The following is a 72,089-nucleotide window of genomic DNA, read 5'->3' on the forward strand; positions in this document are numbered from 1 at the left end:
AGAGAGGTGCACTTCCTCCACACTACCCCCTCTTTCCAGTGGCTGAAATCTGAATGCAATCCTGACCTTGCACCAGATGACAAGGTCCCAGGGGACAGAAGAGTCACGAAATGCAAGAAACCTGGGTCCTTAAATAACCATGTGAAGGAGAGCTACTACCAACCTGGGGTACCTACCTTCAGTTATTACATGAGGGAAAAATCATTTTCTTGTTGATTAAGTCACTGAATTTCTAAGTCAGGGTTTATAACAATTTATCCTCCTCTAACACAAACATTTTGCTAATGCATAAATGATCTCCTATATATTTTAAGATGACAAAAAAGAATATAATACACTTTGGAAGCCTTTCAAAATAGCTAAAATGTTTTCAGTTTTGAAACCTACATTTTCCAGTTATTTTGAAAACAAATACTATGGTGGGATCCCTTATTACAGACTATAGATAATGAATTATTGATATGCTTCACATGTAAGATTTAGCAAAATAATGAAAAAAGCAAGAAATAAAAATGTTATTTGCCAATGTGGTACTTAGACATCTTCATGGTGCTGCAGCAATTGAAATGCAAATGTATTCCGTTGCCATTAAAAACTCCTTTCCAAATGCAATTACTTAATGCCTTTCGCTTACATTAAGTAGTAAACTTCTCAAGAGGAAGGACTTTGTTTTGCTGTCTACTGTGTAACTAATACCTGGCACAGTATCTCACATATAATGTGCATTTAATAAATACTTCCTGAATGAATACATCAATGATTGATTGAATGAAGGAATTTCATTTTTCATTGGTTTTAACTTTTGTGAAAAAAAATAATGTTTAGTAGAAATTCAAAAAGCAGAAAAGCACAAAAGGTGTACTTTCTTTTTACTACCCTCGATGCTGTTAAATGGAAGTAAATATGGCCTGAGAAAGCCTCTGTATTTCCATACTTGAGCCCTATTGGACAAATCATAACCTAACATAGTAGGTAGACAAGACTGAAAACCTAACAGGGGAATGCTTCTGCGGCAATAGATGAATCTCAGCCAATCCCAGGAGCCATACTTTGGCCACTCACACACTGCTCAACGTTCCAGCTGTGTTCACATAAGGCAAATGCCAAACTGTAACCAATCCAGCTGTTTCTGTACCTCACTTCCATTTTCTGTATGTCACTTTTTTTTTTTTTTTTTTGTCTATAAATTGCTCTGACTACGAGGCATCCCTGGAATCTCTATGAACCTGCTGTGATTCTGGAGGCTGCCTGATTTGCGAATTCTTTTTTTCTTGCTCAATTAAACTGTTCAATTTAATTGGTCTAAAGTTTTTCTTTTAACAATGCTATAATTCTCTCATCATCAAACTTTAAAATTGTATGTCATTCAATGGGTATACCAATAGTAAACTCAGAAACATGTCTGGATTTTAATTTCTAGCTTGAGTATTCTATACCCAAAGCCTGATACTTATACAAGGGAATATAAAAATAAACCTCTGGTAAATTATGAAACAGACTTTTCTAACTTCAGACATCAATACTAAACTTTCCTTTTATCACCTTGAATTTCACAGGGGGGACTGTGCACATCACTGAAGACTGGATTTGGCTCACAGCAGAAAAAAAAAATCAATAGCTTGGTAGTTAACTCCCAATCTTCTCCCAGAAATGCCAACACAGAATTTATCCACAGACTAGAAATAGGTTTGCTTTGTTCTGCTTGCAAAACAAGACAATGGATCAGCAGACAGCTTACCCATAATGTCCGCAATACTAAAACTATAGGTAATAAATCCCTTTAATGCAAATATCTGTATCTCAAACTTTCAGAGGGATGCTTGTCTAAGCTTAAGAGGAGCCATAATTTTAAGAGTGATATTTTCTTCAGGGTTAAAGATTCCAAAAGAGCAGCGCTAGACTCCCTGTGTAGAATCTTACGAGGATCACAGTTTTAGAAAATGGATGAATAAAACTGAAATAAGCCTGACAAACTGTTCAATTTCAGTGGAAATCAAAAATAATTTTTAAACAAATTATTATTATTATTATTATTGAGACAGAGTCTTGCTCTGTCACCAGGCTGGAGTACAGTGGCATGATCTCAGCTTACTGTAGCCTCCGCCTCCCAGGTTCAAGAGATTCCTCTGCTTCAGCCTCCCAAGTACCTAGGACTACAGGTGCATGCCACCACACCCAGCTAATTTTTTGTATTTTAATAGAGACGGGGTTTCACCATGTTGGCCAGGATGGTCTCCATCTCCTGACCTAGTGATCCACCTGACTTGGCCTCCCAAAGTGCTGGGATTACAGGTGTGAGCCAACGCGCCCAGCATCAAATATATTCTTTAATCCAGCATTTCATCTAAGATTAAAAATTTAATTGTCAGTGTTTATTAATCGATTTTAATTTTTAATGTGATTCATTCATTTAAGAAATATTGAGCACTACAGTAGAGACTGCCTGCTGTAAATTGCAGTATCTATGCTCCCTCTTTTAGAAACCCTGACTTTTAGCTGGCCATATGGTCATCTGGAAGAAAGATGTGGTCCCCAAGTCCCCACCTCAGCTTGAGTCCAGGAGATAGAGATTGCAGTGAATCAAGATTGCACTACTGAACCCAAGCCTGGATGACAGAGCAACCCTGTCTCATGGTAAAAAAAAAAAAAAAAAAAGAAAGAAAGAAAGAAAGCAAAATGCATGCCTAAGAACTTTGAAGATCAGAGCCACCACACTCACCCTAGCTGCTCAATTCTAGACTTCAACATAAGAGAAAAAAATAAAGTCCAACCTTTTTTCTTTTATCTTTTTTCTTTTTTCTTTTTTTGAGACAAAGTCTCACTCTGTTGCCCAGGCTGGAGTTCAGTGGCACGATTCCAGCCAACTGCAGCCTTGACCTCCCGTACTCAAGCAATCCTCCCACCTCAGCCTCCTGAGTAGCTGGTACTACAGGCCTGCACCACCACACCAGCTAATTTTTTTGGTATTTTTTTGTAGAGATGGGGTTTCACCAACCTGGGGGTTGCCCAGGCTGGTCATGAATTCTTGGGCTCAAGTGACCCTCCTGCCTCAGTCTTCCAAAGTGCTGGGATTACAGGCATGAGCCAGCATGTCTGTCCATGTCCAACTTTTTATGTCACTGTTACTTGGGGATTTTTATATTACTTGCAGTGAAACTTAATCCTGGATTCAAACACAAATAATATTATAATTTGTAAGTGTTAAATACAAGATGAGTAAGGCAGTTTCTCCATACAATTCAGCTTAAAATTTAGCAATAAATAATGATGTAGAAAGAGTACCAGACTAGATTAAGACAGATAGATTATTCCTGTTTAATAGGTTTCAAACCAATTCCCTTCCTCTGGTAAGAGCAACCACTTTCCTTTTGGGCAACTTGTCTTTCATATCTTGAGATCAAATTTTAATTCCTATATCCCCACCCCTGAGCCAACTTCAATTACTTGGGAATGGAGGAAGAGCTGGAAATGTAATACAGCCTGGCCAATTAAAGTACTAGCAATTGTGATTGATTCAGAGACAAGCATATGAATCACATTTGGCCATTCAGAATCCCGCTGTATTAATCAGCTATCACTGCAAAATGTTGCATAACTGAACAACCCACAACTGAGTACTTGTATTAATCTGTTCTCACATTGCTATTAAAAACTACCTGAGACTGTGTAGTTTACAAAGAAAAGATGTTTAATTGACTCACAGAACCACAGGCTGTGTAGGAAGCATGGCTGGAGAGGCCACAAGAAACTTACAATCATGGTGGAAGGTGTAGGGGAAGCAAGTACATCTTCACATAGTGACAGGAGAGAGAGAGTGCAAAGGTGAAAATGCTACAAACTTTCAACCAACCATATATCATGAGAACTCACTGTCATGAGAACAGCAAGGGGAAAATCCACCCCTATGATCTAATCACCTCCCCAACATTGGGGATTAGAATTCAACATGAGATTTGGGTGGGGACATAGTGCCAAACCATATCAGTACTTTAATACCAAACGTCATGGATCTATAGGTCAGCTGGGGCAACCCAGCATTAGGCTGCAAGTTGGACCCTTCAATCTGTTTGATCTCTACATCTCTCATCTTTCTTGGACCAGCAAATACCTGGATGAAGGTCTTCTTGTGACATATGATAGAGATAAAGAAGCCAAGCTAAGGCACGCAGGCACATTTAAGGTCTCTGCTCGTTGTCATGTTCATTAATATCTCATTGGGATGGGGAAATATATTCTGCTCACTACAGTGAACTATAAAGTCACATGTGAGAGTAAGGGGAGTGAAGAAGTGGAAATAATAATTCAATCAATCAGTCACACCATCTTGAATTTCCAGTACCTTCAGGATCATGGTACCAGAAGGCTTTGAGCCTGGGGCTACATATGCCAATCTTCCTGGCTAAATGGAAAAAGCACCTCTCTAATTGAAGAGAATTAGGTAACATAGGAGGAGAAACAAATAGGTGAGAGATGGGTGGATGGATATATCGAATATACTAAATGCTTTCTTTTAAAAATGGGACCATGTCAGAAAAACATACTAAAAATAGTAGTGGTATGAGCAAGCATTGTGGGAATTCAGGAAAGTAAAAGGATTAGAGATATTTTTGTAGCAGACATTCATTTGAATTGGACTTTAAATGATAAGTGAGAAAAATTTTCACAATTGCAGAGGTAATGCAATGATTTTCAGAAAAAAACATTATGTGATCTCTCTAACAGACATTGTTGGTTTCCCTCATGGAGAATCCCTACTAGGGCAGTGTAGATGGGAAATGTGGGGTTGGAGCCCCCACACAGCGTTCCCTCTGTGATACTGCCTAGTGGAGTTGTGAGAGGAGGGCCACTGTTCTCCAGACCCCAGAATGGTAGATCCACTGACAGCTTTCACCTCGCACCTGGAAAAGCCATAGGCACTCAAAGTCAGCTCATGAAATCAGCCTCAGGGGCTGCACCTCACAGAGCCACATAGGCAGAGCTGCCCAAGACCTCGGGAGCCAACCCCTCACATCAGCGTGCCCTGGATGTGAGGGATGGAGTCAAAGGAGATTATTTTGGAACTTTAAGATGTAATGACTGCACTGCTGGATTTCAGACTTCCATGGGGCCTGTAACCCCTTTATTTTGGCCAATTTCTCCCTTTTGGAATGGGAATATTTACCCGAAGTCTGTATATGCATTGTATGTTGGAAGAAACTAACTTGCTTTTGATTTTACAGGCTCAAAGGCAGAAGGGACTTGTCTCAGATGAAACTTTGGACTTGGGCTTTTGAATTAATGCTGGAATGAGTTAAGACTTTAGGGGACTGTTGGGAAGGCATGGTTGTGATTTTAGATGTGAAAAGGAGATGAGATTTGGGAGGGGCCAGGGTAGAATGATATGGTTTGGCTCTGCGTCCCCACACAAATTTCATCTTGAATTGTCATCTTCACATGTCGGGGAGGGGTCTGGTGGGAAGTGATTGAATCATGAGGGTAGACTTTTGCCTTGCTGTTCTCATTACAGTGAGTGAGTTCTCACAAGATCTGGTTGTTTGAAAGTGTGTGGCACTTCCTCCTTTGCTCTGTCTCTCTCCCCTTCTCCATCATGGTAAGACGCACTTTCTTCCCCTTTGCTTTTCACCATGGTTGTAAGTTTCCTAAGACCTCCTATCCTATCCATGCTTCCTGTGCAGCCTGTGGAACTGTGAGTCAATTAAACCTCTTTTCTTCATTAATTATCCAGTTGCAGGTAGTTCTTTAGAGCAGTGTGAAAACGGACTAATATAGCTGTTATTATAAAATAGTCAAAATATTTTAAAAAGTAAAGTTTATTCAGTAAAAAATGTATAGTAAGTTAAGGTTAAGTATTGATGAAAGAAAAATTTATAAAATAAACAGTGTAATACACATGTACAGTATTTATAAAGTCTACAGTGATTTTTAGTAATGTCCTAGGCCTTCAAATTCAGTCACACTTACTCACTGACCCACTAAGAACAACTTTTACTCCTGCAGGGTCCATTCATAATAAGTGCCTGATGTACCATATTTTTCTTTTATACAGTATTTTTACTGTATCTTTAGTATGTCTACATACACAAATACCATTGCCTTATCATTGCCTACAGTATTCAGTACAGTCACATGCTGTACAAGTTCAAAGCCTAGGTCTTCAAATAGTCAAGGATTTTACCTTTAACTACAATTCTTTCTAATTTAGTAACTCAGTGAAGTGTACAAAAATGTGTTCTAAACTATAAAGTGATATACAATGGACTAGTTTTGTAATTAGTTCTTGGCCTAAAACAGACATTACTTTGACTTTAGGCTTAGTTAGGAATATGTATTAATCTGTTCTCACACTACTGATAAAGACACACCCGAGACTGGGCAATTTACAAAAGAAAGAGGTCTAATGGACTTACAGTTCCACGTGGCTAGGGAGGCCTCATAATCGTGGTGGAAGGTGAAAGGCACATCTCACTTGGCGGCAGACAACCAACATCCAGAAAATATGAATTCTAGGACACTGAAACACAGACAGTACAAACATGTGATCCATAATAGAAAAGAAACAAATGAGAGGAGACCTATGATTACCCTGATTTTACGCCTGGAAATACTTTCAGACTATGGTCCACATAAGGAAATTCAAGGAAAGTTGCGCTGGGGAGAAAAAGATTTGAGTTTGGGAAGTCTAAGACGGCTGGAATTTGCAATAAAAAGTGACAGGAAAAATTATACATAGAGTTTCAGAATACTCTTCAAGTCTTGGGCTGAATACAAAGCTGTGCATGTATAGCGCGAGACTTTACAAAAAAATTAAATACCAGGGCAAAAAATAACTATCACCAAAAGAACAATTACTGGGGAACTACAAACTGAACACCTGCTGGAACTCAAAGGGACAGGAGTCATTTGAGTTTTAATCAACTAGAGTGCAGAATCTTTATTAAATACTCATGACATACAAAAGGGGGTCCAACAAGCCACTCTTCCAGGACTGGACTAAGATATCCATATTACAAAATGATAGTGTAGACACTCACAAGGTTTAAAAACAAGTCTCAAAAGAAGCAAGCTGATCAGCCACTACAGGAACAGCTTCCCAAAATGAATCTCAACCTTCTTTAAAAATTTAGACATTCAATCTATTGGTTTTTTAATGCTGGCATAACTAACACACGTTTAATGGCTTGAAATGACACCCATTTATTATCTCACAGTTCGGTAGGTAAAAATTCCAGTACAGCATGATCCAGTACAGCATGATTGGGAGATTGTTCAAATGAGCTTCCCAATCCATGCAGGCAGTTGGCTGAATTCTGTTCCTTGCAGTTTTAGGACTGTGGCTCCCATTTCCTTGCCGGCTACCAGCTGGAGACCAGTGTGTACCCCTAGAGCAATGGTGTGTCAAGTCCCTCTCATGCTTCCAATCACTTCGACTTTCTCTTTGCTACATTTCTCTGAGTTTACTTGGAGAAAGATCTCTGGTTATAAGGGTTCATGTAATTAGATTGGGCTCACCCCAATAATCCAGGATAACCTATTTTAAAGTCTATAATCTTCATTATATCTACAAAGTCTCTTTTGCTATGTTACATATACATATTGAAAAGATCCAAGAATTAGGGCATGGACATCTTTTTTTTTCTTTTTCTTCTTTTTCTTTTTTTTTTTTTTGAGACAGTCTTACTCTGTCACCCAAGCTGGAGTGAAGTGGCACGATCTCAGCTCACACAACATCCGCCTCTAGGACTCAAGCCAGTCTCCCACCTCAGCCTCCTCAGTAGATGGGACTACAGGCATGCACCACCATGTCTGGCTAATTTTTGTGGGGTTTTTTGGTAGAGATGGGGATTCACAATGTTGCCCAGGCTGGTCTTGAACACTTAGACACAAACGATCAGCCCACCTCAGTCTCCCAAAGTGCTAAGATTACAGGTGTGAGCCCCCATGCCCCACTGATCCCCAGTGTTGGAGGTAAAGCCTGGTTGGGGAGCGGGGAGCAGGGAGTTGGAGCTTAGTTACGGATCCCTGATGAATGGCTTGGTGCCATTCTCTAGGGTGTGAATCAATTCCTACTCTTAATTCCCAATGAAACTAATTTTTTTTTTCAACAACAACAAAGGAATAAAATAAAAAATAAAAAAAAAATAAAGAGAGTGAGCTTGAAATCTCCTCCCCTCTCTCTCTTGCTTGCTCTCTGGCCACATGATCTCTGCACACACTGGCTCTCCTTTGCCTCCTATCATGAATAGAACCAGCCTGAGGCCATCACCAGAAGCAGATGCTGGCACCATGCTTCTTGTACAGCCTCCAGAACCATGAGCCAAATAAACCTCTTTTCTATATAAATTATCCAGCCTTGGGTATTCCTTTATAGGAACACATACTGACTGAGACAAGCAGTAAAAAGAAACCGCTGTTACAAAACATCATTGTAAATCTCAAAAGCATACTGAATGACAATAGCCAATCACAAATGAACACACACTGCTTAATTCCATGTATGTGAATTCTTATAATAGACAAAACTAAAGCAGTCATATAAATTAGATCCCATGTTGGAGGAGCTTGACCAGGAAGGAACAGAAAGAAATGTTGGGGCTGTGGAAATGTTCTGTATCCTCACTGGGGTAGTGGTTACTCAAGTTTATATATTTGTCAAAACTCATCAAATAGTGCTTTTAAAATCGGAGAATTTTATTTCTGTAAATTATTCCTTAATTTTTTTTAAAAAGCCAACAGGAGAGAAGAGTTTTAAGAATAGCAAGTAAACAATGTGAAATGTCATAGAAAGGAAGACGATCATGAGAATTGAAAAGAATTTGTTTCAATTTTTTAAATTTAGTGATTTTAGAACAATTTTATTTAATCACTTTAAAAGAGTCCTTTTTTAAAGAATCCCTTTTATTTAAAAGATGGGTAGAATCCAAGATGCAAGATATTTTAGTCGTAGTTACCTAGAATGAGAAATTCGAAGAGAAAAAGCTCAGGCTTTTCTATTTCAATTAGTGCATCTCAAACTTCGATGAACATAGGAATCTCCGGGGGGTCTTGTTAAAGTGCAGGTATTGATTAGGAAATCTCGAGTGGGGCCTGAGATTATTCATTTCTAACAGAAACCAGGTAATGTCAATGTTGCTGGTTCATCTACTAAAATGGGTGGCAAGGACACAGATCACTCCTGCGAGGCACAGATGCCATAATTAGAGTGCTAATTTGGTCCAGAAGTTTCCAAGATCTATGGAGTCTATTCCTACCATCAGTTCAAGAATGCCTACATGTAGACTGACAGGCCAGCCCTCTTTCTATTTGAGTGCGACCAGAACACGTGCATATGATGCTGTAAAAAATAACACTGATCTTCGCTCAGTAGCCTTGGGTTCAATCCCCAGCCTGCTTCTAACCAACTGCGATAACCTGGGTTAATTACTCCTAGGCTGCAAAATGAGAGAACAGTTCCTGTTTCTCCTCTGTAGGTGCCCGTAAAGACTACAATAGAAAACGTAAGGGAAAGTATTGCATGAACCATACCCCCAAAAAACCAGAATAGCTAAAATAAAAGTCAAGCAAAGAGTTTGAGAACCAAGCAGGACCTAAAAATAAGAGGTGGGGCTCGGGGTTTTCCCCGTGGGCGTTCAGGGATGTACCATATGGGGGGGACGCCCCACAACAAATAACCTATTTTAAAAGCTTCTGTATTTGAAATCATGCCTCTATCATGACACCTGAATATGAACTTTTCCTTAGTTAGTTACTTCAACTGGCACTTAACTATAAGTTCAGAGACAGTATTATGCTTCTTTCTCCTGAAGTCAAAGTGCCACCCACGCACCTCGCCCTTTCTCCCATCCACCCGCGGTTTTCCTACCCCCGCCGACTGCGGCCCCCGCCCCGGGGCAGTAGTTTGCACTATGCTGAAGGGAGAGGTGGAATGGATTCGTCTATCTACGCACCTCGACGAGGGGGGTGTGAGGAGCTACGTTCCAGAGAACGGTAAGAAACTCCGGCCAGGACACACGGAATCACCGGAGAACTCGAGGCGAAGGTGCGGCGTCGGTGCAGGAGCGGAGAGGCGGGCCCGTAGCAGCCCTGCGAGCGCGCAGGTGTGCCCGCGGCCGCACTACCCTCCCCGCAGCCTTCACGGGATGGCGCCGGCGGGAGAGGGCGGGGCCAGGCGCGCGGCGGCCGCCTCTGTTGCGGCCGGAAACAATAGTGGAGGAACCCGAGCCGCGCGGAAAGGCGGTGGTGACCCGCGGAGCCGGACGGTAAAGACCCCGCACCCCTGCTCCCGTCCCACCCGAGCCCAGATCCCCCGTCCCATCGTCCCGCCTCCTTCGAGTTCCGAGGCCCGTGGCCCCTCGCGCTGCTGCGCGCCAGGCGCCCCGACGGACGGACAGACGGAGAGACTGACGTGGGTCCGCGATTCCCTGGGGGTGGCCGCGCGCCCCCAACGCTGAAGAACGGGCCAGGACCCGGCTCCCCGAGACCCTGAGGCTGGGCGGGCCGGCCGCCGTGGCTCTCGGACGCTTTCTTCCCTCTGGGAGGAATCCCGGAGCGATGGGACCAGGCTCTCCCGCCCGCTGGGCTCCAGGGTGCCGCGGCTCTCCCGGCTCCGGCTTGGGCGCCTCCGGCGGTGCCTGGCCGGTACCGTGAATCCGCCGCTCGGCCTTCGATGTGGTTGCCCCGGACACGGCGGGACGCCCTCCCCAGGTGTTCGGTACCCACGTGCATTTTGCTGCCGCCGACCTCCGTTCGATGCGAAGCTTCGCAACTCCGAGTTCGCGAGGCGCATCTGAGGTTCCCCCAATGGAAGTTAGCAAAGCAGTGTCCCGTGCAGGTCGTTTTTCCTGTTTCTCACAGCGTTAACTAGGTTGACAGAACCTGGTAGCTGAAGAGGCCTCGCTGCTAAGCCCTGTGTCTGATTATTCGAGGTTGGGGGTCGAAGGAGGAGGACTAGAATGCCCGCAAACCTCTCTCCTTCAGGTCCCCTTAACCCAATCAACTATAGGACAAAAAAGACACTGACATAGTATCTCCTATGGCCTAGTTTTAAGTTTTACTAGCTTTGTGTCTTTCCACAGGAAAAGTGCAATGTTGAAGTGCAAGTATGGCGATGCTTGTTTGATGGAGCTTTTGCTTGAGATGAGCTGAACAGCATCCTTGTTTCCTAGAAGTTCCCAGAAAAGGAAACTACCCCAAAGGCAGGTTCTTGAATTGCGTAACTTTCCTTTTCTGTTTCTTAATAGGGGCACTATGAACGAAGAGGAGCAGTTTGTAAACATTGATTTGAATGATGACAACATTTGCAGTGTTTGTAAACTGGGAACAGACAAAGAAACACTCTCCTTCTGCCACATTTGCTTTGAGCTAAATATTGAGGGTAAGCACACGGTATAGTTTTGATTTTATGGCATGAATTTAACGCAGCTGCTTTATACTGGTTGTAAGGTAAAACTAAAATATTCTCAACGATTGGAAATTGTGCTAAGTATGAATAGTGTAGAGATTTGTTAAACATAAGGTTTCTGGAAATGAAGGTGCAGTTAACAGAGTTACGAATTTAAGAGAAATCTTTGTTTCTTAAAGACCCCTGGAACAACCTCATTTTTCCTAATACAGAAATAAGTATGAGTGTTGATTGGGAAACGTGTTCTCTGGTTTGAGAGCTTATTGAATTGTCAGATTTTAACAGACGTGTGTGTTTTTCGTATTAAGAAGTAACATAACAATTTTTTTATTCTTTCAAGCCTATTATGCAAGTATTTGAGTGAGATAAGCCCGAACCCTTTTCTCACCAGTATGATCTTATTATCTGGAAAAATATTTTAAAATTTTTAGATTAACCTCTTTTCAGTGATCACACACACTGTTAGTAATTTTTGAAAACTGGAAAGGTTTTTAAAATTTTTTAATAGTGTCCCTAAGATATATGAAGAAAAATTCTCCAAATCCAAAAAAAAAAAAAAAAACCGGCCCTCTTAGAAGGATGTATTTGGGTTGGTGCAGTTAGTGTCGTCATATTAAAATTGATTTTTGGTTTAGATATTTATGAGTCATACTAAAAAAAAAAAACTTAATATTCTGGCCTGTAATTTGAGTTTTGAGTTGTTACATATCAGTAGAGAGACTTTATTAAACCTCCAGATTATGGACAGTTTCAAAATAGTTATTTCCTTTTTTCTGAATTATATATTTGAAATTTTTCATGATCTTTATTTTCTGTTCTGTAAGTATGGGGTATGAAATGTTCTTATAGTTTAAAAAAAATATAGTGGGGGATTATATATCTTGAAATTCCTGTTAGGACTTGTTATTCAGAAATTATTATAGTCACCAAACAGTATGTGATGGAAGATTATGGATTTCTTGTGTATTACATAGAATATCTATAACTTTGGCTTTAATAAATGTAGTGGTTATAGCTAATTTCAAAAGATGATATAACAGGAACAGTGGTGTAGTCCTACAATTTCAGCTACTCCAGAGGTTGAGGTGACAGGATTGCTTGAGCCTAGGAGTTCAAGTCCAGTTTGGGCAGCGTAGCAAGACCCCATCTCTAAAAGAATAAATAAAAATAAAAGGATAACTTAAAAATAAGTTTATTTTACAGTACTTAAATCATGCTAGGGTGAAAATCTGAATTTATGTTCTTTGAAAATAGAAGTGGCTTTTATATTGTTGATACATTGTAGAATTTTAATTTTAGATGGGTAAAGACATTAGAAATTATCTAGTCCAACCCTGTATTTTACCTTTAAGGAAACAGCCAAAAAGTTGGACTGCCCAGGGTTGCTGTAGTGGTGATGGCAAGCTCTTGTTATGTGCCAGGCACTGTGCTAAACCCCTTCTGTGGATTATCTTATTTAACTCAAGATAGCTTTGGAATGACTACTGTCATTTTCTATTTTCAATGTGATAGAGCTGAAGCTTGGAGACCTAAGAAATACAGTTTGAAGTCACACAGCTCATAACTGACGATCCTGGACTAAAGCTTGACAGTCTGGTTCTAGTATATGTAATCTTAATACCATTGATCTACTGTCAATAGTTATTTTATATCAATAGGGCTAATGTTCTAATCCTAATTGGTTATCCTTGCTATTCTCCCAGCCACCTTTTTCTAACCAGTGTTTCCTGGCAACTCATCATTAACGGAGTTCGTACCATGATCGAATTTTTCCACAGAACCCTAAATTTTTGTAATTGCTTTTCTAGCTTTTTAAAATAAGCCTTTTATCTGGTATTCAGTCATTGTATAGAGATTATACAGATATTTCCTCAGGTACCATCTCTTAACATTTCAGCTCTGATAATATCTCAGCATGTAAGCATGGAATAAGTCCTTTGTTTTTGAAATCATAGTTACCTTCAGTGTAAAAGACAATTCTCAATTTGAATTAGAACTGTTTCATTAATACTCTATGTATAGTCAAGGTTTTATATATTAAAATCCCAGTTTAATCTTTGTAAGTAAAATTAGAATCAAATAATTTCTTCTCTATCTGGTGTCAGTTCTCAGCTCTCACAAATACACATTTTCATTTTCACTACAGTTATCAGCTAGTGTATTACAACTGTTTTGTTTAATATGAGATTATTGTAAGCCGGCGTGGTGGCTGACGCCTATAATTCCAACACTTTGGGAGGCCAAGGCAGGTGGATCACTTGAGGTTAGGAGTTCGGGACCAGCCTGACCAACATGGAGAAACCCCATCTCTACTAAAAATACAAAATTAACCGGGCATGGTGGCACATGCCTGTAATCTCAGCTACTCGGGAGGCTGAGGCAAGAGAATCACTTGAACCCAGGAGACAGAGGTTGCAGTGAGCTGAGATCATGCCATCGCACGCCAGTCTGGGCAACAAGAGCGAAACTCCGTCTCAAAAAAAAAAAAAAGATTATTTTAGAAAAGAGGGAAATGAGCATCTTGAATTGCACACAATTTTAGTTTTTGTGTCAGTATACAGGACTTTAGAAATCAGTGGGGGAAAAATGTCATAATGATTACATACTAGAAAAATAACAAGGTATATTTGTTGTCGGTAAATCTTTTTAAATGTTTTTGAAGTTTTCTTTCCTCTACCAAGTTCCCAACACAATGCCTGTCAATAGGCTAGAATGTAAGAGGGGCTTTTTAAAAATGACATTTAACTTTGCTAGTTTAGTGTAAAGTTTTTTGTAGTTTGGGAGTATTGCAGTTACCTGATTTCTTAGTGTACTAATTGCTAACTTTGCTCTAAGACACTCTTCTCTGAGAAGAGGCTGAGTAAAAATAAATTCTCCTGAGAAATAATAACAGTTAAGCTAGTTTTGAGTCCATACATTTGTAGTAAACAATAGTAATATTTTCTACTTTTTGGATTGTTGCTTACATCAAGTCAACACTGGTTTCCTAATCAACTAGCCTCTTGTTTAAAAGCTGTGTGCATGCATACGTTTATAAAATGAAGACAAAGGAAGGAAGAAAGAAATAACAAAAGACAATCTAATCTTGTTGAACAGATTTTGTATTGTGGGCATGGCTCTAAGTTGGCTTTTCTCTGTGACTTTACAATGACGAAAAGGAAAGAGGAGCCTAAATTTTACGTACTTCCAAGCCACAGGTGATATGCTTTAAGGACCTGAGAAACGCACTCTGAGGACTCAGATATTTTTAAATGTTTACAAGGTTAATTTTTTTTTAAAACTGTTCTTCACCATATGATATGGTTTGGATCTGTGTCCGTACCCAAATCTCATGTTGAAATGTAATCCCCAGGCAGAGACTGGTATTAGGTGATCGGATCATGGAGGTGGAATTCACATAAATGGGTTAGCACCATCCCCTCAGTGCTGTTCTCATGATAGTCAGTGAGTGAGTTATCATGAGACCTGGTTGTTTTAAAATGTGTAGCACCTCCCCCCTCACTCTCTTCCTCCTACTCTAACCAAGTGAGATGTTGGCTCCCTCTTTGCCTTCTGCCCTGATTGTAAGTTCCCTGAGGACTCCGCAGAAGCAGATGCTACCGTGCTACTTGTACGCCTGCAGAATTGTGAGCCAGTTAAACCTCTTTTCTTTATAAATTACCCTGTCTCGGGTTTTTTTTAATAGCAATGCAAGAATGGACTAATACAGCATTAAAATAAATTGTCTACTTCTCAGATTAGGAAACAGATGCATAAACTTCCTAAATACTTACAGCCCGCCCTTGGCCCTAAGACACTATGAACTTTTTCATACATATTAGTGATCAAATACTCTAATATGCATCATAGTTCAAATTGCTAAAATCTCTAAAGATATTTAAGGACCAACTTACTACCATTCCCTAAGGAATGGCAAAGAGGAAGGCAGCCCAGGGTGGTTAGGCGCCAGTAATTAAACTCAACTGTAAGGTAACAAAGCCCAAAGTGAGACTTCAGCAGGAAAAGATCCAGGGTTTCAATACTGTTGGTTCATACTATGAGTTTTCATCTTGTGCCAAAATAGTGTATAAATAATTCTTAGAGCATTTCTCTCTTCCTATAATTGGCTTGCTTGCTTTTCCATAGAGAAACCCCCCCCCCCCCCCCCCCCGGTTTTTTTAAGCTAACTTAGCTTAGAACAGTTTAGCTTTTCTTCCTTTCTTTATGTTATTAAAATAAGGGTTTCACTATGTTGCTTAGGCTGGCCTTGAGCAATTCTCCCAGCTCAGTCTCCCAGGAAGCTGAGATTACAGGTGTGCATCACCTTACACCTGGCTAAAACATTTTTATAAGATTCGACCAATTCCTGTTATACAGGTTGAGCATTCAAAATCCAAAATGTAAAACTTTTTGACACCTACACGATGCTCAAAGGAGATGCTCATTGGAGCATTTCAGATTTAAGATTTTTTTTATTTGGAATGCTCAACCAGTAAGTATAATACAAATATTCCGAAATCTGAAATTTGAAACAGTTCTGGTTTCAGGCATTTCAGATAAGAGATACTCAATCTGTACCAAAGTTTCCAGTGTAACTTGGCCTTGCTAGTTGGTAAGTATGTATCTGGCTGCTCTCTGTGTAGTACCTCTTGGACTACTTTCTCTCGATTAGTTCTTTCTAGGAACCATTCTAGGAGGAGACCCAAAGTCAGCTCCTTAGCAATCTTTCCAGCAAGAAAAATCCGTGATCTTGGCTAAGTCACAGGTGAATTAGTGCCTGTGTTTAATCTTACTGTTCCTTGGTTCTCTGTGTCTTCACCATATACTGTTTGTGGTCAGTAGTCAGGGACCAATTTGAATCTCAATGTGACATTCTTGATTTGGTTTGGAAGTTTGAACTGGTTGTCTATTACTCGAAGAGGACATAAACTGTTCCTCTGTGTCCTTCTTCTGACACACTAACATTTTTTCCACTTAAGTAAGGGTCCCCACCACTTGTGATCGGGAAGCTGTAAAGAGCTAGTTCAGTCTGGCATTAGCCTCTTTCTCATTTCCCATCCTGTAATGGCAAACATCATGTATTAACTAAAAGTTGCACTTTGAAGTATAAAGCCTAATGGGAATTCTGAACTTTAGCTTGGTGATCTTTAATATACTTATCTTAGTCTATTTTGAGCTGCTGTAACAGAATAGCTGAGACTGGGTAATTTATAAAGAACGCAGATTTCTTGGTTCTGAAGGTTGAGGGCCCTGCATTTGGGCAACGATCTTCATGCTGCATCATCCTGTGGCAGAAGGCAGGAAGTCAAGAGAGAGCTAAACTCACTTTTATAACAAAAGTGGTTTCTTTTTTTTTTCTTTTTGAGATGGAGTCTCACTCTGTCGCCCTGGCTGGAGTGCAGTGGTACAATTTTGGCTCACTGCAAGCTCCGCCTCCTGGGTTCACGTCATTCTCCTGCTTTAGCCTCCTGAGTAGCTGGGACCACAGACGCCCGCCACCACGTCCAGCTAATTTTTTGTATTTTTAGTAGAGACAGGGTTTCACTGTGTTAGCCAGGATGGTCTTGATCTCCTGACCTCATAATCAGCCCGCCTTGGCCTCCCAAAGTGCTGGAATTACAGGCATGAGCCACCACACCTGGCCAAAAGTGGTTTCTTATAAAAGTTAATCTCAAGATAACTAACCCACTCCTACAATAATGACATTACTTCATTTATTTGGTCAGAGCCCTCATTACCTAATCACCTATTAGACCCCGCCACCACACTGTTGCTTTAAGGATTGTTTCCAAAACATGAACTTTGAGGGACACATTCACACCACAACAACTTGAAAGTAAAGGCTCAAGGTTAATTTTTTTTTAATCCTTAACTGCCTTTTAATATCACTTAGTTTGAACACTTTAAAAATGGCTCTGGTAGTAATACTTTATTTGAATAGGAGTAAGGATGGGTGAGAGTAAAAAGTAGGCTTAATTGGTGATTAGTTTAATAGAATATTTTTATAGAAAAATCATTGAAACTAGGCTAACAATATCTGGTAAAGACTTGTGATTTAACTAACAACCCATATATGAGGAGCTAGTTTCCAGACTTTTATCCCTGTCCTAATGATGGTAGCCTCATTTTTTTTTCTCCTGCCTAACTTTGTTAGGCTTTCTAATTCTAAAGTCTAGGATGCGTTTAAAATGTAGATCACACATAAATTTTGGTTGTGAAGGATGTCCTCTGCAGCAGAGGAGTATGTATGTTCATAATGATGATCTTGAGTGCTTTTTAAGTCAGTGATAAAAATAATGTTCTTTTAAGTCAGTGATTTAAAGTTGAAAACAAGCAGTGTGTATAACCCAGAATATCCTATTAATAAGAATGTCATAATGATAAATTAAAATGATTTATTAGAATATATAAAAATGACTTTCTGGTTCAGAATCATAGTTCATTTATCCCAATAGTCTGACAGAGATGAAAGAAATGTTTTATGAGATACGTGAAAACAACTTAAATCTAAATTGAAAGTCTTTACTACTTGGATCAAAATTATTCTCAAAGATAGTTTTCATGCTGACATAACCTATAATAACTGTTACTGGAGAACTGATAAAGAGACATCACCTATCCAGAAAGGATTATTTGCCTTTATGAAGTATAATAGACACTGAAAGTGTAATTTTTCTTATTGCATGCAAATAATAATGGCCTGTGAAGAAAGAAGACAAAGATAGATTTATCTCTACTCTAGAGGAAGTGAAGTATCACCCTCTAGTTGGAAGAAACTAGTCCACCTTATGCTCAGTAAATATTTAGGGAATTTATACTTTTAGGTAAGTCTCTTATCTAAACAATATTTGGATATTATTTACTAGGTATTGTACACTTTCCATGCAGTTTTTAATTTTATTCTTAATACAACTATATGAAGTAGGTTCTGTGTTATCCCAGTTTGATGAATAAGGAAAGTGAGTAGAGAGTCTGGGTAACTATTCCAAAAATCACAAAGGTTAGAGACCCAGGGTCTCTGATTCCAAAGCGTCCAGGTGCCTAAATTTCTTCTTCCAAAGAAGATGACATGGACTCTTAGAAATTTAGTAGCTACTAAGTAACTTTTAGGCAATATTGGAAATGAATTACACAAATGTGAATATTCAAGCGAGGACTAAAGTTTGGGTCCTAAGACATGCTTAATTTTTAAATAATTTCTACTCACGATATTTAATGAATACACATTCTGTGGAATAGCCAAAAATACTGATTTCTGATGACCTAAGAGTGGAGTGATGCAGTTTCCATGGAGATTGTAATCTAAACAAACAGTTTGCCAACATAATATAGTTTTGAGAAATTTTTATTGAATTGATGTTAATCAGAGAGATGGGACGAACTAGGAAGAAAAAGGACACACACAAGACAGTCTTGTTGCTGGTCCTTACCCAGAAGAACCATGCAGATGTCAGCTGGTAATGAAACAGTGATTCTAACACTGCTCTCTGTCCTTCCACAATCCAAGTAAGGCAGACTAGCATATTTATCCTGATTAGCCTTTCTCTCAAGAGAGAGAATAGGATTATGAGTGAGTGGAAGCAGACAGTGTGAGCACAGGTGAAGATTTCGGCACCAATCCTGAAATTGCATAGCAGCTCCCTTTTGCTTATCAGCCTCAATAGGTGATGCTGGGACAACCTGAGAGAGAGAAAAGAAAGTGTTCATTAATGTTGAGCTGCCTAGTTTCTGAATTTTAGAAGATAATAAGCATTAAACTTCTATGTCGGTAGTACATTTTAGAAATATTTAGAACATATTTAGAAATAATGTTCCTCTGTTGACAGTTCAAAATTAAAACTTAAGAAAATTTTTTCAATGTTTATTACCAAATATAAATTAAAAACAAAATAATTGTATTTGTATAGCACTTTAGCGGTTGGAAGGTGATTTTGCTGTTACCTTTAATCACCATATTATGGGAAATGAGCATTAAATGTGAATTTTAAATAAGGCAAGGCATGAAAAATGTATGAGTGATTGAAATCAAAGTAGCTAAGTAAAGTTGCAGAGTTATCAAAATGTTAACCACAGTTCTGGTTGGAGTGAATTTAAATTATTCTAATTCAATTTGTCATACCATCTGTTAGGAATTTGATAAGGAGAATAAACCCATTAAACTCTGAGCTTTGGATTTATCGTTTTAACAAGGGGACAGTGTCTGTTCTTTACAAATAATGTTAAATTAATGTTGTTATCTATTTCTGGTAGCTCTTTGCTGTTACTGACTGAGTTGTACAATAGTAAGGCAAAACAATGATTTGTGTGTACCCATAAATCTAAATCTCAAAATGAAAGCTCTATGGTTGATTTCACCATAATTTTAAACATATTCCTTCAATAAATACTAATCGATCAACTACTGAGTGTCAGAAATTTTCTAGTAGCTAGAGATAATGGAGTTAGCAAAAATAAACAAATCCCCACCATCATTAGGCTTGCATGAGAGGAGGAAAAAGACAACAGAATAAGTAAATTATATAGCATATTGGAATTAATACAGGATTATTTGCCACTATGAAGTATAATAGACACTAAAACCACCTTCCAGTTTCTGAAGTGCTATACAGATATACTTAATGACATTTTTAACATCTGTCCTAAACTTATGATTACTGGTGGAATAATATCTACCGTGAACTTAATGAATGATAATTGCTGGTCTGTTTTGAAAATTAGAGCCCATACATTGAGGAAATCTGGTTGTGTTATATGGGAGGAGTGTTTCAAGATTAACATGAAATACTCCTTCATTCATACTTTTATACTGATGTCTTCAAATATTAAAGAGGATCTTCAGTATCTGTAAGTATTTTGAACAGTAGAAAATACTTCAAAGTTTTTATATTACTATTTGCTCTGAGGACATTTCTGTTACTTATTATCCTTCATAATTTTGACCATGTTAATTTGGCTGAACAAATTATTTTCCATTTATCGTGATAAATCAACATTTTCATTATTGTATCAGTCCATTCTCACGCTGCTATAAAGAACTACCTGAGACTGGGTAATTTATGAAGAAAGAGGTTTAATTTTCTCACAGCTCTGCAGGCTGTGCAGGAAGCATGGCTGAGGAGGCCGCAGAAAACTTAACAATTATACCAGAAGGTGAAGGAATGTCTTAATGGGCAAAGAAGCAGGAAGAGAGAGAGAAGAAGGTGCTACATAGTTTTAAACAACCAGATCTTGTAAGAACTCACTATCATGAGAACTGCAAGGGGCACATGTGCCCCTGTGATCTAATCACCTCCCACCAAGCCCCTCCTCCAATATCGGGGATTACAGTTTAACCTGAAATTTGGGTGGGGACACAAATCCAAGCCATATCATTCTGTCCCTGGCCCCTCCCAAATCTCATGTCCTTCTCACATTGCAAAATACAATCATCCCTTATCAACAGTCCCTCATAGACTTATCTCATTTTAGCATTAACTCGAAAGTCCATAGTCCAAAGTCTCATCTGAGACAAGGCAAGTCCGTTTTGAGCCTCTAAAAAACAAGTTCTTTACTTCCAAGATACAGTGAGGTACATCACAGACTGAGGTTGAGTGCCTGCGGGTTTTCCAGGCACACAGTGAAAGCTGTCAGTGAATCTAGCGTTCTGAAGTCTGGAGTATGGTGACCCTCTTCCTACAGCTCCACTAGGCAGTGCCACAGTGGGGACTCTCTGGGGGCAGTCAAACCTCACATTTCCCATCTGCACTGCCCTAGTAGAGGTTCTCTATGAGGGCTCCACCCGTGCAGCAGATTTCTGCCTGGACATCCAGGCATTTCCATACATCCTCTGAAATCTAGGTAGAGGCTCGCAGGCCTCAACTCTTGCCCTCTACACACCTGCAAAGTTAACACCACGTGGAAGCCGTGGCTTACAGCTTGCACTCTCTGGAGCAGAGGCCTGAGACATATCTGGGGCCTTTTAGCAATGGCTGGAGCTGAAGTGGCTGGGACATGAGCAGTGTCCCAAGGTTGTGCAGGGCAGCAGGGCCCTGGGCCCAGGCCATGAAACCATTCTTTCCTCGTAGGCCTCTGGGCCTGTGATGGGAAGGGATGCAACAAAGGTCTCTGAAATGCCTTCAAGGTGTTTTCCTCATTGTCTTGGCTATTCAGCTCCTCTTTACTTATTCAGATTTCTGCAGCTGGCTTGAATTTCTCTCCAGAAAATGGGCTTTTCTTTTCTACCACATGGTCAGGCTGCAAATTTTCCAAACTTTTAAACTCTATTTCCCTTTTAAATATAAGTTCCAGTTTCAGATCATCTCTTTGTTCACATATATGCCTGCACACTGTTATAAGCAGCCAGGCCACATCTTGAACACTTTACTACTTAGATATTTCTTCCACCAGATAGCCTAAATCATCACTCTCAAGTTCAAAGTTCCACAGGTCCCTAGACCAGGGGTACAGTGCCACCAGTCTCTTTGGTAAAGCGTAGCAAGAGTGACCTTTACTGCAATAAATTTATCATCTCCATCTGAGACCGCCTACTCCCGGACTTCATTGTCCATATCACTGTCAGCATTTTGGGCACAACAATTTAACAAGTGTCTAGGAAGTTCCAAACTTTCCCTTACCTCCCTGTCTTCTTCTGAGCTCTCCAAACTGTTCCAGCCTCTGCACATTATCCAGTTTCAAAGTCGCTTCCACATTTTCAGGTATCTTTACAGCAGTGCCCCATTCCCAGTACCAATTTTCTGTAATGGTTCTTGCATTGCTATAAAGAACTACCTGAGACTGGATCACGGTTCCACAGGCTGTATAGGAAGCATAGCTGGGGAGGCCTTAGAAAACTTTCAATCATGACAGAAGGTGAAGGGGAAGCAGGCACACCTTACATGACTGGAGAAGAAGGAAGAGAGAAGACGGAGGTATTACACACTTTTGAACAACCAGATTATGTGAGATTCACTATCGTGAGAACAGCAAGGGGGAAGTTTGCTCCCATGATCCAGTCACCTCCTACCAGCACCCTCCTTCAACACTGCGCATTACAATTTGACATGATATTTGGGTAGGAACACAAATCGAAACCATATCAATTTTATTTCTACTACACAGTAGAATAAATGCAGTATAGATAAAATATAATTCCTGCATATTAGGAAGTTCTCCAGAAAAGTCAGTTTTAGATTACCAGGTTATATATTAACAAAATGTATTGGATAAATATCAGTCATAGATATTCTGGGAAATCTCAATTCTCAATTGAGAGTGAATATGGAACAATTTAATTTCTTTCACACTTCTTACGTCTTCTGTCTTTTCTACCTCCTACTCTTTTATTTATTTATTTTTTTTTGAGATGGAGCCTCACTCTGTTGCCCAGACTGGAGTGCAGTGGCAGGATCTTGGCTCACTGCAACCTCTGCCTCCCAGGTTCAAGTGATTCTCCTGCCTCAGCCTCCCGAGTAGCTGGGATTACAGGTACCTGCCACCGTGCCCACTAATTTTTGTATTTTTAGTAGAGATGGGGTTTCACCATGTTGGCCAGGCTGATCTCAAACTCCAGACCTCAGGGTGATCCACCCGCCTTGGCCTCCCAAAGTGTTGGGATTACAGACGTGAGCCACTGCACCCAGCCTCCCACTCTTAATGCATCTATTTGCCCTCTCCTCTGTTTTACTAACTCATCAGCTTGGCATCCTACAGTTATTTTCTATGTACCTGGCAGATTAGCCAAAAGAATGGTTAGCTAACATATCAGAAGTGTTCATGTCTCCCATTTTAAAAGAAAAAGTCAACGGAAAAAAACCTTTTCCCTTTTTTCCTTAAGCTATAATTCTTTAAACAGCAATTCATTTAGGGTCTCTTATTTCTCCTCCCAGCTTTTTTTCAGTGCCCTCTAATTTGCCACCGTCTTGCTCTCACCAGCGATCACCTAGCTATCTAGGCAATAAACAGTTGGTGTTAGTGGAGTTTTCAAACTCTGACATTTACCTGTTTGTTGAAATACTCAACTCCCTCAATCCTGGCTTCTTATTTTAGTTGCTTTTATTACCACAGCTTCAACTATACCTCTGTAAGCTGGTAAAGTTAAGCTGGAACTCTACAAACTTATATTGTGAGGCCAAATCTTTATTCTGAGCACCAGACTCCTATATCCTACCTGCTAGGCCTCTCCATGTAGATATTCTTCAGATGTCGAGCCGAAGTTTCTTGAGCTAAAGTAATCTCCTTCCATATACACATGCATTTTATGTATTTCCTTTATCATTGGCTCACATGGAACCTCAGGCCCATCCTCCCAGAGATTCTGATTCACTAGAGGTCCAGCGTTGAGACTAGGAATTTGAATTTTAACAAGAATTCCGGCTGACTCTTAACGCTGGTGATCGAAGGACCAGGTTCTTCAGGAAGAGTTCTGTACCAGGGGGCGCTCTGCAGGTGCAGTGATGAGTTGCGGCTCATATCTAGCCTGAGGTCTGCTTTTCAAGCTGTGTGCCCTGTCAGGGACAGTTTTCCAGTTCGCAAAGGCAAGTTGCTGGGCTAGCAACAGTTCTGTCAACCCTCAGCACTTCTGTCCTACCCACCCTCTCCGTGTAGTCTGTCTCTGAATCCTATTGATTCTCTCCAATCTGTTCCCTTCTTGTCATTCTCTCTGCCACACCTTAGTCCAAGCCATTGTTTCTTCTTACCTATATTACCTCACAAACCACTTAATTGGTTTCATAGGCTTGATCCTCTCCCCCGTCCCTACTCCACACTTCCAACACTTCTCATTCAGTACCACCATAAAGATTTTTAAAGTACAAATCTGATCATGCCATTTCATGTACATGAAACTCTTAAATCATTTTCTGCCATTTTCTGCAGATTATTAACTCCCTAACATGGCATGTAATTCTTCTCATGACCAGGAACCTGCTTAACTGACCACCTTCATCTTTCATTACCCGCCAGAGGCACTTTACAACCAGTCATGCTCTCATTCCTTCAGTGTCTCCCTTTCTTTCTGTCTCACTTCTATGCCTTTGCTTATCTAGTGCCCTCTGTCTTAAACGTCATATACTTTTCTTCCTCCTTGTTTACAGCTGCCTATCTTTTGGAGTACCTGTATTAAATGAGAGGTGATAATAAATAACATCATTGCCTGTGTCACAGGGGTGCTGCAAGGATGAGAAAAAATGATGAATATAGAAACCCTGTGTAAATACAGGTAAACATAGTATGTGATGCAAATGTTACTGTTAATTTAAGTAGAAATGTAGAAGAGTTTTGTTTTCATCTTATCTGAAAAGATGAAATGCCGTATTGAGGGTATTGCTGTGATTGGTTTGTATGCCGAACAGCTTCTTCATTAACAGAATAGTTGAGTGTTCTGTATACATTGAGGAGGTTTAAATTTGTCCTCAGTTAACCTTTCAGTGATGTGATTTTCAGTAGGTTTTTCTGCTCTAGCTTTCCTTATTTCCTCATATGGTAGGTGCCCAGCAAATCTGTTCAATTCAGTGGTAAGGATTTTATTCAGTTATCAACATATTTCTTCCACTCCCTTTGTAGTCTTTGGCTCTCCAGCAAGGGTTGCCAGCTAGAACGACTGGTTGTGATCTCACTTTTATGGGGAGGAGGGCTGCTTTCATTTGAGTGTTACTTTCTTTGCTAGATACATTATTAAGAGGATTCTTACAACCAAAAAAAAAAAAAAATTCAGAATTTTAGGATGTTTTAGGAATGCATAGCTTTTACCATTTTAGTGTCTTAATCTTTTTGTTTAACTTAGTTCATTGGAACATACCATACAATACCAAGAACACTGTATTCTTTCTCAAACTAAAAAGCATTTCTTCACAGGCATTTTTTCAGTCTTTTAAGTTTTCACTACTTAAAAGGATAAAAGATTTTTTTTTTCTTAAAGTTTTCTTGTTTTATTAAAAAGCAAACTATGCCTAATATAAGAAAACCAAATACAGAAAGCAAAAAGATTATTAATCATAATTCTACCTATTTACTCATACTCTTAATTGGTGTGTTCTAAGTTTTCTGCAATGCAGCATGTGGGGAGGGGGTAGAAATGGTTTTAAAACATTTTTGTGTTTAAACATTTGTTTATAAAAAATGAAATGAGGCTGTATACACCATTCAATAACCAGGTCTTTCATTTAATAGGAACATCTTTTTTCTATTAGCAGGTAAAGTTTTTACCACATCATTTTTTTGCATCCCATTGTACCATAATTTGCTTAACCAGTTTTCATTGATGAATATTTAGCTTGTGTTCAATTTCCAGTGCTAAAATCTTTTTATATATTCATCTTTTTTGCTGGTGATTAAATTCCCATTGCATGTAGCTTAAATTCTCAAAGGTAGACTACAGGTCAAATATATGTCCCAGTTTGCAATTCTATCATTTGTTTGAATGTCTTCCGTTTACTAGTGAATTGATGCCATGAAATCTATTATGTTAAAAACTATGTTACATTATGGAAAAAACTGTATTGTACCTTAGTTCTCCAACCCCTTTGTTTAGATCACAGTTTTTTGGGGTTTTTTGTTTTGTTTTGTTTTGTTTTTTACTCTAGAATTGCTATGATGCACTTAGGACAAATGGTCCCAGTGTTTAAGGACATTAACCCTAACTTGAGATAGAATTCAGGCTCCTAGGTATAAGTCAGTATGTTTAGTACCCAACAACAGCTTCCTATCTTTGTCTCTGTGTATGGTAGCATCATCAAAAGAAACAACTGACCAGGAACAGTAGCTCATGCTTGTAATCCCAGCACCTTGGGAGGCCAAGGTGGGAGGGTCGCTTGAGCTCAGGAGTTCAAGACCAGCCTGGACAACATAGCAAAACCCTATCTCTACTATATATACGAAAAAAACTATACAGACAGGGTGGCACATACTTGTGTAGTTCAGGTACTCAGGAGGCTGAGGTGGAAGGATTGCTTGAGCCCTTGAGCCCAGGAGGTTGAGGCTACAGTAAGCTGTGATTGTGCCACTGCACTCCAGCCTGGGCAACAGAGCAAGACTTGTCTCAAAAAAAAAAAAAAAAAAAAAATGAAAGAAAAGAAAAAGAAATGCTTGTAGGTATGTGATTAAAATATAGATTAACTAAAACATATATTGTCATAATACTACATATTTTTAGTTCACATTGGTCTGAACTGTAATTTTTTATTTCTATTTTAGCATTTTGCAATATGATTAATCAATTACTGCATTTTCTATTTTTAGCTTTCGTCTTATCAAATGGTTGGTGAGTTGTAGTGATCGTTTCTCAACTCAGCCTTAATTTTTACCATTTACTACCTTCAGTAGTAATTGAATTATAAATGCCTCAAATTCACTAGCTAGGATGTTTCCATTAGATGCTGTTATAAATCATTTATTTAAGGAATAATTAGCTAGAATTTCAGAAACACTGATTCAAATATATGCAAAGAAGTTGAGTTGCAAAACTTATGTTTGATAAATAGTTACCGATGAGCTTTTCATTTTACCTTTCTTGTTTGTAAGAAAATAGATCACTTTCTCAGAACGTAAGTTGAGCAGGTGGCAGTTCAGGAGATGAAGGGCAAAGAGACAGAGTTATCACATTTCTTGCTTTCAAACCCTAAATTTGCTTTTTCATAGTAGTGTGCCCTCATTCATCTGGTTATTATTATGAAGGCATTTTTAAGGCTATCTTTTGTTTAAGTAGCATCTTTTTAACTTTGTCTATCATTAGGAAACTTCGTTGTGTTTTTGTTTTGCTGTAAGTTAGTGTCTTCATATGCCCCATATAAATGGATATTTAAAACTAGTAATTCAATTATAGTTATTTTGAATAGCTTTTTAGGTGTCTTACGACAATTTCTTACACAAAAATTTTTTTAGAATAAATGTCAGTACATTCACTTAAATCCTTTAGGGGAATATGGAACATGTAGAAGGTTACTTGGGTCCATTGGATTATTGGCTTAAAACTTTTTGTAACATAATGATAATTAAACCTTATAGCCCAAATTTCATTTATTTTACCAGAAAAACAAATTTACCTTTCTATATCGTGCTGTGAGTGTAATATCCCATGTTAATTTATCAGTACACTGACTGGGCGTGGTGGCTCAAGCCTGTAATCCCAGCACTTTGGGAGACCGAGGTGGGTGGATCACCTGAGGTCAGAAGTTTGAGACTAGCCTGGCCAACATGGTGAAACCCTGTGTTTACTAAAAATACAAAAATTACCCAGGTGTGGTAGTAGGTGCCTGTAATCCCAGCTACCCGGGAGGCTGAGACAGGTGAATTGCTTGAACCTGGGAGGCAGAGGTTGCAGTGAGCCGAGATTGCACCATTGCACTCCAGCCTGGGTGACAAGAGCAAAATTCCATGTAAAAAAAAAATATATATATATATATATATATATCTCAGTATGGTTTTAAAAGAAATGATGATAGCTTCTATCCATGTTCTCTTTCCAGGTACCGTTTTGTTTAGTTACCTGTGGACAATCTGCCTTGTCCAATTCAGTAGCCTTGCCACATTGAATTCATTTAAATTAAAATTAAAACTTGAGTTCTTCAGTCAGACTATCTACATTTCAGATGCTAAAGTATCCCGTAGCCACAAATGGCTACTTATTGCATAGCTCAGTGATACAATGTGTCCATCACCACAGAAAGTTCTGTTGGGCATTGCTGTTAAAAAAACAAGTAGCTACATTAAGGAGTAGAATTGAGTTTGGATTAGTTTTGTGCCTTTTTAGTAATAAACAGTTGTTATGTAGGTGTGTTTCCCCAACTTTCCAACTGTTGGAATGAAAAAGTAGAATTCACTGAGTGAGTTTTTATTTTTGACATGTCATTTGCAATGTATACATCTATCAATCAAAGATCTCAGTTCTGCTCTGGCCTCCTTGGTTGAGGGTGAGGTTTATCATTGTCTCTCTGAACTCTTAGCTCATTGAAATTTTCCCTTACAATTCATTGATTAGATTAAGCTGCGTTGATTAACTGCCTTAATCCTTAGCACACACAGGAACTTTTAAATGGCATGCACATCTCTAAGCTGAAATCTGCCATCTAAAAACCACCTGTTGATAAATCTTTCTTTAGGGCAGTGATTCTCCAAATGTGGGAAAGCAAGTTTCTGAACCATCTGTATGTTGGCTTCATGTGGTTGCCAGTATTCCATCTGCTAAGCAGTTACCTTTTATTTGTAAATGGTATGTTGAGTACTTGAATATGGCAGACTCTATTTAGTCGTTTAAGTGGCTCCTGAGTTAGCTAAAGGCATGAGGGCAAGGAAATGAGGTACTCTTTATCACAGTATTTTCTAAGACACCTAGGACAACTGATAAAAAATTCCAAGAGACAGAAGCCTGTTCTTTATGGGAAGTAGATACTCCAACTATTCATCCTTCCCTTCCAGCTTTCAGTCTAATCCTCTACCTTGGTCACATGACAGAATAGACAAACTGAGCATCCTCCCACTGAGTGGCAGTGCTTGGCAATAGATATAATGGTAATAACTCTTCTTGAATTATGGCTTGGCTACTGCCTGCCCATCAAATGCATAGTAGTCTAATCGAATTGAGCGTGAAACCATCACTGGGGCAAGTAGTATTTACACTGCAGCAATCCAGCCCAGTCTCAGTACAGTACAGGTGACCTGACATGGAATTGGAGCCTGCAGAGTCACAGGTACATGTGCTTTCATTAAGGAAATAATAAGAACTATTTGGAATTAAAGAGTACATACCCAGTTCAGCAGCCAGATCCTGCCAGATCCTCTCATTTTGTTTTTAATTTTTCTCTTAAAAATGTTTGTGGGCTAAACAAAACTTACCTGCAGTATGGATCCAGCTTTCAGTCCATGGGAGTGCCACTTCTACCCACAGGGCTTTTCCTTTATTTTTATCAGGAATGGTTGTCTGCGCCTCAAAAACAAGTAACGTTTTAATCCATTGTCTTTCCTAATAAGACGGAATTTGGCAGCCCTCCCATTTTTACAGTGAACCCTTGCTTAAAGAAGCACAAGATTACTGTTACTTAATATGGAGCAACAACGCATGCATATTCAAGTACCTATACTCCCTTTCTTAGCATCCAAGATAAGATCATCACAAAAAGAAAAACACCTTTAATCTTGGCAAATTATTTAGGCTGGGCAAAATGTGAGCCTCCATAAAAAACTTTTTTTTCTTTTTTTCATGAGACAGGGTCTCCCTCTGTTGGCCAGGCTAGATAGAGTGTAGCGGCACAATCACGGCTCCCCGCAACCTCCACCTCTCTGGCCCGAATGATCCTCCCACCTCAACCTCCCAAGTAGCTGGGACTACAGGTGCATGCACCATGCTGGGCTAATTTTTGTACTTTTTTCTAGAGACCAGGTTTCACCATGTTGCCCAGACAGCTCTCGAACTCCTGGTGTCAAGCAGTCCACCTGGCTTGGCCTCCTAAAGTGCTGGGATTATAGGCATGAACCACCACACCTAGCCAAAAAATATTTTGAAGCCATACTGCATGTATTGTTGCACAAATAAGTTTATCATGTTTTAAGGCAATGTGCTTAAAATTTTTTCAGAGCATGTTAACAACCAGAAACTTAATGTTTTTGCCTTATTTCAACATTAAGAAAGAACACATAAACCCACCCTTTAGCAAACCCGTCTCCCAGTTCCCTAATTCTGCTCTAAGTTTGAGGTAAAAGTTGGCGTGCTTGCTTTCTTAGTGCTTTCCAATCTCCTACGGATGTGGTACTGCATATTACAACTTCACATCCACTGATGGTTGTATTCTATTTGCTCGCCTTCTGGAGCACCAGACTATGTTAAGCCAGTCCTTTGGTTGGGAAATGGAATATGTAATCAAATTGCAAATATAGTCTAATTGACCACAAAAACTGTAAGGGAGTCCGATGACATGATTCAAGAATGTGTGAAGTATAAAGACATTCAGCATCAGTGTAGACAGCTGAGAGACAGTGCTATTTGACAGGACCAGCTGGTGAATCATCAGGAAAAGATTGCCTAGCTTACTCATTACTACCAAGTCATAAATCAGGTCTTCTTCAAGAGGCTAGGGGTAAAAGCAGAGGATCATGGGACATGTGGTAGAACTTTAAGCATTTTGGTATTTGTGGGGTTTTTTTAGTGCCATTTGGAGTATTATCTTTGTTAGGAAAAAAAATTGTTCCTACAATCGGTGAATAAAATTATTTAATCATTCTTTTAAAAGTGTAACAGTGGACCAAGCACAGTGGCTTATGCCACTGTGATCCCAGGATTACACACCACATGTAATCCCAGCACTTTGCTAGGCTGAGGCAGGTGGATCACCTGAGGTCTGGAGTTTGAGACCAGCCTGGCTAACATGGTGAAACTCCATCTCTACTAAAAACACAAAAATTAACTGGGTGGTCCAAGCTACTTGGGGGGCTGGGGCATGATAATTGCTTGAACCCAGGAGGCAGAGGTTGCAGTGAGCTGAAATTGTACCACTGCACTCCAGCCTGGGTGACAAAGATTGAGATTCCGTCTCAAAAAAATTAAAAAATAAGAGTAATGGTGGTAACTAGAGCTAAACATCTAAACATTTGAGTAGTCTTTGCACTTTTAGGATGGATTTAACCAAGTTTTCTTAAAGCAAATTTATTTTAAAGAGGAACTTAAAGGATAGAGGTAGGGATAGCATGCCAGATGGGTTACAGGTAGGGTTTTCAAAGTATAAAATAATAGTATAAAAACTCAGATAAAATGGGAAAAGATAAAAGAAAAATAAAATTATTGAATAGGAATAGCCTCTAACCGGAAGAAACCCATACTTTTTTTTTTTTTTTTTTTTTTTTTTTTTAATACTTTTAAGTTCTGGGATACGTGTGCAGAGCATGCAAGTTTTTTACATAGGTATACACATGTCATGGTGGTTTGCTGCACTCATTAACCCGACACCTACATTAGGTATTTCTCCTAATGCTATCCTACCCCTAGCCCCCCCACACCCCGACAGGCCCCGGTGTGTGATGTTCCCTTCGATGTGTCCATGTGTTCTCATTGTTCAACTCCCAGTATGAGTAAGAACATGCAGTGTTTTGTTTTCTGTTCCTGTGTTAAACATGAACTCATCCTTTTTTATGGCTGCATAGTATTCCACGGTGTATATTAGTCACATTTTCTTTATCCAGTCTGTCATTCATGGTCATTTGGGTTGGTTACATGTCTTTGCTATTGTGAATAGTGCTGTGATAAACATACGTGTGCATGTGTCTTTATAGTAGAATGATTTGTAATCCTTTGGGTATATACCCGGTAATGAGGTTGCTGGGTGAAATGGTATTTCTGGTTCTAGATCCTTGAGGAATCACTACACTGTCTTCCACAGTTAGTCCACAGTGGTTGGACTAATTTACACTCCCACCAACAGTGTAAAAGCATTCCTGTTTCTCCACATCCTCTCCAGCATCCGTTGAGAAATCCATACTTTAAAAAAAATAAATAAGATTAAAACTTTTGGTTGCCAATTAAGGTCTTAGTTCTCTCATAATGACTTTATGATTTTAAAAAGTGACATATGGATATCTTTGAAGTGTCTTAAAGATGTTTTTATAATAGGAAGTCAATTACGTTGGCCTTCAAAATTTTTATTAACAAGCAAATTGGAGCACAATCTTGGTTGAACTGGCTTGGAAATTCTTATAACTCAGCTCCTCAAAAGTATCAGCTGATTGTGTTGCATTTAGATTCATTCCCTTTCAAAAGCTGCTTAGGAAACAAATTAGTGCTCAAAGCTGTTTACGCTTGTAAATGCAGTTAAAATTGAAAAGTCAATTGGGAAACTCACTGAGATCTTTTGATAATAGCAATGGTTGTTTCTGCTATAATAACTTGAACTGATGAGGCAGAAAAAAACAAATCACACCAAGAGTTTATAAAATGATATGTGTATTACTGATGCAAATTAAGTGAGCTACTGACATTGTTTTCTAGATTAAAAAGTAGTTTTTTTCGAGTATATGAAGTAGTCAGTGTATTACGGAAGTTTTTGTTTCCTCTGCTACTGCTGCACAGGATATTTTAAAATATGTTTATAAAACAAATGTTTCGAATTGAACTTTAAAACTCAGTCTTTAACTCAGTTTTTAAATTTCAGTATGACTGATGTAACTGAATAAATTAGAGGTACCTATCTAGATGAATGAGCTACAGTTAACATAAAACCGTCGTCTTGTATATTTTCTGTATGTAAATTTCTATTTAAAAAATACATAATTGAGTAGAAATTCATGATTTTCTTTGGAAGATTGAATGATGCCACAGGAATGCCATTTCTGTATCAGTGCCACTGATATGTTCTTTAGACTAATAGCCCATTAGGCTAAATATAGGAGTAACTTCACTGAAAGATGCCTTTAATTACCCGCTGAGCAGCCTGGCAGAACTGCAAATTCTGGTTTCCTTGCTAGGAGGGACCTTGAGTGATAATTGGTTTGTTTTTGGTGTTTTAAAATATATTTTTAATTTTCTTTTATGCATTTAACTACTTTTGAGTACCCACTATGTGCCAGGCATTTTGACACTGAGAATATATGAGTAAGAGATATGGTCTGTATTTTTCACAGAACCTACATTTTGTGAGGAATTACAGGCCAGGAAAGAGGCAATTGTAAAATCTAGTGTGATAAACTAACCCAGATGTTTGGGTTAAACAAGGCTTCTTAGGGGAAATGAGAAACTAAACAGGAGATGATGATGATCATGACCCACATTTGTAGTGGGAGTGGTGCTGGAGTGAAGCAGAAGGATTTCAGATGTTGTAGGTGCTAGATTTTATGTGGGGGGCGGGGGAATCTGTTAAGACAGCAAAACCTATGGGATTGTGGGGAGTGAAGAACTTTCAAGGAGGACACCCAGGTTTCTTCCTTGAGCAGTTGGTGATGCCAGACTCAGTAAGAGGATTGGCTTTGGAGTTGCATGGGGAGAGAGGAAGAGTAGTTAATGTTCAGTATGGTGAGTTCAAGGAGCCAATAGGTACATCTAAGCAGAAATTATATTACATGAATCATTAAGAAGAAACAGTAGATAAAAAAACTTTAAAAGTCCATATTATTCTTCAAATAGATATCTATTATAATGACCAGTTGTTGAAGCTCTAGAGTACATCAGAAAATTAGTTATTTAATGTAATTTTTCATCTTGTTTTGGAGTTTCTGTATAAATACTAAAAACCCCACAAAATTTAACAATAAATATTACTTTCCATAGCCTAGTTCACAACTTTTTTTATATGCTAAAGAATTTCATTTCATATAAACTGGAGGAGAAACTTACAAATTACTATATTTACATTCAGCTAAATCATTGCTACATAGAGCTGAGGCAGTGCACTGAGAATGAGACCATTTACTGTTCTGAGGGATTAGCTAACCATCTGTTGGCAACAAGACCTGAAATAGTTTGCAGAGAGTAGGGGAGCTCTTTAATAAATGTTCCAGTTACTAATAGGCAAGCTTCAGGTTCTCTGTGCATACCAGTGTTTCCCAGAAAGCTAAGCATTGGAATCAGATAGCAGAATGGAACCATTTTTCCTTTAGTGTATAACTTGTGATGACTACTGTTTTTGTCTTATTATCTAAAATGCATAATAATACAACTTTTAATGAAGCAGGGCTTGTGAACTTCCTTTTTATGTCAGTTTACCCATTTTTGAAGATGTATACTTTATTATTAAATAAAGCTTTGAGATTTATAATGTATGTGTTCTAATGTTGCTGGAAATTTGACCTAATCAGATAATAACTGGTAGAAATGTATACATGATCACAATTGCAGTACAAGGAGCAACGTGATAAATAAAATGTGTATTCTATTAAAGTTTCTAGCAATTTCTGAGCTCATTGGAAGAAACAAGGCTCAGATACTTGAGTTTACCTCATGAGAGCCGTTGTTTACATGTGCTTACAATACGAATGTGTTTTGGAGGTGTGTTCTCACAGCTTACAGTAACTGTTGAGGGAACTGATAACCAATTTAACACTTGGTTTTGACAGTCTCATCAGGTTCCACCATTGGCTGATATTATATATTTTTTAAACATTAATATTCACAAGTATGTTAATACTTGATTTCATACCATTAAAGTGCAAATGTGTCATTATCTTTTAGCCAGACTTTGGAGTTCAAATAATAAAACCACTGTGAGTTCAATTTTCAAAGCAAAGGATGAATTGCAAAATATATTTTTTTCTGATGAATCAGCTAAAACATTTTTTAAAACTAGCTCCTGAGTGGCTCTCCGCTTACTCCATTTAAAAAGCTAAGCAGATTTAAACTGGTTAGTTCTGGCAGACATAAATTTTCAGGTCCACATTCCTGATTCACCTTCATTATACAAGTAGTGCTGTTTGACTTTAATAATATGGCTTGAACTTATAAATATGTGTGAATATGTTCTATATTTTGAAATGTATTAGATATTTGCAAATGTATTTTATATTTTTAAAAAACAATTGAGGTAGCATACTTGCACTCTACTAAGTTGGGAGATATAAAAAGTAATATTTCTGTTATTTATGATATATTAAATATTTGTGAGTTGAGGAATTACTGGCTATTGGATCTTGGCAGATTGAATCTATTGCTATATGAAAAATGATTGTGTATAATGCATTTCTTCTAGAAAATAAAATTATCTTGATAAGGTTTTAGTAACTACAAAAAGGAAATGTGAAAAATGTTAGATGCTTTGATTTTCTTTAAAAATAAATCTAAATAGTTTTTTGACTTTTTGACTTTTATTAATTTGTATTTTTCTGGTTCTGGTTTATTTTTCTTCAATAAACATAGCACAATTTAAGAACATTATTTACTGTGTTTTGGGGGGGAGACTTGTTGAGCATTTCTGTTATTGAACCTCATAATATTATAGACACTTTTGCAAGTGTGTACTTCAGGTTTAATGAAGAAAGCACTGTAATGTAAAGGCCAAGAATCTGTAAAGGTAAATTGCTGGGTTCAGTAGTATTTTTTTATATTGTGCAGTAACATCTCTGGACCAAGATTAAAACTGAATAATTAAGTTTTTAGGTTTTGCTATCCTTAAGAATTTAATATTACTGAATATTGAATTAAATTTAAGCAGAAATTATTAGGCCACATTGTATGTTAATATTAATGTTCTTTAGCATTTTCCCTCTATTTCGCAGACTATCAAGGACTCTGTGATTTTACTAAGATTTGTATATTTTTTTTTTTTTTTTTTTTGAGACGGAGTCATGCTCTGTCGCCCAGGCTGGAGTGTAGTGGCCGGATCTCAGCTCACTGCAAGCTCCGCCTCCCTGGTACACGCCATTCTCCTGCCTCAGCCTCCCAAGTAGCTGGGACTTCAGGCGCCCGCCACTTCGCCCGGCTAGTTTTTTGTATTTTTTAGTAGAGACGGGGTTTCACCGTGTTAGCCAGGATGGTCTCAATCTCCTGAGCTCGTGATCCGCCATCTCAGCCTCCCAAAGTGCTGGGATTACAGGCTTGAGCCACCGCGCCCGGCCAAGATTTGTATATTCTTAAAGTGACTTTAGAAAACAAAATTTCTCAAGTCTTTTGTTTCTCTTTTTTTTCCATAGGGGTACCAAAGTCTGATCTCTTGCACACCAAATCATTAAGGGGCCATAAAGACTGCTTTGAAAAATATCATTTAATTGCAAACCAGGGTTGTCCTCGATCTAAGCTTTCAAAAAGTACTTATGAAGAAGTTAAAACCATTTTGAGTAAGAAGATAAACTGGATTGTACAGTATGCACAAAATAAGGATCTGGATTCAGATTCGGAATGTTCTAAAAACCCCCAGCAGCATCTGTTTAATTTCAGGCATAAGCCAGAAGAAAAATTACTCCCACAGTTTGACTCCCAAGTACCAAAATATTCTGCAAAATGGATAGATGGAAGTGCAGGTGGCATCTCTAACTGTACACAAAGAATTTTGGAGCAGAGGGAAAGTACAGACTTTGGACTTGCTATGTTACAAGATTCAGGTGCCACTTTATGTCATAACAGTGTATTGTGGCCTCATAGTCACAACCAGGCACAGAAAAAAGAAGAGACAATCTCTAGTCCAGAGGCTGATGTCCAGACCCAGCATCCACATTACAGCAGAGAGGAATGTAAGTAAAATGGGGAGAAAAGTAACAGTTGGGTGGTTTGGGATTTTTATACATTTATATAAATGTGTAATGGGTCAAGAATTTTGCTGTGGAAATGTAGATTTGGTAACAGGTTCACCTTAGCAAAAATGAGGCATCTTAAAACTTTTCATTCACTGGAATTCTATCTTCTAAGCATTGAAGTTAGCAGTTTCCATGTTTGTTTTGCCATATAAAATGATTACACTAAATGGAATGAACAAACTGTGAATTGGAAGATCCAGGACTCGTATAGTTTAGAAGTACAGCTTCATCTATTGGCTAATACACATTGTCATGTTGCTGATCCCTACAAGACTGATGTAGGCATGTGTCTTGTTGACTGGTGGTGGCATTTCAAAAGCAAAAGTCTGACATTTTACTAAAGGCCAGAGGTAATGTGTGCACTTACTGTAAAGTTAGAAAGGGTGATTCATTCTCTCTACATCTATTTCTACAAAAATTTACAGAAGCTGAGGTGATTGTAATTGTCTTGAAATCATGATTTCAGAGCCAGAAGGGACCTCTGATATCTTGTTATACAACTTCTTGATTCTAAATATGAATTATTTAAGATTGTATATCTAGATAGACAAATTGATTTTTCAAACAGCATATTATAAGCTGTGTAATGCTTAATCAAAATAAGCTTAATGGGTAGTGACTTAACACTTTTTAAAAACTGAAACAGAATAGGAGATACCAGAATTCACTGGACCTACTACTAAGTATTTTTTGGTGAAACTTTTGTTTCATTGGAGGGTGGTGGTGTACTGGGAGTGATTAAAAAAATATGGTTCTGGCCAGGCACAATGGCTGACACCTATAATCCCAGCACTTTGGGAGGCCAAGGTGCGAGGATCACTGGAGCCCAGGAGTTCAAGACCAGCCTAGACAACATAGCAAGACCCCATCTCTACAAAAAATTAAAAAATGAGGTGTGGTGGCACACGTCTATGGTTCCAGCTTCTAGGGAGGCTGAGGTGGGAGCAATCACTTGAGCCCAGGAGGTTGAGGCAACAGTGAGCCATTGATCACACCACTGCACTCCCAACGAGGTGACAGAGCGAGACCCTGTCTCAAGACAGAATAAAAATAAAAGTTTCTTACCATGGGTTGTGGTCAGGATTTGAAAACGTCTCCTCCACACTTAAGAGCATTAATGGTTGAATGCTGGAGTACTGCTGAATGTTGTGTTGACAGTTAAGTGCAGATTTTAAAAAATAGGATATTGTGTTGGTGATGTAAGCTGCATGTTTTCCTAGGTTGTTGTGGTAATAGTGAATACATTTTCATGTTTCAGTGAATTCGATGACTCTTGGTGAGGTAGAACAACTGAATGCAAAGCTCCTCCAGCAAATCCAGGGTAAGAATCACTCTCACTGCTTTTTTGTGTGTGAAAAATTTTGACATAGAAAATCACCTATGATAAGACACCATTGGCTTTATCTACCTTTAAATTTGGAAATGAGATATTCAAACCTGTTAGAATTTCCAGAGCAGAAAGAATAAGAAACAAACAACTTTCAATTGCAGAGGAAATACATTTTTCTTTTAGTTTCTTTTTTTTTTTTTTTTTTTTTTTTTTTTTTTTTTACAGAATCTTGCTTTATCACACTGGTTGGAATGCAGTGGTGATCCTCCCAGGTAGCTGGGTCTTACTGTCATGTGCACCATTACACCCAGCTCATTTTCTATTTTTTATAGGGATGGGGTCTCACCATGTTACCCAGGCTGATCTCGAGATCCTGGGCTCAAACAGCCCTCCTGCCTCAACTTCCCAAAGAGCTGGCATTACAGGTGTGAGCCACTGCACCCGGCCACATTTTTCTTTTCTAAGTGAAAATGGAAACTACAACCTCTTACTAACATTTTATTGACTACCCACGATTGCACCAGGCACTGTGTGGGAGTACTCCCAAACAGTTCTTTAAGGCATGTGATATTAGTCTTTTTTGTTAAATTATAAACAATTTCAAACATATATAAAAGTAGTGAGACTAGTATAGTGAACCCCTTAAGCCATCTTCACCAACTTCAACTGTTATCAAAGGCATAATAATAATCATCTCTACTTGCATCCATTCCCATTGCATTACCCGTAGCATGGATTATTTTCAGCCAAATCCCAGCTAACACATTGGTTTTTGTCCATAGATTAGGATTTCTTCTAAAAGATAACTTTTTAAAAAACAGTCACAATCTCATTATCACACCATTTAAATTAATAATTCCTTAACATCATCAAGTCTGATGCTAACACTTAACAATTAATGTGCAGATTCCCCAGTTGTCTCCTTTTCAGTTTATTTCCTTTTAGATGAGAAAATTGTACTTCAGAGATGTTAAGTTGCTTACAGAGATCATGCATGCAATCAGTAGCAGATCAAGGATTTAAACTCCAAAGCTTAACCACACAGCCTCTCAGAATAATAAAAATGATCGCAATAATAGTTGTAGAAATTTGAGTGCTTTACAAATATGATCTCATTTAAGTTTTACAGTAGCCTGGTGAAGTGCTTACTGTCGTTATTAATGTTACACAGGAAAGGAAACTGAAACCAAAAGTTGCTTGCCTGAGGCATGTAAGAGTAGGAACAAGGATTCAAAACTCCTGGTAGTCTGATTCCAAAGCCTCTTAGAGGGGATTCCAGACCTGAATACTAATGGGCACTTCTTGTCCGTAAATCACATTATATACTGATTGAATCTGTTTATAGATTCTAATTGAGAAAAGTGGCTCAGCTACAGTAGCAGCCACCATGTTTGCTGTGCATCTCTGGAGTCATTGCTATGACTCAAATTCCACTTGATGGAGAAAAGCCAAATTCCACTTGGCTATGTACAGTATATGATGCCTAGGATGATCAGAACTGATATGCTTTGTAGAGAACACAAGTGTTTCCTTGGTATTAAATCAGTTTCATTGTGACACTTTGCCCAATGCATAGATTTCAGTTAGAGTTCTTGAAATATAAATCATAGCACTGGCTTTCTGCATACTACAAATGAAAGGTTTTCAATCTTTTACAGAAGTTTTTGAAGAGTTAACACACCAAGTGCAAGAAAAAGATTCTTTGGCCTCACAGCTCCATGTCCGCCACGTTGCCATCGAACAGCTTCTGAAGAACTATTCTAAGTTACCATGTCTGCAAGTAGGGCGAACAGGAATGAAGTCACACCTACCCATAAACAACTGAACTGAACAGACTTACTTAGTATGCCCTGCCCTTTATTGGTCTCCCAGACATGCAGACTTTGAAGAAGTTTGAAGAAAGTCCTGGTCCATTTTTTTATGGTCATTAAATTTGCCAAACATAAGGCAGTATTAGACATCTTTTTCAAATAAAGCAGATCATTATACTCTAGTCTTCTGGGGCTAATCATTTTGGCTCATTTGGGGACTCTTTTTTCCCATAATTACTAAACAAATTTTATCACATGTGACTACTTAAATACACTGTTAGAGTGTCATTTTATTAAACATTTTAATGTAATTCACCTGTCAAAACAACAGATTAACAAACTCCTTAAACTACTAAAGATAATTTTTAAGAGGGAAATGGAATTCATATCACCTCTTATTTATTATGAGCAATATTTTAATATAAAAATTTTATATGTAAAAATGCTATTTTAGGTACTTGCCATTCTCTTTATAATTGTATATTTGAGTGGTTCTGTATATTTATTTACACTATCATGTGTGAATATGTTCACCCATATTTCAGGTCACTGCATTTTATTCTTTTAATACAGTGTTTTTACAACAGTTACCTTGCTTCCAAAGATAAATGTATTTTGGATTAGAAATCTATTTAGTTGAGTTGTTTTAATTTCTAATAACTCTTAAAAAGAGGAATTAGTAACTTTTCAAAGCAGTATTCAAGTAAATAAAATACATTATTTTGTTTTCTAACAAAAGCAGTTATTCGGGAAGAAAAGACTAATCTGGCTTCTCTGTCAATTTGTCTCCATGGAAATGAAAGCCTCCTCTGCTGCTTTCATTATTAGCTTCACACCAATGACCGATGCATTAGAATTTGGACAGAGTAAGTCAAGCCTCACTTCCAATTCAAATATAATATCTATCTTCAAATTGAATGTCCTGTGAAATTGTTCTGTCTTTGAAAAGAAAGTGAGGTTATTTTGTGTGCCACAAAGTTTCAAGAATACTTAAACTGTCCAAATTGTATTATCACCATCATTGAACTTAGTGCTCAAAAAAAGCGTTGTGAGGTATTTTTCTAAACTTTATAGAGAAAAACAGGATTACTTGACAGAAGAAAAGCAAAACTCCTAATTAAAAAAATATAAGCCTATATATAGAATGTTCTCGTAAGTTGCCTATGATGCTTCCAAAGAGTTTTTATCTAACAGATTGTCCCAAACAGCTAGATAAGTTTTAATAATATATTATAGTAAAAGCTATAACCAATGCAGAATTAAAATGGGCTCTAAATTCTGTTTTTAACTCATGTTTAGAATGTATATATGAGGTAGATCCTTGCTTGAAAGTATCTACAGAAAAGCCCAGTAACTTGGCAGCTTCATGCATAAAGATATAAATGACATTTGCCTTAAATTTGGCAGCCTACCCTGGCTTGGGTCAGATTTTATTCTTAAACACAAAAAAAGTATTTAAGCAAACACTTAAATCTAATTGAAAACAACTTTTTGTGATGCTAACGTGTTAAATTGGCCTGAAAGTATTAATTGATATCCATTGATTTTGTTTTGTTTTTCTTTGAAGTATAACATTACTTTTTGGGGGAATTTTTGAAAGATGCTTTTGATTTCTCTCAATTCTTTAAGTCATGCAAAATGAATTTAAAATCCAGGGAGTATGGATGCATTGCCTTAGTTTTGATGAGCTTTAAATTAAATCTGTGCAATATCAAAATATTCAAACTTACAAGTTGGGTAAATACATTTCCTGATTATGCCAGTATCTTAGTGCTTAATTGTTCCCACATTTTCAAATTTGACTTTACTCTTTTCTGGCGTAATTCAGTAAGATGGTTACCAGCCAGTGTGTTTGCGCACATTTGGGTTTGTGTTTAGATGAGTTAGGGACAGTCATAAAAGTTGGGGATATGTTGCATTTGATATCAGTAGTAGCATATTTCCAGAATATGAGCCATAAGTTGCAGTCCTGAATGCTACAGTGTTATCCAAAGAAAGGAGTTTTCTGACAAATACATAGCTTTACTAATGAGTATGGAACAAGTGGATAAGAGTGTGCATGTATTAAGGTCTTAAGTGGGGACTCTGATTTATTGCATTTAGATATTTCTACTTAAGCTCTTCAAAGGAGAGGTGCTCTTAAAAAAAACTTTGTGGTGCTGGTACTCACACTACTTTATATGGATGAGTTCCTAGTGAAAAAAAATTTTTTGAAGTATTTTGCACAGCAGTTTATCCAAATATTTGGTAAACTTATAATTTAGTCCTATGTTTTCTTAATTGAATATGCAATTACTGTGTATGCAAATATAAGTATCAGGTACAGAGTTGAGTTCTAACAAGAGAACATGAAATATCACAAATATTGTTTTCCATACTTGGCTGTTCTCTACTGTTGTTAGTAATTTTTGAGGATGTTTCGAAGCATATCTCATGTACTACTGTTTAAAAAGTGGCAAAACAGACTGCCAGTCATTCATTACTAAATTTTCAGAGCTTATGTGATTAAGGGGAGTGAGATAAGACTAACCGTTTTCATGTTCAGTTTTATAATTTGACAAGTTAAATTGAGTTTTAAAAATCAGAAAAGTGTTTTTGACCACACAGATTCTCTTTAAAGTTTTAAATCAGTTCAGCCTTATAATTAAACTAAAAATCAATTATGTTTACTCTGAGATTATCATCTTATCCTTTGATCCTCATATTAATATCTAAATTAGTCTTTTTTAAAAGGCATACACTTGAGTGTCCAGTAATAGATTATTCAGGCAGCAGAATAGTGTTTTGTTGTGTCGTTCACTATGAATAGTGGTAGAGCAAAGACACGTTCTTAGGTTTTCAAAATACATGTTCATTTTACCACAAAGTGCCCATTTTTATATACATTTAAGGATTATTTTTTCAATGTCAACTTCATGTTAGAAAGTGATTTCAGAAATATAGTCAACATATATAGTCAAATATATCTTGACAGGCATCTTGAGATATGGATTTTCATTTTACCATCTTTTTTGTTTGTTTTTGTTTTGAGACAGTCTCGCTCTGTTGCCCAGGCTGGAGTGCAGTGGCGCAATCTCAGCTCACTGCAAGCTCTGCCTCCTGGGTTCACGCCATTCTTCTGCCTCAGCCTCCCAAGTAACTGGGACTACAGGCGCCCGCCACCACGCCCAGCTAATTTCTTTTTGTATTTTTAGTAGAGATGGGGTTTCACTGTGTTAGCCAGGATGGTCTCGATCTCCTGACCTTGTGATCCGCCCGCCTCGGCCTCCCAAAGTGCTTGGATTACAGGTGTGAGCCCTTGCGCCCAGCCATTTTACCATATTCTTTATGACTGAAAATGGTTTTGTGTTTTATGTTGTTTATGTATTTTTTACCTTAGTGTTTACACTGGTAAGGCTTGTTAGTACATTTTTGTGGTTTTTTTAAAGTAAGCTTTTAGATCTATTTGTGTTTTAATGTTTCCCAGTTTGGGTTTTGTTCTGTTCTGGAAGAATCTGCTTTCGTTATTAAATTATAAAATGTAACATGTAAATGCTCTAAAGTAGGGATTTTTAAAGAGTAAATTATTTGTGTAGCTTAATTGGAGGTTCAGGTTAGTGACCATAACGTGGGTTACTTGTACATGAAAATTTTAAATGGTACCATGTAAAATTCTTGTCACTTTTTCTGACTTATGCCAGTTCATTTACTGACAAATGTTGTTACTAAGAGCTTATTAAGAAGTATAATACGCTATAAAAAATGTTAATACTTTTTGTTCAGATGTAAAGGATAATTGATATCATTTCAGTGTGTGATTGTATTTTTAACTTTAGGTTGGTAGGAGTAATTATTTCAGGAAATTTGTGGTGAAAACTAGTAAGACATAAAAGCTTCAACAGTTTATTCTTACCAAGTAAAGTTTTGTGGTCATGGGGCAGGGAAGAGTTTATTTACCAGAATACTAGAGCCCTCACACGAAATAAAGGTAACTTGGAGGAGGGCTATAATGCTTGCATCTCAGGATTTTATTTCACTTCATCCTTTCAGAATTGCCCTTATTATGGTGCAGTCTAACCTATTAAGCAACTTCTGGCTATGGTAACATTGATATGAACCATATTATGTCAAGTCTCCAAAATACCTAGTTTGTAACATATGCTTTCCCTGTTCTTTTTAGTTTGAGTCCACATTACTAATACATTTTAATAATATTTAATTATTTCACAGTTTTAAGTTTACTAAAGTAAACAAACAAAAAATCATGAAGATAAGTATTGCCCTCCCCCAAAAAAGGTTTAAAGATTAGTTGAACTTCCCTCAACTACACCTAAATAAAGCAAAGGGGAATTTTAGTAAGTGTGTACCTTGTCTCTTTCAGACACATCTAGAATGTTTTTCTTTCACCGTACCTCCAAAAGAGGCAGTTTAGAAAGTATTAAGTAGTAACTTTTGTTCAATTCCATTTTGTGTGTGTTTGTGTGTGTGTGTGTGTTAACCTTACTTTAAAACAGTAGCATATACTATGGTCATTGAACTTAATCTCCCTGGTGTTAGAAATTTACTTTACAAAATTGTGTTAAGACTTGGAAAAACAAAATGAAACTGCTGTGGTAAAAAACAAGTTCGTTTCAGAAAAATATTGACAATTATTTGGCTGTTATATTTTCTTTGAAAACTGCAATAATTTATATATTTGTATTGCTTTGCTTTGGAACTGTATATATGCTTGTCTACTATTTTTAATTTTACAACAATAAAATAAGTATTTTGTTATCTGCTAGCTTGAGTGAATGTTTTTAAAAGTAGCTATTTTTTTTAAATGGTGGGTCTATATGAAGGGTTTTGCTTTGCAGGTTTAAGGAGTCTATACTTAGAATAATCTTATCTGACAATTTCTTAATTTCTTGTAATAATCTTAACTTAGCTTTGATACTTAATATTCTCTGTCTCCCAACAATACAGAAGCAGGAAATAAGATGCCTGTGACTTACTAGATGTCTATGCAATTTTTTTTAATTGGGGTGTAATTTATATACAGTAAGCACACAGGCATTTTACTGTATTGTTTGAGGTTTTTTTTTTTTTTTTTTTTTTTTTTTTTGAGAGGGAGTCTCGCTCTGTCGCCCAGGCTGGGATGCAGTGGCCGGATCTCAGCTCACTGCAAGCTCCGCCTCCCGGGTTTACGCCATTCTCCTGCCTCAGCCTCCCGAGTAGCTGGGACTACAGGCGCCTGCCACCTCGCCTGGCTAGTTATTTTTTGTATTTTTTAGTAGAGATGGGGTTTCACCTTGTTAGCCAGGATGGTCTCGATTTCCTGACCTCGTGATCCGCCCGTCTTGGCCTCCCAAAGTGCTGGGATTACAGGCTTGAGCCACCGCGCCCGGCCTCGTTTGAGTTTTAACAAATGTATGCAACTGTAGAGCCATCACTCCCTTTGGTTCCCTTCACGGTCACTTCACTTTCCATTTTCCTTCCACTGATTGTTCTGATCCTTTTTTGAGATGGAGTGGAGTCTCTCTCTGTTGCCCAGGCTGGAGTGCAGTGACATGATTTCAACTCACTGCAACCTCCACCTCCTGGATTCAAGCGATTCTCGTGCCTCAGCCTCCTGAGTAGCTGGGATTACAGGTGCACACCACCACGCCTGGCTAATTTTTGCGTTTTTAGTAGAGACGGGGTTTTGCCTTGTTGCCCAGGCTGGTCTTGAACTCCTGATCTCAGGTGATCTGCCTGCCTCAGCCTCCCAAAGTGCTGAAATTATGGGCATGAGCCACCGCGCCTGGCCTGATTGTTCTGATCTTTATTACTGTATTTTGCATTTGCCTGCATTAAAAAGTTTACATAAATGAAGTCATTTTTTCATTCCACTGTACTTAAAATTCATGTTAGCTTAAGGATCAGTAACAGTTCATAGTTCAGTTCCTTTTTTTTTTTTTTTTTTGTGGCTGAGTACTACTCCTTTGTATGAATATATTATAATTTACCTGGACTTACCAGGAGTTGGAGACCAGCCTGGGCAATGTAGCAAGACTCTGTACAAAAAATACAAAAATTAGCCTGGCATGGTGGCACTGGCATGTAGTCCCAGCTACTTGGTGGGGCAGAGACTGAGGTGGGAGGATCGCTTGAGACCTCCCAGGCTGTGAGTGAGCCGTGATTGTGCCACTGCACTCTAGCCTGAGTAACAGAGCAAGACCTTGTCTCAAAAAAAAAAGAGAGAAAAAAAGGAAACCACTACTCCAAACCATAAACTGCCCCAGAATTTACTTCCCAAAAGATGTGGTAATGCTACTTTCCTGCTAAGAGACCTTTCTAGATTATCACTCCTACAAAATAAAAGCCAGTCCCCATAGTTGAGCATTTAAAGCCTTCACCATTTGGCATCCACTTATTTTCCATTTTAAGTCTTTCATCAATTTTCAGATTTTGTTATGTTGCCAGAAACTCCACCAAGCCCTGTAAGTCTTTGGTTCCAAGGGATATAAAAGCCAACAAGACTCTGTTGGTCAACTGGAAAGTATTCTGCCAAGAGATTAAAAGAATAAGGATTGAATAATGTTCATTGTATTTAGCAACCAGAAATTCAGGGAGTACAGTTTTAATGGACCTGTGGGAGCAAAAGTAGATCACAACAGATTATAGTATGGATGCAAGGTAGTACCATGATTGGAATGTGTTCCCTCAAGTTCATGTGTTGGAAACTTAATCCCAAAAGCAACAGCATCAAGAAGTGGGGTCTACTAAGAGGTGATTAAGTCATGAAGGCTCTGCCCTCATGGATGAATAATGTTATGGAGGGAGTGGGTTAGTTATCATGAGAGTGCATTTGTTATAAAAGCAAGTTCAGCCCCCTCTGGTTTGCTTGCTCACATCTTCTCTTGCTCTTTCCACTATGTTATCACACAGCATGAAGTCTTGCTGTCTTGCCAGATGCTATCATCATGCCCTTGGACTTCCCAGCCTCCAGGACTGTAAGCCAAATCAGTAACTGTTATTAATTATCCATTCTGTAGTACTGTGTTACAGCAACATAAAATGGACTAAGACAGGTAGGCTTGTGGATTTGAGGTATGATGTCTTTAAAATTTTATGAAGTGAAGTTAAGGCAAAGAGGATGTTGGGTTCAATGTTATTTTTTTAAGGTTGGAAAGTACTTGAATATGAATAAATATTAAGAGGACAGATCCAGTAGAAAGGCTAACGATAGAGAGGTAGCAATAATCAAAGGAGTCCAGTTTAAAGAGACAGAACAGAGTATCACATGGAGAATGACTTGTCTTTGAAGAGGTTTAGGATCACCTCAGGTTTTGACACTAGAGAGAAGGTAAAACTGCAGATGAACATATTTGAATCAGATTTGTTGGAGAGTAAGTTGAGAAAGTACTTAAATGGCTGCATCTATTTTCTATGAGAAAGAAGAAAAAGACAATGGGGTCAGAGACTCAAGGGAAGTGGTAAAGTACTGAATAGCTACTACTTGAGGAATGAGGAGGTTCCTGACCGTCAGAGGAGGGGTTTAGAAGAGGTAGAAATGAGGAACCATGACTCACCATTGGTTAAGGTTGCCTGAATTTGCTTTCTGATTTTGTTGCTGTAAAGAAGAGGTGCTTAGAAGAGTGAAAATGAGTGACCATGACCGTTTAGAAGAGGTGGAAATGAGAGACCGTGACTCACCATTGGCTGAGGTTATCAGAATTTGCATTTGGATTTTATTGCTGTAGAGAACAAGAGGGAGTATTTTTGAAATGGGAGTAAACGAAACTGAAAGCACTACTGAAAATAGATTAGAATCTGAAACTGAGAACATTTGTGCCTCAAAAAGAAAATTTACAAAAACCAATAGATGAAATTTCAAGTGTGGGATAAATGAGAAATATGAAAAACTATTGCAAATGGCATGTGGGGAAAATATGAATCCGATCATCTTCACTTAGTTTTTTCAAGCAATAATTTTATTTGTTCTCTCAGTATTTGGTGCGATGGCAAAAGTAGACTAAGACTCTGTTGTGAAAACCAAGCCCTTATAGGTCAGTTGGTATCAAGCTTCACCAGAGGGAAGTCAAGAAATCTTTAACCTAGATGAGAAGAGGTTTATAAGAGGATGGTCAGTACAGTGTACAGAATGTAGAAGAAAACCATAGCATAGCTAACACAAGAGTTTCAGATCTGTAACTTCAAAGCCAAGAAAAGGCAGTGTGAATAGAGAAGGGCTATTCTAGAGGAAAGAGGCAACTGAACTGAAAAGTAATTAAGGCAGAAGAGGAAGTTGTAATGAGCAAGGTGATTGCTAAACCAACATGCAGGAACTTCTAATCTTCTGCCACAACTAAGCACCTCTTTACCTCTCTTAGCCTCTGTTTTCTCATCTATAAAAAATGAAATTGAACTTTATGATCTTTAGGGACCTTCCAGCTCTAACATTCTACGAGTATAATGAATTTAAGAAACCTACAGTGGAAAACTCCCAAGCCCCTGTATGAACAGCAGAACTGAGCTGAAACGGCACAAAGAAAACGTGGTTTCATTTTAAGAGGAAACTGTGAGGTGCTGTTATAGCAAGCTATTGCTGTGATCACCTGTGACAAAAGAAAAGAGGGCTGAGTCAGCCTGGCTCCTATTATAAGCAGCTACACAATCCTCTGCATGCTGTTTAAGAGCATCTATGTTGTAGAAAGAAAAAGAGGTCTATGTATTTTGGCATCTTGTTACTCTTTCACATTCTCATATCAGGGGAAACTATTGGGAGAGAATGTTCTCTTAGGAGTAACAGTGGGATGGTTCTCCCACATAGTCAGAAGTTGGGTTGCCTCTAGCACAGTTTCTAAAGGCTGGCTCTTGTGTGTGAAAAATGAGACAGGTAAAGGCAATGTGGTAAGCTAGTTAATAGGATAGAATTTATTCATCAATAAAATTGTTCTTTTTTCTGAGATTATGTCTTTCCTATGGGGATAGTAAATTGCTCTTTCTTTCATGACGTGATGACAATAGATGGTAGATTTTCATTTTTGTTTATTTGTTTAGTTTTAAGTCCTTACTTGGTGAAATTAAAACCACAATCTTGTATTGGTCTATTAGTCAGGGTTCTCCAGAGAAACAAAAAAGCATGTATATATGTGGAGAGAGAAAGATTGGTTTAATTCCCTAAATCAGCTCTGGGGGCTGGCAAATCTGAAACCTGCAGGGCAGGCTGGATGGGTGGAAACCCCAAGAGTTGATGCTGCAGTCTTGAGTCTGAAGGCAGTTCAGAGGCAGAATTCCTTCCTCTTCAGGGGAACTCAGTCTTTTCAGACCTTCGACTGATAGGACGAGGCCCGCCCACATTACAGAGAGTAATCTGCTTTACTCAAAGTCTACGGATTTAAATGTTAATCATATCTAAAAACTACTTTTAAAGCAACACCTACACTGATTTTGACCAACTGGGCATCATATTTTCCGTTTTATTTCAATTTTATTTTAATACTCCATGAATTTAACAAGTCTGGAAACCATGAATCTGGCATTATTTTATGCAGACAGTTGTCTCTGAGCAGCACAATCCTAAATCCTCTACTCGGGTCATCACCGTCTCCAAAGAAAGAAGTGCCCATAAGAGGCTCTTACACTATTCTGAATTTTTCCATGTGTTCTAAAAGGGCTTAGAGGAACAGCTTATTAATTTTTTAGAATAATCCTTTGCATAATAAAATTACAAGTTATTTCATTTGTGGTGTTATTTTTTCCTCTTAATCTAGTGTTCAATCAGAAATTATTTGAAGAGTGAGTGTTATACAAAAAGTAAAAGATTCAATGCCTCTAATAATTCAATATGCAATAATTTTAGATAAATTATTAAAGAGTATTAGAATGTTGAACATTTGGTTCATTCCTCTCTTATTCTCCTTGCCCCCTCCCTTTGTACCCCATCCAGAAAGTCATCTTGTATAAGAGAAGGATCCTACTGAATCCCATCGACCGCCAACCCACAGTATATGTTTCCTTGAAAAAATTTACATAGTCCCAGCTATTAGAAGAGCTCTAGAGTTCCCCAAGACTAACTGGGTAAATAACCAAGTTGCTGGCCATCTTGCTGTGGACGAGCTTGTTCCTTTTTGTCCTGATCAGATAGCTCGGAAACTAGAAAAGACAGCACCTGGGCCTCCTGCTAAGTTTCTCTTCACCGTTCCTGCCTACTGCTTCTCACAAAAGCCCCAGAAACATGTTGGGACCCAGTGCACTGATGTTGCCCTATAGAGACAACGGGGCACCTCCCTCGCTTCAGAGAAAATGCAGAGGGAGTTGAGCTAGTGACGTGCAAAGCCCCATTTCCTTTGCTGCCTCCATCTCTTCTCATCTTCATACCTGTGTGAATAAAGTATGAGGAAATAGACTCACATCTTGCAGGACTACACTGCTTTTCATCAAAGTACGGAAGAAATTTCTAGCCCAGATGGACACAGATTGGTCTCATCTCAGATGACAAAGTGAACCAGCATGTGGGATATATAAATATCATAGGAAAGTACTAAAAATATAGAGCTAGACCTTCAGGAGTCTTGTAGCTTTTGTTTGATTTGATTTGGTTTGGTTTGGTTTTAGCAGAGGTCTTTGTTTTAAAAAAAAAAAAAATCCTTCAAGAATTAAAAAATGTGAAATGTACAGGAAATAGAGCTGCTGCTGCTCTACTCGAAGGACAATGGAGATTATTCGACCAAAGTCCCCTTTGTATGCCTCTCAGTGACAATCCCCTAGTTTCCCAAACCTTCTATCATGAGCCTCTGAGGCAGCTATGAGAGACCAGCAGGCCCCTGGTTACCTACAAAGCACCTTTTAGAAACTGCTTGTCTACTCTAATACCTTTAGGTGGCCTAAGTCAGTAAAGAAACTTCCAAACATTCGATACCTTGTTAGCCACAGAGCCAAAGACAAGTACCAAATCTGATTCCATTTCCAAAGCGCCCATGACCTGATACCACTTCCAACTGGGCTTCCAATTTTTATTTTTATTACACGAGATCTTCTTTCTAATGGAATTGTAAGCTATTTCTCCACACTCTGCTGGACCAGCCGGAAACAGCCAGGAGAGGACTACACAGTTGGAAAAGAATAGGCAACACAAATTTTCTAGGGAATCCAGAAGTATCTTAGATGTCTTCATCCTGAAAGTCAATCAAGATAGACTGTGGGAAGAGTAATACCAGTAGAACTTGCATAACAAATGCTGCTTGACATCAAAAAGCCAGTTTCAGCAAAATTTGTTTATAGGAAATTTCAAAGCTTATACACGTCTATTGCGATTACCTGCGGGGGTGGGGGTGGGTGGGAATCGCTTACCCTGCTGCTCTTGACTAGCTCTTCAAAGTAAAGCAGCTCGAGTTATACATTACTGTAGTCATATGTTCAAGGGCCTGTGGGTACTGTGTGACTAGGATTTTCTGGTCAACAGAAGAAAATCACAGCAATGTGTACAAAAGCCACCAGATGTCCCTTATCATATTAGCATCTCTTGTGCAGAAATGTATTTTTTGGCACCATATCCTGGAACCAAAGAGAAGGCTAAGGTAAATGGAATAGCAGATAAGCTCATGAGAAGCCAATTCCAGTCTCACAGCTGAACGAATTTGAAATGGAAGCCCAGTTAGATACAAAGAATTTTAGAACAAGATCTGAAACTTAGTTCAGTAGCCCTCTTAGTCATTACCACTAACTTGGTGCTCATTAGAAGTAAAAGGAAGACTTATCCAATTACCAGTGCTTGGTTTCCTGTTGTGCTGATGAGCAGGAAAACAGACTACTGCTAAGAAAGAATTCATGCCTGTGAGCAGCCTGCAGCTTAGCCACATGTCTGGGTATGCTGAATTGTTCTGATCAGTCAACTTAGGTAAAATCTCATTACTGGTAGATGCCAGAAATAGCACCAGCAAAATCCCCTAAGAAAACCCCAAGATGGAGTTTATGCTATTCCTTCCCCTTTCTTTCTGGAACAATTCCATCCTTGAGCTATCAGGTGCAACAAGCAAGGTTAGGGTTAATCCTCATTCACAGGGGCATGGTGAGGTGTGTTTGAGCTGGAGCAAACCAGGAGGGCCTAGCATGGGGTGGGTGGGGAGGTCTGATGCAGGCTGTCGGATCTAGAGTGGGAGGAGGAGGACACCCGTGGGGGCAGCGGGGAGCGGGAGATTGGGGATGGGGTGCCAGAGCCTCAGTGGGTGGAGGAAGCATCAGCAGGGGGAAAGGTTATTAAACAAAAATGAGGCAGATGTCTCAATTAGTAGAGGTTTATTAAGCCAAAGTTTGAGGGCGACCCAGGAAAAACACAAGTCACAGGAGTATCTGTAACCTGGGCTTTCCGAAGAGGGTTTGGGGAACTCATTACTTAAGGGGAAAAGGGAAGGAGGTTAGTCAGTGAAACAAATAGTTACATCCTTGTGAGGCTCTAACTAGCGCTAAATGAATCTGTGTTTTACATAAAAGGTGAACACTTTGAAAAGAGGAAGGAAAGAGTCAATTATGCATCCATCTCAGGGTAGGCGCAGGAGTGGTTCACGTCTTGTGCTTGTTCTGTACCTTGGAAGATAAGCTTGTAATTGACATGGTCAGGGTGAGATTTAACAGAACTCGGTTTTAGGAGTTAAACTTAGGTGGTAGAACCAAGGTTACAATTGGCATGTTTTGGTTTTATAGGGGAATATGTATCCTGAAAGATTTTGGGGCTAACAAGGAACTTCCTTGAGAGCAATCTGTGAGGGGGGCCATCTGGGGAGGTACATGGCCTTTTGCCGTGTTGGGAACCTGGCTTACATATAATGCTATGACACAGGATTGTGAAATGACAGCTATCTGTTTGGGGGAAAAGAAAGGCAATATTTGCATGACTCAGTTCCCAGGCTTAACTTTCCTTTTGCAATAGTAAGGTTGAGGTCCCAATATTCTGATTTCTTTTATGGGGACAACGTGGCAACACGATTGATTATATAGGAAGGAATTTAAACAAGTAAATATATTAAGAATTTGGGGAGTTCAGTTTCTCATTCCTCAAGGAGTCACAAACATCAAAGAGAAGAGAACCAGAATGAACCCTGAGTCTGGTTGCAATCGAAGATAATGGAGTAAATGCATGATTTTTAATAGATAGATAAGATACAAATCTAGATACACACAGATGTAAATGTGCCTCTGTGCTTGGCCACTGAGAAGAGGGTCTGGGAGAATGACCCCCAACAAAAGCAATGAGTAACAACTAGAACCCAAATACTGCTTTCTAAAAACTGTTCTCCACTAAACCAGGGCCCCTTTTGGAGAAATGATCGACTTCGGGGTACAAGGTAAGTCTGGAATATCTTTGTTCCAGAAAGTACAGAAATACTAAAAAGAGATGGGGACATGTCAAAATAACAGAGAACCATATTGAAGGAGTCCTCACTAGCCAAATCAGAGGCAATTAAGCACCCAAATACTTAGTGAATCCGTTGAATAAACCAGGAAAATCTTGTGATGAAATGAATCCATAAATTGAGTTTTTCATAAGAGATGAACTATTTACATAATCTCAAAATACGTCCTTCCAAATAATTATTAATTACAAAAGTGAAAGAATAACTTGTTGGTGGAGAAGCCTGACAGACTTGACTCTAATCAAGTGATCAAAGTTGATGTTAGGCAGTGAGGATGAGAACGGGGTAAGAAAAGATGTAGGACTGCTAAATATTTTCCTTAAAAAAATACAATTTGGGCTGGACGCGGTGGCTCATGCCTGTAATCCCAGCACTTTGGAAGGCCGAGGCAGGCAGATCACCTGAGGTCAGAAGTTCAAGACCAGCCTGGCCAACATGGTGAAACCCATCTCTACTAAAAATACAAAATTAGCTGGGCGTAGTGGCAGGCACCTGTAATCCCAGCTACTTGGGAGGCTGAGGCAGAAGAATCGCTTGAACCCGGGAGAGGGAGGTTGTAGTGAGCCGAGATTGAGCCACTGAACTCCAGCCTAGGTGACAAGAGCAAAACTCCATCTCAGGAAAAAGAAAAAAAAAGAAACAACCAAAAAAAGAAAACAAAATTTGACCTTTAAAGACAACATAAATATATAACTGTAGTAAAAATATTTTTATATATATTATATTGAAATTTTTAAAAAATCTTTGTTATTCTTAGGTCTTATTCATTGAAAGCTAGAAAACAAATAACAAATATTATCAATTAAGACTATCCAATCATAACACAGTGCTTGAAACAAAATATAAATGGAAAAGCTTTTACTAAGAAAAAAAAATAATATAATGGCCCCCAAATTGAGAAATCCTTGATACTTCATCAAATCATTGATCCTTAGAGTTTCCAATGTTAGCAAGTTGAAAAAAGCTACTTTAAATTGCTAAAATAAATACTATCATTAGTATTTACAAATTCTTGATCCTTGATCATCAAAGTTTCAAATGTTAGCAGTTTGAAATCATTAGTTATGATAAGTGATAAAATACTATCTAGCATTTGTGGAGTTTTACTCAAAGGCAAGCATTGTTCCTAATGTTTTATAGACATCATCACATTTAGTTTTCACAATTTCTTTATGAGGTAGGTACAATTATCTCCATTCTATGGATGAGGAAACAGGTGCAGAGAATTTAAGAATCTAGCCCATCATACTATTAGAGGGGTGAACCCAGGTAGTTTAACTCTTATGCCTGTGTATTTAATCATTACACTGACTGTTTTAATCCTTAATTCTAACACTTAGTTCTATTCCTTCTCATATTGAATCAGTCATCTATGATCTATTAATGTTGTCCCCCAAATCATGTCAGTCCCTGTGCACTTTGGCTGGAGTCATAGATTATTTTTAAAAGTAGAGGTTTATTTTAGAGATAATCTTCCTTATCTAATTTCCTCATATTGCAGACTTGCTGCAGTTTTACATCCAGTTCACTGATCAACTATCAAACTGAAAGATAGCTTGTCACTGCATCTGCAGGGACTCACTTGCCTTAGGGAAAAATACATGTCACACATTTACATTTTGGCCTTAAAGTGAGGAAACTTTATGGTTTTCAGAATAGAGTCAGATTCTTGAAAATGAAAACGATAAATCCAATGCTGATGGTGATCAATGCTGAATACCTTGCCTCACTTATGAAAACGTACGGCTTCTGGAGGTGTGTTCCTGGTCCTGGGGCTGGTGATTGTGATCATCATAACTACTGATGAGTTGCCAAATTCCAAAGTCCCCCACAGACGGCTTGTGTAAACAGAGCCTGTAATAAGCTATCCTGTAGAGACATTTCTTAGCACCAGTGATCTTAAAACTTTCACCAGTAGAGGCTCCAACATTTGAATGGAGAAGTCACTCTGGGACAATGTGGTGAGAGTGGTCGCTAAGCAGAGATCACTTGGGAGCCACCTACAATCGTCTAAATGGCCCCCCGTCAATGAAGGGAGGCAGAGACATTTCTGTGAAGTGAGACTGCCCATATGTTGACATACAGACATACATACATACATTTGCCAAAATGATGTATTTGAGCCAGCATATTAGGTTCTTTTTTTGCTTTTCTGGGTGGCAGTAGTACAAAAGAAGGAGGACAGGACTAAAAGTCCAAAGGACATGGGAATAAATGATAATAATACATAATAATCAAATGCTATACAAAAATCACCAAGTGCCATGAGTCGTTCTAATACTTTACAAGCATTAAATTAGTTCATCCTCTTAACAAACCTAAAAGGTGGGAACTATTACTTTACAGTTGGGAAACTAAGGCACACATTTGCGTTGACCAAATTATTCTATTCTAAGGGGCAGAACTGGGATTTGAGACAGGCCTTCTGGCTAACAGAGTGTAGCTCCAACTTCCAGTAACTCTAGTATCTATTGACAAAATATTCTTATCGCCGCTTACAACTTATCCCATTTCTTTGGGTTTTTAAGCATCAGCAAATTTGCCTTGCAAGCTGCCCTTGTGCTAAATAGTTAATCTATATGAAAGGAGAAATTATACATTCAAATAGTCATGTGATATTAATTAAACGAACCAGATCATAGATGGAATTTGCTGTTCATAGATGATCTTTTAGTTTAAAAAGTAGGAGACTATAAAAGTGCTGTTTCTTCAGCTATCATTCAAAGGCCTATTCATAAATCTATCCCTGAGTCATAAAAGCTCCCATTTTATAAAAGGCACATAAACAGATGCCTCCCATAATTCAGCGATTCTGCACCCCATTCTATTCATTACCAACAAAGTGTAAAATGCTTCTCTTAAAAAACAGACACCAGGAGTGGCTGGCAAGATGGCCAAACAGGAACAGCTCCGGTCTGCAGCTCCCAGGGAGATCAGTGCAGAAGGCAGGTGATTTCTGCATTTCCAACTGAGGTACCCGGCTCATCTCATTAAGACTGGTTAGACAGTGGGTGTAGCCACGGAGGGCGAGCTGAAGCAGGGTGGGGCGTCACCTCAGCTGGGAAGTGCAAGGGGTCGGGGAACTCCTTCCCCTAGCCATGGGAAGTCACGAGGGACTGTACCATGAGGAACGGTGCACTCTGACCCAGATACTATGCTTTTCCCATGATCTTCACAACCCAAAGACCAGGAGATTCCCTCTGGTGCCTACACCACCAGGGCCCAGGGTTTCAAGCACAAAACTGGGCGGCTGTTTGGAAAGACACTGAGCTAGCTTCAGGAGTAGTTTTTCATACCCCATTGGCACCTGGAATGCCAGCAAGACAGAACCGTTCACTGCCCTGGAAAGGGGGCTGAAGCCAGGGAGCCAAGTGGTCTGGTTCAGCAGATCCCACTACAACAGAGCCAGCAAGCTAAGATCCACTGGCTTGAAATTCTCGCTGCCAGCACAGCAGTCTGAAGTTGACCTGGGACACTCAAGCTTGGTGGAGGGGGGGCGTCCGCCATTACTGAGGGTTCAGTAGGTGGTGTCCCCTCATAGTGTAAACAAAGCCTCTCAGAAGTTCAAACTGAGTGGAGCCCACCACAGCTCAGCAAAGCTTTTATAGCCAGCCTGCCTCTCTAGATTCCTCCTCTCTGGTCAGGGCATCTCGAAAGAAAGGCAGCAGCCCCAGTCAGGAGCTTAGAAATAAAACTCCCATCTCCCTGGGACAGAGCACCCGGGGGAAGGGGCGACTGTGGGTGCAGCTTCAGCAGACTTAAACGTTCCTGCCTGCCGGCTCTTAAGAGAGCAGCGGACCTCCCAGCACAGTGCTTGAGCTCTGCTAAGGAACAGACGGCCTCAAGTGGGTCCCGACCCCTGTGCCTCCTGACTGGGAGACACCTCCCAGCAGGGGTCAACAAACACCTCATACAGGAGAGCTCCAGCTGGCATCTGGCAGGTGCCCCTCTGGGACAAAGCTTCCAGAGGAAGGAGCAGGCAACAATCTTTGCTCTTCTGCAGCCTCTGCTGGTAATACCCAGGCAAACAGGGTCTGGAGTGGACCTCCAGCAAACTCCAACAGACCTGCAGCAGAGGGGCTGACTGATAGAAGGAAAACTAACAAACAGAAAGGAATAGCATCAACAAAACGGACATCCACATGGAAACCCCATCTGAAGGTCAGCAACATCAAAGACCAAAGGTAGATAAATCCATGAAGATGAGGAAAAAACAGTGCAAAAAAAGCTGAAAATTCCAAAAACCAAAACGCCTCTTCTCCACCAAAGGATCACAACTCCTCTCTAGCAAAGGAACAAAACTGGACAGAGAATGAGTTTGACGAATTGACAGAAGTAGGCTTCAGAAGGTGGGTAATAACAAACTCCTCCAGGCTAAAGGAGCATGTTCTAACCCAATGCAAGGAAGCTGAGAACCTTGAAAAAAGGTTACGGGAATTGCTAACTAGAATAACCAGTTAAGAGAAGAACATAAATGACCTGATGGAGCTGAAAAACACAGCACAAGAACTTTGTGAGCATACACAAGTATCAATAGCCAAATCCATCAAGCAGAAGAAAAGATATGAGATTGAAGATCAACTTAATGAAATAAAGTGTGAAGATTAGAGAAAAAGGAATGAAAAGGAACAAACAAAGCCTCCAAGAAATATGGGACTATGTGAAAAGACCAAACCTACATTTGATTGGTGTACCGGAAAGTGACAGGGAGAATGGAACCAAGTTGGGAAAACACTGTTCAGGAGAACTTCCCCAACCTAGCAAGGCAGGCCAACATTCAAATTCAGGATATACAGAGAACACCACAAAGATACTCCTTGAGAAGAGCAACCCCAAGACACATAATTGTCAGATTCACCAAAGTTGAAATGAAGGAAAAAATTTTAAGGGTAGCCAGAGAGAAAGGTCAGGTTGCCCACAAAGGGAAGCCCATCAGACTAACAGCAGATCTCTGCAGAAACCCTACAAGCCAGAAGAGAGTGGGCACCAATATTCAACATTCTTAAAAGAATTTTCAAGCCAGAATTTCATATCAAGCCAAACTAAGCTTCATAAGCAAAGGAGAAATAAAATCCTTTACAGACAAGCAAATGCTGAAATATTTTGTCACCACCTGGCCTGCCTTACAGGAGCTCCTAAAGGAAGCACTAAATATAGAAAGGAAAAACTGGTACCAGCCACTGTAAAAACATACCAAATTGTAAAGACCATCAACACTATGAAGAAACTGCATCAACTAACGGGCAAAATAACCATCTAGCATCATAATGACAGGATCAAATTCACACATAACAATATTGACCTTAAATGTAAATGGGCTAAATGCCCCAATTAAAAGACACAGACTGGCAAATTGGATAAAAAGTCAAGACCCATTGGTGTGGTGTATTCAGGAGACCCATCTCACGTGCAAAGACATGCATAGGTTCAAAACAAAAGGATGCAGGAATATTTACCAAGCAAAAGAAAAGCAAAAAAAAAAAAAAAGCAGAGGTTGGAATCCTAGTCTCTAATAAAACAGACTTTAAACCAACAAAGATAAAAAAAAAATGACAAAGAAGGGCATTATACAATGGCAAAGGCATCAATGCAACAAGAAGAGCTAACTATCCTAAATATATAGGCACCTAATACAGGAGCACCCAGGTTCATAAAGCAAGTTCTTAAAGACCTACAAAGAGACTTAGACTCCCACATAATAATGGTGGGAGACTTTAACACCCCACTGTCAATATTAGATCAATGAGACAGAAAATTAACAAGGATATTCAGGACCTGAACTCAGCCCTGGACCAAGCAGACCTAATAGACATCTACAGAACTCTCCACCCCAAATCAACAGAATATACATTCTTCTCAGCACCACATCACACTTATTCTAAAATTGACCACATAATTGGAAGTAAAACCCTCCTCAGGAAATGCAGAAGAACAGAAATCGTAACAAGTAGTCTCTCAGACCACAGTGCAATCAAATTCGAACTCAGGATTAAGAAACTGACTCAAAACCACACAACTACATGGAAACTGAACAACCAGTTCCTGAATGACTACTGGTTAAAAAACAAAATTAAAGCAGAAATACACAAGTTCTTTGAAACCAACGAGAACAAAGACACAACATACCAGAATCTCTGGGACACAGCTAAAGCACTGGTTAGAGGGAAATTTATAGCACTAAATGCCCACAGGAGAAAGCAGGAAAGATCTAAAATCAACACCCTAACATCACAATTAAGATAACTAGAGAAGCAAGGGCAGATAAATTCAAAAGCTAGCAGAAGACACGAAATAACTAAGAGTAGAGCGGAACTGAAGAAGATAAAGACACAAAAAACCCTTCAAAAAATCAATGAATCCAGGAGCTGGTTTTTTGAAAAGATTAACAAAATAGAATGCTAGCAAGACTAATAAAGAAGAAAAGAGAGATGAATCAAATAGATGCAATAAAAAATGATAAAGCGGATATCATCACTGACCCCACAGAAATATGAATTACCATCAGAGAGTGCTATAAAAACCTCTATGCAAATAAACTAGAAAATCTAGAAGAAATGGATAAATCCCTGGACACATACACCCTCCCAAGACTAAACCAGGAAGAAGTCGAATTCCTGAATAGACCAATAACAAGTTCTGAAATTGAGGCAGTAATTAATAGCCTACCAACCAAAACAAGCCCAGGACCAACCAGACGGATTCACAGTCGAATTCTACCAGAGGTACAAAGAGGAGCTAGTACCATTCCTTCTGAAACTATTCCAAACAATAGAAAAAGAGGGACTCCTCCCTAACTAATTTTATGAAGTAAGCATCATCCTGATACAAAACCTGACAGAGATGCAACAAAAAAGAAAATTTCAGGCCAATATCCCATGAACATCGACACAAAAACCCTCAATAAAATCTGGCAAACTGAATCCAGCAACAGATCAAAAAGCTTATCCACCATGATGGAATCAGCTTCATCCCTGGGATGCAAGGCTGGTTCAACATATGCAAATCAATCAACGTAATCCATCACATAAACAGAACCAATGACAAAAACCACATGATTATCTCGATAGATACAGAAAAGGCCTTTGATAAAATTCAACACCCGTTCATGCTAAAAAACTTAAATTAGGTATTTATGAAAAGAATTGCAAAATAATAAGAGCTATTTATGACAAATCCACAGACAATATCATACTGAATGGGCAAAAACTGGAAGCATTCCCTCTGAAAACTGGCACAAGACAATGATGCCCTCCGTAACCACTCCTGTTCAACATAGTATTGGAAGTTCTGGCCAGGGCAATCAGGCAAGAGAAAGAAATAAAGGGTATTCAAATAGGAAGAAAGGAAGTCAGATTGTCTCTGTTTGCAGATAACATGATTGTCTATTTAGAAAACCCCATCGTCTCAGCCCAAAATCTCCTTAAGCTGATAAGCAACTTCAGCAAAGCCTCAGGATACAAAATCAACGTGTGAAAATCAAAAATCACAAGCATTCCTATACACCAATAATAGAAAAACAGAGAGCCAAATCATGAGTGAACTCCCATTCACAATTGCTACAAAGTGAATAAAATACCTGAAAATATAACTTACAAGGGATGTGAAGGACCTCTTCAGGAAGAACTATGAACCACTGCTCAAGGAAATAAGAGGACACAAACAAATGGAAAAACATTGCATGCTCATGGATAGGAGGAATCAATATCGTGAAAATGGCCATACTGCCCAAAGTAATTTATAGATTCAATGCCATCCCCATCAAGCTACCACTGACTTTCTTCGCAGAATTAGAAAAAGCTACTTTAAATTTCATATACAACCAAAATAGAGCCCACATAGCCTAGACAATCCTAGGCAAAAAGAACAAAGCTGGAGGCATCACACTACCTGACTTCAAACTATGCTATAAGGCTACAGTAACCAAAACAGCATGGTAGTGGTACCAAAACAGATATAGAGACCAATGGAACATAACAGAGGCCTCAGAAATAATGCCACACATCTACAACCACTGGATCTTTGACAAAGCTGATAAAAACAAGCAATGGGGAAAGGATCCCCTATTTAATAAATGGTGTTGGGAAAACTGGCTAGCCATATGCCGAAAACTGAAACTGGACCCCTTCCTTATGCCTTATATGAAAATTAACTCAAGATAGATTAAAGACTTAAACATAAGACCTAAAACCATAAAAACCCTAGAAGAAAACCTAGGCAATACTATTCAGGACATAGGCATGGGTAAAGACTTCATGACTGAAACACCAAAAGCAATGGCAACAAAAGCCAAAATTGACAAATGGGATCTAATTAATTAAACTAAAGAGCTTCTGCATAGCACAGGAAACTATCAGCAGAGTGAACAGACAACCTACAGAATGGGAAAAAATTTTTGCAATCTATCCATCTGACAAAGGGCTAATATTCAGAATCTACAAAGAACTTAAATTTTAAGAAAAAAACAACCCCATCAAAACATAGGTGAAGGATACAAACAGATGCTTCTCAAAAGAACACATTTATGTGGCCAATAAACATACAAAAAAAGCACATCACTGGTCATTAGAGAAATGCAAATCAAAACCACAATGAGATACCATCTCACGCAAATTAGAATGACGATCATTAAAAAGGAAACAACAGATGCTGGAGAGGATGTGGAGAAATAGGAACACTTTTACATTGTTGGTGGGAGTGTAAATTAGTTCAATCATTGTAGACAGTGTGGTGATTCCTCAAGGATCTAGAACTAGAAATACCATTTGACCCAGCAATCCCATTACTGGGTATATACTCAAAGGATTATAAATCATTCTACTATAAAGACACATGCACACATATGTTTAATGCAGCACTATTCACAATAGCAAAGACTTGGAAACAACCCAAAGGCCCATCAACGATAGACTGGATAAAGAAAATGTGGCACGTATACACCAGGTGTATATGTGAATACTGTGCAGCCATATAAAAGGATGAGTTCATGTCCTTCGCAGGGACATTGATGAAGCTAGAAACCATCATTCTCAGCAAACAAACACAGGAACAGAAAGCCAAACACCACATGTTCTCACTCATAAGTGGGAGTTGAACAATGAGAACACATGGACACATGGAGGGGAACATCACACACCGGGGCCTGTCGGGGGGTGGGGGGCTAGGGGAGGGATAGCATTAGGAGAAATAGCGAATGTAGATGATGGGTTGATGGGTGCAGCAAACCACCATGGCACGTGTATACCTATGTAACAAACCTGCATGTTCTGCACATGTGTTCCAGAACTTAAAGTATAATTGAAAAAAACAAAACAACAACAGAAAAACAAAAACTATGCTGCAATCACTGTATACTTAACCCCACTGGTATCCAAGAGTGTGTTCTCTTCTGTGGGTAAACTCTAGAAGCACTGTTCAACTCAATCATAACTCTTGCAATATTGTATCACTTGACATTAACAATCAACAGAAATAATATTCAGAAATTAAACCGAGTGAAATCAGTGGAGTGTCCTGAATGAGGCAGGCCCCAGGAGGTTTGCAGTGCTTGAGTGTCTAGCACACTATTCTCAGCAAAAATGCCTGTAATGTCAATTTGCCTTGTAGTTTCACAGCTCCACTTCCACCAAGATTCAACTTCAGGTTTCCATTTCTTAACCCAGAGCGGGAATATATCCAACTGTAGCTGTTTCTCTGCCTGCAGACTTTATGGGGACAGTGAACGAGAGTATGTTGTGCTATTAAATCCTAACCAGGCAGTAAATTACAAGGGGGAAAACAAAAGCAAATTCTGCTGAGTAGGAAGATTTTTTTTATGTGAATGATTGTACCTTATTCTGAGTGAGCAAATAAAATAGTGAAATATTTCTTAAGAATTTATCATCCTAATTCATTTTTCTTTTGCCTTTAGTTTAGCAATAAAAGGAGTATTTGAAAGAAATAGTTTCCACATGGGGGAAAGTAAGTTGACAGGACAGTAGTAGCCTAGCAGTTGAAGAAAGAGTTACCAAATGAAACCTGTTTCAGTAACTACGGATTTTTTAAAATCCATGGACAGACATGCAGAGGAGAGACTCAAACTCAAATATTTCAACATTCTCAGTGTTCCTGAGACTATGGAGTGTTGGCAGCATCGTCTCTTCAGCAACGCATGCTTCAAATTGTTCAGGAGGAGACAGTGAGGAAGGAGGGAGGCAGAGCAATGCTAGAAAATAGACAAAACCAGTCTTTGCCCCATTTTGGGGGTGACCAGTGATGATTCTTGGGGAGACTGAGAGTGTTTGCCTGGTATCAAACCTATTTCTATGGTTTTTCCAGCCCACTCCTTCTCCCAAAATGGGAGCAGAATTTGGCAGACGAAGTCCACAGCATCTTTGTACCAAATAGGAAAGCACAGAACTCAGTAGCTTTCTTGCTTTCTTTGATAATGACACAAGCCATCCACCATTGCAAGTGTCATGTTATGGAAACAAACAATAAACCCATGCCTGTGGTATTCCCAGACCTATCCACCCACTCCCCAACATTCAAAATAATATTGAGGGAATAAAATGGAAGCAATGTCATCATGAGATGGGAATTACTGTTTTAATTTGGTAGATAGAGAACTTGAGGTTCTAAGAACTTGCTGTTTTCAAGTTCACAAAAGTTCAAGTCCTCCAGGGGTTCTATTGTAGCGATTTTGAGAACATAGAAAAGTTGTTCAAGGTTAGGGACATTCATTCCAAGAATTCTAGATCTTAGGGAGCCTCCCTCTTTACCAAGTTCTCAGACTCTGAAGAATTGGAAGGATTAAACTTTACACCTAATTTTTTTCTTTAAATAAGGTCAAATTAAATTTTTCCTAAAATTGTAACAGTCATAGAAGTCCTCAATGTCACATGATTTCTTTAGAAACAGATTCCCTTCCACCCTCTAGAGAGATGGTTAGGGAAGCTGTTTGCAGGACAAATGACTACCAGCAAATATTTTCATCAGAAGACAAGGGAATCTCACTAGAAATTCAGGAAATCAAGGATATGGAAAGTTCTATATGTTTCCAAGATAGCTCACCTTTAATTTTTGCGGAGAAAACAAATTTGCTCTTGCTCAAGAGAGTTCTATAAAACAAAGCTTTTCCAAGGATTTTTTTTTTTTTAAAGAAAGTGGAAAAAAAGCAGAAACTAGTATATGGGGACAGTGAGGACAGAAATTGTGTTCCTTAATAAAAATATTAATGAGCAGTCTGCTCACCACAACAAATGTAAATATGCAGTCAAAACAGACATGTCTTGAAATGGGAGACAGGCAAGCATCTGAAAGGAAAAAAAAAAAAAAAAACAGGGAAATAGAAACGTGCTGCTCCCAAACGTTTCTTAGGCCATCTCCTAAATCCCAGTATTTTCATTTGCCAGGTCTGGAGGGAACATTGGATATTCTTCCATTCTGACCAACAGGCTCAGAAGGAGCAGTGTGAAGCTGTTTCCAGGGAGCCCATCCATCATTTCTGGAGACACTCGCTTTTCAGGTGGACACCCTTTGTGGAATCTGTCTCAGCTCCCCAGGCAGAGAGCAGGGGCTCCTCCTCTGTATTCCAGAGCCCTTCTTCCCAGCACTCTTTTGGTATGTGCCACAGTTGCATTATTATTCTTTCATGAGCACTAGTTGATAAGACGGTAAGAACCGTTGGCCAATGTATTGCAATGGACTGAATGTTTGGGACCTCCTCTCCAAAATTCTTATGTTGAAATCCTAATCTTTAATATGGTGGTATTAGGAGGTACGGCGTTTTGGAGGTGATTAGGTCATGAGGGTGGAGCCCTTATGAATAAGAACAGTGCCCTTATAAAAATGACCCCAGGCCGGGCGCGGTGGCTGAAGCCTGTAATCCCAGCACTTTGGGAGGCCGAGACGGGCGGATCACGAGGTCAGGAAATCGAGACCATCCTGGCTAACACGGTGAAACCCCGTCTCTACTAAAAATACAAAAACTAGCCGGGTGTGGTGGCCGCGCCTGTGGTCCCAGCTACTCGGGAGGCTGAGGCAGGAGAATGGCGGGAACCCGGGAGGCGGAGCTTGCAGTGAACTGAGATCGCGCCACTGCACTCCAGCTTGGGCAACAGAGCGAGACTCCGCCTCAAAAAATAATAATAAAAATAATTTAAAAATAAATAAATAAATAAAAATAAAAACGACCCCAGAGAGCTCTCTCCTCTTTCTGCCAGAAGTTGGCAGTCTGTAACCCAGAAGAGTATCCCTCACTGGAACGCGACCATGATGGCACCCTGATCTCAACTTCCAGCCTCCAGAACTGTGGGACATAAATTCGTTGTTTAGAAGACCCCCCAGTCTATGGCACTTTGTTACAGCCGTTCAAGCTAAGATAGTGAGTGTTATGATCCTGACTCATAAATGAGTGTCAGCACATGGACTGCTCAATGAGATGTTACACTGATGCATGAGGAAAATAAGATCCAGACGTGTTCATTGACTTACCCAGTCACGCAGCTGTGTATCAAATTAAATCTCCTCAAAAGCCTTAAAAAAAATATCTGGATATATAATCCAGCAAAGGGTTTTATCCTAACAAGAAAAACAATATAATATACTCAATCTTAGCCAAAAGGCCAAAAAGTGATGAAAAACTCCATAATGAAGCTGGCATAACCATAGTCCAGAACCCAAATGTGTGCTTCAGATTAGCTGTGTTCTTTTTAATATTTAAACAGTAACCCTGCGCTCACTGTGCTCAACAATGTGGAGAGAATTTGAAGCTTCTGAGTGAATGCAAAAAGCAGTTCCATCCAGGTTTTCAACATGCGTGTACCACCCTGTGGTGGGAATGAGGACACAAAGGTGAATGAGGCGGATCTTGGCCCCTGAGGAGCTTGTCATCTACTGAGCACTTAATGAAGGCACCAGGGATTCCTTTATTTTTTTTAATAAATACAATTTTTCAAGAAAAAACAATTTCCGCAGAAAAATAGTAGATATAATTTATTTTTTGAAAAGTTAAAGAGAGGTTGAGGAAGAAGACACACTAAAGGAAGAGAACAAGAGTGATTCCAAGTTCTGGTACCCTGCCTAGGGAGGCCTTGCTGCTGTCGAGCAGCCTGGAGCTCGTCAGTGCTCTTTATTGCTTTGGGACAAATGAGGGTGTTGTCAGTGTCCTTGTCCTTGTCATTCTTTCTTAATCCATCATATGCCCTATATGCTGAACGACATGCCAAAACTTCATGGGGAATTTCCTGCTTTGTGTTCCAGGAAACTCCCAAATTCTCAGCTGATGCTGATGCTGCAGGTTCAGATACCAGATGTTGAGGCACCCTCCTTCCCCACCCCAGAAAAGCAACTCTCTCAAAACGTAGAGAGAAAGAGGAGCCAGCAAAGCCATCTCTAACACCATCTTCCTACTTGGCTATCTACTCGTGCACCATCCAACTCCTCCAACCTTTGCCCAGTCCCTTTTCCTACCATCCACTGTCTCTTCCAGAATGGCTGAAAGCCCTTACACAGCCAAGTTCAGAGCAAATTCATGGACATGCAACCTGGGCAGCCACACAGAGTCCTGTGCTCAGTAGACCCCATGCTTAATGTTCTCCTGTTGTCATCTTGAAATCCTTAATCAAGTTTTTATTATTTTAATTAGAATGTATTTATTTATAAATTAGATTATTAGAAATTAGACTATATTTTAAAATTATTTGTAATTTAATTATAACTATTATTTTCCCCTCATTTTTATTTTCCATGATGTCCCCAAATTATGTTCTAATGACCCCATCCTTTTAAAATCTAAGCATCGGGACTGCACAGGTTTTATATCAGCACAGTGCCTGAGCTGTATGTGGTTTTTGCTATCCCAGGCATTATCACAGCAGAGTACTGAAGTCCAAATAGTGGCTGAGCTGCAGGTGCTACTGTTCTTCCTCTGGGAGTTAAGAACCATGGTGAAAGAATTTTTGGGGGATGCCATAACAGGTTCAAGGGAGCAACAATTTCCAAACAATGCCAGCCATGAAGCTTGGTCTTCCTGTCAGTCACAATCCATTGATGCATTGGCAGAGTCAGATCTGTTCCTGAGATCTACCAAACATCCTCCTGGGTAAACAGATCAGAGCTACTTAAACAAAACTGACTTGGCAACAATCCTGTTAGCACACACACAATTACAATAGACTGCTATACAATCACAATGGCGCTCAAAATCTAGTGGCTGAACCTGCAGCATCACACCCCCTGGGGATTTGTTAGAAATGTACAGTCTCGGATCTATCAAATCAGATTCTGGGGATGGGGCCTAACAACCTGTGTTTTACCAAGCTACCAAGGCGATTCTGATGTCACTAAGAACCACTGGCTTATACACAAAAGACACAAGAGTTTCCAGCTGCAAAAATGTAGTATCAATTATGATTAATGTCCTTCACCATTTGACCTACTGAGGAAACACATATTGATTCATTCAGTCATTTACTTCCATCAAAATTCTTTTTATCCAGATATTAAATACATGTAGGAATGTGCGTGTGTGTGCGTCTGTGTGTGTGTGTGTGTGTGTGTGTGTTTAAGCCTCTGAAGTGAGCTAGGCACCGCAATGGATGGTATGTGTCATAAAAGGGTTTATAATCCAATGCAGGGGAATGAAAGAGTCAAATTTATAAACATGAATAACTGCCTGGAATTCTGGGTGAGAAGTACCAGAAAATATAATATGTGTTTGACCCAGGGAAGAGATTACATAGAACTTGTTGAAGCATAGTCAGGGAAAACTTAAGGAAAGTTTTCTTCTACAACTACTGATTATTCTACAATTCTAGTTATTCTACAACTAGGATTTTGATGAACAGACATGGGGAAGAGAAACGTCCAGGCATAGGAACAGCATAAAGGCACGAGGTGGACAAGAATAGAGTGTGTTTCCAGATAAGCATATAATTCCATTGCCTTGGAGTGTGAATTCTGTGAGAAGGATTAATCTGGGAATAAACCAGAGTAACAGTGTGGGTTTCTGTTACTCCAGCTTCTGGAGTAAGGGCCTTGAGTGTGAGGCAGAATTTGGACTTCCCAGAATGAAAGTGAGAGCTGTGTTCTGAGCCCCTGTTGGGGGCGGGGGGGCAGGAGCTCAGCTTCCTGTTCAGTTTTGGCCACATTTTGACTGTGTGATTCCAGGGAAAAGCATCTAAGCAATTTGTGATGCCATTCTGACAAAGAGAAAAATGTATTTGTGTGTTTATTTCACAGGTAAAGTGAGATAGGCAAAAACAAGTTTACAGGCATTTGAAGACAGAGCCACGTTGCTGGCCCACCTTGTGAGACTAGGGGATTCTTCAGGCCCTTGCCAGGTGATGCATAGCATGCTATTTGTAAATCGACTTTTTAATCTTTCACATCAGATGCCTTCTTGAGGACAGGTTTGTTTTTTTGGTTTTTTTTTGTGATATATTTTGTTCATTTTTTTTTTTTAAGTCAAGAGTAATTTGCAGTTTGGAAAGTTTTCCTGAGCAAGGGTGTGTTTAATCTTCTGCTTTTAGCCACCAGACTTCCAGCTCATCTCTCTCCACCCTCATCTCCTGCACGGTGTTATGGATGGGGTAATAGGCAGCTGCCAGCCCGTCTAAATCCAGGGACAAGAGACATCTATGACAACACGATGGGCCCTGAGGCAAGGGAGGAATGTCATTTGTTAACTACCTTTCTAGCTCTTTCTGCCTGATTCATTACACTCACTCTTTCGCAAAGAAATATGCACAGATTACAATGAGCAAAACATCCCATTAAAAAATATGTATGTGCTTGGAAAAAAATTGATTTCTTTTGAATGTTAGTTCTTGAGGGCAAAATGATGGGCATCTATGATGCTGTACAGCACTCAAATGACATAAGTAATTTGATGCTTTGAAGGCCTCATTTTAAAAGCAGTACAAAAATAGCCAGGGGAATGTAAAACAGTGCTACTTCTATGGACAGCAAGTTGGCAATACCCATCAAAACCTAAAATCCAGTAAAATGTGAACCAAAAGTTATAGGGCTTTATCATCTTGGCTCTGTAAAAGGTTAGCCAATAAAGTATTGTTTGTAATAACAATTTTTAAAAAGAATTAGAAGCAAACCAGAATGATGTGAATAGGGAACTGGTTAAATAAAGTATAACCATAGAGTACTTGGCGATCAGAGCAAAGAATAAGGAAGCAATTTATCCCCTTCGATCTGGAGAAAGCTTCATAATTTACAGTTTGTGACAAATGAAAATGACAGCACAATGTGATCAGTATTTTACAATTAAAAAAATCAGAAAAAAAATGTCTGTAATCTCAGTACTCTGGGAGACCAAGGTGGGAGGATCACTGGAGTCCAGGACTTGGAAGCTACAGTGAGCTATGACTGCGCCACTGCACCCCAGCCTGGGTGACAGAGTGAGACCCTGTCTCAAAAAGAAGACAAATCAGAAAAAAAGAGTTTATACGTATTTTTATTTTTATTTTATTTTATTTTTGAGGTGGAGTCTTGCTTTTTGTCTCCCAGGCTGGAGTGCAGTGGCACCATCTCAGCTCACTGCAAGCTCCGCCTCCCGGGTTCCTGCCATTCTCCTGCCTCAGCCTCCCGAGTAGCTGGGACCACAGGCGCCACCACCACGCCCAGCTAATTTTTTTGTGTTTTTAGTAGAGACGGGGTTTCACCGTGTTAGCCAGGATGGTCTCAACCTCCTGACCTCATGATCCACCCACCTCAGCCTCCCAAAGTGCTGGGATTACAGGCGTGAGCCACCACTCCCGGTCTATACGTATTTTTGTGTACAAAAAAATACACCAAAATATATGGCTACAAAAAAAAACAGAACCTTGGCAGCTTCCAAGGAAGACAACTAAGGGGCTAGGACGTGAGTTGGGAGAGACTACATTGCATACTTTTTTTATTCTTTTAGATTTAGAGCTGCATAAATGTATTATTAAAAGGTAAGTGTATTAAAATGAGAATTTTAAACAGATTTTTAAAAATAACTTTGGCAACAGAACAAGACCCCAACTCTAAATAAACTGCCTAAAATATAAACGAGAAATTCTAATTTCTCTTAATCATTCTGAAGGACTTCAGTTTTGAAATTGCTTTTCCTAAAAGCTCAACATAACTTTTACATTAAAAAAAAAAAAAATAGGATGGTCCTGCTAAGAAAAATGGGATGATCCAAGTATCTTTACCTTTACCCCAAAGAGAAAAAGCCATAAGCCAGTTCCTTAGTTCATTCGGGCTGCTACAACAAAATACAATAAACTCTGTGGCTTTTAAACTACAGAAATGTATTTCCCACAGTTCTGGAGGCTGGCCAGTCCAAGAGCAAGATGTTGGCAGATTTTGTGTCGATGGGGGTCTGCTTCCTGGTTCATAAACAGCATCTTTGCACAGCATCCTCACATGGTGGAAGGGGTCAAGAGTCTCTCTCTGACTCCTTTTATATGAGCATCAATTCCATTTGTGAGGTCTCCACCCCCATGACCTAATCACCTCCCAAAGGTCCCTCTTTCAAATACCATCACCTTGGAGGTTAAGATTGACATAGGAATTTTAGGGAGACACAAACTTTTAGAACACAGCAGTCGAGGAAGAAAATCACTGACAGAGATCATGAAAAAGGAGGACAATATGTAAAAGTGTGAAAGGGAAGGGTACATTAAGCCCAGTTATTTATTTTTATTTCCCTTGTTTCAGAAAAATAGTCGTTGGACTTAGTAAATTATATGCAACACAAAAATGCAATGTCTATAAAAATAAACCAGTTGCTCAATAACAATTATTCACTAAGTGAATATACAATATTTTTATAATGAAATCAAAGAGAAAATCAGTACATGTGACCTCTTAAAGAAGACACATGCCCTGTAATGAATAAACAACATCTTCACGCTAACGATTATCAGTTCCCAGAGAGGTTACTTAGAATATATTTAAATGTAGGCAGAAGTGATCATAACAGAACATAACTGAGTAAAAGCCATTGTACAAGGGACCAAAACAAAGGAATTCAAATGAGCAGCCCTGTGATGATCTGTTTAAGGATGCATTTCAGATCATCAGAGAACAGACAGGACTACGAACTCTTTTAAACTGTCTTCCATCAATATTACTCTTCTCAGCGGACTTTTGCATGATACTGAGCGGCTGTGAATTAACATTATACTTCCCGACAAGGGCCTGGAGGTATTATCAGGTGCTGCTGTGGGACTGAATGACGGGTTTTCATCATCAGCACAGTTAGCACTGAGTGAACGTCCTTTAACAAAAGCTGAAGAGCCTTTCTGTCTGACATGGGAATAGAAGATGTAGCTACTTCTGCATGAAAGTGAGCCGATGAGAGGGCCAAGCTTTCCCTTAAGAACATTTTAGGCTCATTTCAACATATGCATAAATGAGAAATTGGTCAAAATTTGACCAAAGTTGAATATTTTTGCCTGAAATAAATAAAGCCAAACAAGTGTTATCAAAAGTCCACCTTAGTCACCTTTTTAAAGCCAGAACAGCACTCAGAGAACATTTAGATTTGAGCAAATGACTTTATGGTGAAGGACCAGAAATAAACTGGTTAGAAGATGTATGTCTTGATAACTAAATCAGTTGACTTGCAGTACATGGGTGTAAGCAAAAAAACAGTTAAATGTTAGCAGATGCTTAAATAAGAAAGCTGATTTGGCTATATTTTAGCTGAAGTTATTCTTTCTGGCAATATATCAGTTAGAATAAGCTTCACCCTCATTTAACTGAAGAACCAAAATAACAGTGGCTGAAACGAAACAAGAGAATTTTATTTCTCTCTTATATAAAAGAAGTCTAAAGATAGGCAATTCAGGACTGGTGCAATGGCTCCATAATTATCAGGGACCAAGGTTCCTCCTCCCCTTTTTCTGAACGTGCTGGTCGGTTTCCATCTTCGAGGTCATCTACATGGTCCAAGATGGCCAGCCATGGCCTTTGCAAACATGCCTGCTTCACAAGTACAAAGAGGGGAGAAGAAAGGGGGCACGACTCTCAACTGAGTGTTGGGGAACTATAATTTAAAAAACAAATATTCTCTC

The 72,089-nt window shown here is 38.9% G+C and overlaps 1 protein-coding gene across 2 annotated transcripts; it reads left to right on the forward strand.

The window, feature by feature from the left end:
- Positions 1–10,178: 10,178 nt before the first annotated feature.
- C3H21orf91 (chromosome 3 C21orf91 homolog) lies at positions 10,179–39,873 on the forward strand. Of its 2 annotated transcripts, XM_025380946.1 has the most exons (5): positions 10,179–10,256; positions 11,238–11,371; positions 35,951–36,487; positions 37,809–37,871; positions 39,539–39,873. In XM_025380946.1, the coding sequence occupies exons 2-5, from the start codon at positions 11,245–11,247 to the stop codon at positions 39,703–39,705; spliced, it is 894 nt and encodes a 297-aa protein (XP_025236731.1). In that variant the 5' UTR covers positions 10,179–10,256; positions 11,238–11,244; the 3' UTR covers positions 39,706–39,873. The 2 variants fall into 2 exon arrangements, with proteins under 2 accessions (XP_025236731.1, XP_025236733.1); XM_025380948.1 differs by lacking the exon at positions 37,809–37,871.
- Positions 39,874–72,089: the final 32,216 nt, after the last annotated feature.

The sequence above is a fragment of the Theropithecus gelada genome, chromosome 3 (genome assembly GCF_003255815.1).
Source record: "Theropithecus gelada isolate Dixy chromosome 3, Tgel_1.0, whole genome shotgun sequence".
NCBI lineage: Eukaryota > Metazoa > Chordata > Mammalia > Primates > Cercopithecidae > Theropithecus > Theropithecus gelada.

What these genes read in the sequence shown, in the direction of transcription:
- C3H21orf91 (XM_025380946.1), top strand. Translation starts at nt 11,245, where the DNA reads ATGAACGAAGAGGAGCAGTTTGTAAACATTGATTTGAATGATGACAAC. An exon ending in CTTTGAGCTAAATATTGAGG is followed by an intron (nt 11,372 to 35,950) that starts GTAAGCACACGG and finishes TTTTTTCCATAG; the next exon opens with GGGTACCAAAGTCTGATCTC. An exon ending in ACATTACAGCAGAGAGGAAT is followed by an intron (nt 36,488 to 37,808) that starts GTAAGTAAAATG and finishes TTCATGTTTCAG; the next exon opens with TGAATTCGATGACTCTTGGT.